The sequence below is a fragment of the Arachis stenosperma genome, chromosome 8, assembly GCF_014773155.1.
Source record: "Arachis stenosperma cultivar V10309 chromosome 8, arast.V10309.gnm1.PFL2, whole genome shotgun sequence".
In the NCBI taxonomy this organism is placed as follows: Eukaryota; Viridiplantae; Streptophyta; class Magnoliopsida; order Fabales; family Fabaceae; genus Arachis; species Arachis stenosperma.
In genome coordinates, this window is record NC_080384.1 from 54,322,160 (window position 1) to 54,394,248 (window position 72,089).

A 72,089-nucleotide genomic window follows, 5' to 3' on the forward strand; every position below is an offset into this window, starting at 1 on the left:
GTGAGCTCTCATTTACAATATCTTGCAACCTCAAATTTACTCTGGATGAGTCAAGAGGATTCGTGTATAAATGTTCAATTAGATTTTAACATTTTGTTGAAGGTAAGAGGAGCTTTGATCCATGGGAAACGGATCTTCTTAGGTTGATTTTTCACATAATCTTGTGAGATGCCATCTTTTACTCTTCATTTAAAATGTGGAATCAATACAAAACACTTGACAAGCAGAATAAAAGGTGAGAAATTACACATAAAAATTGGTATGAAAAATCAACATAAGAGGATCAATTCCAAGTTGTAAAAAATTTATTACTCTCATCTAAAATTTATTACTTATTTGAATGAACTTTTAAAAAATTTATTATAAAATTATTCTCTTCTAAAATTGAAACAAAAGAAACCCTCATTCTCGATCAAATTCTTGGTAACTTTTTGCTTATATAAAGTTTAAATCAAACTAATAGTTACTCTTTAGTGTTAGCACACATCTTTATTCTAAATCAATTCATTCTCCGTAGTGAATTGGTGATGGCTAAAAAAATTCTAATGGTGATGGCTAAAAAAATTCTAAATATGCCAATGAGTAATAGTTTAAATGGCATAATTTTTCCATACTCAATTAAAAAGTTGCGAATTCGAGTCTGAAAAAAAAAATAAAAAATAAAATAAAATAAAATAAAATTCTGAATATTTTCATACGGAGGAATATACCATATTCCTTTTGTAGAATATACCATATTCCTTTTGTGGGTCATTTTCACTTGTCAAAACTTTCAACTTTTACTTAGTAAGAAAAGCTACCTTTCAACCAATCAATCACTTTTTTTTTTTTTTGGATGTACTTAAACTAAACCTTTTAAGTTTTAAGACTTTTTTTTGTTAGTTAGATAACCTTCATCTCATCTATATAAGCAAATACTTTAAGATGTACATTGAAAAAAAATACTTTATTATATATACATATATGCTTGCTATTTCAGAGAGGTTTATATAAACATGGAAAATAAAAAACTAACCATATAAACCTCTTATGATTATTGAAGCAGCTTAAAGCACACATAAATGGTGCTTCAAGACAAATAGTCAATTTGTGCAAAATATGGCCGTCATGTTCATACTGTGCATCACATGCGGATGGAAGCTTTGCACCAAAATATAACCGATCAAAATTAATTAACATGGAAAAAATAATTATATTAGAATCACAAAAGTAACACAAAATGATGATAAACATAGAGGAAGAACTCAATGAAACAAAAAATAAAGAAAAATAGGAAATATAAGAATGAATGGGGAAAAAAAATATAAAGAGTGAAAATAAGTTAGATGTATTGTGAAATGTAGAAGATGATAAGAAAACGAGAGGCTTTTATAGAGAGACTCAAATGCTGTTTTTAGGGCAAAGTAATGAGGCAACTATCCACCACTTGCCAATGCAACTTGCTCGGGCAACGGGCAGTAGCTGCCCGTGAGATCTAAGATAAATAAGAATTTGCAAGTAGATCTTATTTTGTTACTAAAATAGAAATAAATATTATCATTCCTATTTCGGTAATATTACTATCTTTTATAAATTTATATAAATATATAATACAAAAATTATAAATAAAATAATAATATTAAAAATAACAATAACAATATTATTTTTCAAAATCTGTATATTAAAAAATTAATTAATAATTTTCGATAAAATTTTATATATCTAAAAATAAAATGTAGTATTTAAAATTTAGAAGTTATGCATCTAAAATTTATACAAAAAATATTATGTATTCTATACAAATAATTAATTTAGTACTTATTTTTTTATTCTTGAATTTATATCACTTGATTACCAATTTTAATTTCTATTATTATTATTATTATTGGGTACCAAATATATAATACATAATATGATTATGAATTTATTATTTGTATTGGACTATATTTTATGGCAACTTGTGTAGTGTGTTGTAGAAATGCATGTAACTCACATGTGTCGGCAATGAGTGCATTCAACCTCTTTAGGTGGCACCATTCTTTCACTCCACCTAATAAGGGTTAAAAAGAAACAAACTAAAAACCAATAAATTTTACGAGTTAGAATCCTCATACACCTGTGTAATTATATAAAAATGATTTTTAATTAGAGAAAAAAAAATACTTTCTAAACGGTAAAGTGTAAACATTCAAAAAGGATTATTAAACGTTTTGGCTTGACTAATTCTGTTCTTCAAGGATTATACTGCGTGAATCAAGGATTGCTTTAGCATAACCAATTCAATTCAGACTTTTAATAAATAGAAAATAAAAAAAACAAAAATATTCTCGTATCCATATTTATATACTTCTAAATATGCAAGACAATCAAAAAACAGTAGTAAGTATGAAAAATAAAAGTACTCATTTTATTCTTAATGTTCTTAAAATTACTTTTAACGTTTAATGAAATTTAATTTAATCTCATATTTCAATTCTATTTTTATTATTAATTTTTAGACAATTAATTCTTAGCTATTCTTTTTTAAAATTTAGCCTTTAATAACTACTATTTAAAATTTAGCCTTTAATAACTACTATTTCATCGACCAACAAATTATAATTCAAATAATATAATATTTTAGATTTAAATTTACAATTAAATTTTGATATTTTTTAATTAAATTTTAATACTATTTTTAATTTTATAATTAAATTATTATCAATAAGAAAACATTAAAATTAATAGTTCTCCATAAAATAAAAATATCCACAATTAAAACCTAATCAAATCTTTAACATATTTTATGAAAAGAATATTTTTTTAATTTTGATGATTTTAGTACAAAAAAATATAATTACAAAATTAAAAATAATATATAAACTCAATTAAAAAAAAATATAAAATAGAGTAATATAAATTTAATAAACCTATAAAATAGAGTAATTAAATATAAAATTTAGTAGTATATTATATTTATAAAATCATCTTTGTATAGAAAAAGTAATATGTTAAAATATTAAATTATTTCCATATTTCATGAAATTTTATTCCATTCATCTTTACTTTGGTTCAAGTCAATAAATATATGTACACATATTAAAGAAGACCATAGAGAGAAACGAAAAAATTGCCCTACTCATTCACAAATAATGGCTCATCATATTACATGTATACAGAAGACTAACCAAACTGGCTTACAGCATTAAATGATCACTATGCCCCTCCAAAAACCAAAATTAGCTAGCCACACACCTATTTAGGGTGTGAAAGTGAAACTATACATATGGTACAACCCGAATGAAGATCTCCAAGGTAAGAAAGTTAGTAAAGTGGTAAAGTAAAGAGTTAATCGTTATTAAATTAAGATAATGAAAGACACATTTTTTGGAAGTTATAAAATCAATACTGATTAACCCTTTACTTTACCACTTTACCAACTTTTTTACTTCAGACTTCAGAGGAGACTTCAGAGGATCCAAATTCGGTACAACACTTCTACAAATCAAAGAATTTGAACACTGCCATTTGTGACAGCTACACCTACTACTACTATTACCACCACAACTAGTACTACTCATCTTTCACATCTAGCAGTTGTAGTTGAGCCAATAGTAGATTTTGCTGCTCTCTGGCTGCTTCTATTTTACTTCTAAGATCTGTTACCTGTAAAATCATAAACCATTTTTTTCTTAAATCACAGAAGCCAAAACAACTTAACTATTTCATTCTATGCAGTTCATAGAGAATTATCTAATTTAACATACTTCAATTGCATCAGGCAACTGTGTTTAGCAAGTATCTCGGAATAAAAGTTACAAATATACAGAGATATCGAGACAATGGACATAGAGACTAGGTTTCACGGCTTGAACCTGTGACCTTGAGGTCACACGACAAAGAGACAACTCAACCGTTGCTCTAAGGCTCCCCTTCAAGGATAATAGTATATATGAATGAATAAAATTAGACCGTGCAGATTACCTTAAGATTAAGTTCTTCTTGTATCTTTTCAGATTCCAAACATCTGCAGGGTAAAGATTTAAAAGCATGTCAATGTATAACTAACTATATTACAACTCTATTGTGAATAACAAATTGAAAAACCGAGATAAAAACAGAATGGAGGTTGTGTTGGACAGCAAGAATTGATCAAGAATCAAGAAAATCTAAGTTGCTGAACAGCATCCCACGCAATTGAGACCGTTGCTGTGGTGGTAAACACGAAACATAAGTATACTCACTTTGTCTGTAGTTTCTGGTTTTCATCCAACAATGTTAAGGTCTCTTGATCTAGCACCTGCTCCGCAGGAGCCGGAATAACCTAGCATAAAATACACAGGCAGAAGTTGCAATCAGAATAAAGTTATCAAAATCGGAAGAATATGATGTTCAAGGAAAACCAGAAAATCCATGAAGACTATTCTCAAATCATCATATCATATACATATGAAAAAGATGGACAAATTTCAACATAACAAACGAAGTTACTACCAACCTGCATATTCTGAGATATGCCAACACCTTTAACATTCTCTTCTTTTGCATGCTTTTTTGAATTATGGAGGTCTACCTGTTCATATATCTTCCTCTTGTTATTAGATCCTGAACCAAATCAGGATATACAAATTAGATTACACTGACTAAGATAGTGATGCAGAATCTTGATTATCACATAAGCAGTTACCTTGCTCAGATGTGTTTCGCATGGTTCTCTTGCGTAGTTCAGCATTTTCATTTGCTGCTTTAGCATCAACAAGGTAGGACTTTCTATTGAGTTCGGCTTGTTTCGCTTTAGGAACTGGATACTTTTCACGATACCCAAGCAATCTACAATGCACGTCCCTACATATATTTTAAGAGTCCTAGACATCTCAGATATCAATGCTTAAAAATCATTAAAACTAGTCTTAGCGTTTTACATTGTTATAAATAGATGACAGTATTCTTTCATTTGTTGAGTTACTATTTACTCTGTTATTTTCCTGGATAATCATGGATTTTAACACAAGCATAAACACTATACCAGTATTCCCATGTCATTTCCTTCAATCGCGCTTCAAGCTTTTGAAACAAAGAAGTTTTCTCAAAATCTTGCTTATTATGAGTTGGCTCAACAAAATCCGCTTGCAGGATACCTAACACGAGATCAACATAATTTATTATGTAGCATATTATAATGGCTCGGTATGTCTTGATAATTGAAAAGAACTTGACAACTCATGGTGACGTTTTACTTACCGACAACTCCTCTGCCTCTACTGTCTATATAGTTCACAACCTGCCAAAATGGCTGATATTGAAAAGTAGCAATTGTATTAGAGAGAGAATAAAAGAGAAGCTACATAATAACTATATGCTACAAACTGGCATTATTTGTCAATGAACCTAGATAAGAATTTATTCAAAAGAGAAAGGAGACAAAAAACAACAATGAAGAGCATGATATGACATGACTTGTAATTTCTAATTTCTACATTAGTCTCCAAATAGCAGCAGCCAAAATTTGTCATAATAAAATGATCTATTTTTTAAAAATAGGAGTTATAGTAAAATGAAAGCTAGGACCATTTGTGGACCAGATAGCAAATAACCAACATCTAGCCTATTTTATTTCACCCCAAACTATGGAGGCTAACTCCAAAAACTAGTTCAACGAGTTAGCACAAGATTTCCAACATTCATAAAAGAATTGGTAAAAGGTTCCATAAGGAAATTGCAACAGAAAAATATATGAAAATTGCGAAACAAATTGGAGTAAGCACCACATTACACACACTAGTATTATGGGAAAGAAACTCATGCCCTTTGAAAAGTGCACAGCATGTTAACAGTGTTAATTTCAGGTTGAATCAATATACAACTAATAAGTTAAAAAAACTGTGTACTGATCTTCCATTTCCATTATATCATGCACATAGCTATAACTGTGTTCATCTACACTACGAATATTTAGGACTTAATGTTTTTGTGTACTGCTCAAAGTACTTTTTCCCTTGTTTCCTTAACTATAAATACAAGTCAATAATAGCATAAAAAGTGATGTTATTTAGCTCTTATGCACTATTATCAAATCATTAACTGTTTAACACCAGAGAATGGTTAACAACCACTTATGTAGCATATAACATTTTGGGTGATAATTTACCAGTATTAGCCGATTTTTGTGATATACATTGAAACCGTGCATAATGACTCGAGGAGCTTCCTTTAGGAATCCAACTGTTGTCACAACTGTTGCCTGCACATTGAGCCCCAAAAAGAAATTAAATTACAAAAAATGTTGAGTAAATTGAAACAGTATGTTGTATTGAAATTACCATTTATAAGTTTTAAATTTAGCTTTTGAGACCTTTCATTTCTCTTAACTTTCTATTAGTTTTGTATTTAATATCTTTTATTACTAATAGCAAAATAGAATAATTAAACATTCAGCTCAAGATAACTTTTATCCCTTAAATAATATGAATACAGTCAAAAGTAAGACAATAACCTCCACGGTTCCACCAACTTGTGGTTTATACAAGATAAATTCAATATATTTAAGATCATCAGCAATGTTATGTGGCTGCACAATTATGCCTCTCAAAAACATATGAAAACTTTCTGGTATCTGCAAGTACAATATTGACATGTAAACCTGCAAAACATGAGAATTTTAGACCAATAAATTCAACCTTTAACACGGCCTCACAAGTATAAGAATAATTTCAAAGTCCAGCATACACGTAAAGAGAAACGGAACCGATGAGCAATATGTTTCTCATTTGTTTCCCTCCAGGCAGGAATTGTGTCAATCTTCCTTACATCCCCAGCGATTCGAATATCCTGGCATATGAATAGAAGCCCCCTCGTTAAGCAATCAACGCAAAATTCTAAAACAGGCAGTACAGTAGAAATAAAAAGAAAATATCACCTCGGGATCCGTAGCAAAATCTAGCTCCAAGTTCCCATCATCGTTAAGCCACAAGTTGTAGATAATGACTTTAGTACCATGAGATCCAACGTCACTAAACTGTCAGAATGAAGAATATTTGAACTGTTTCAGAACATGCTCATTTTGAGAGGATAAACAAAGAATATCATTAAGAAATAGAGAATAAGAATACAAGAAAATGTTACTAACTATTAAAAACAATCATACTACGTGTGCACCAAAAATCAACCGTCAATCAGCCAACCATATAAAGATACGTATTTTGTGTTTATGAAAAAAATTTGATTGCGTTGCTATAAAAAAACATTTGATTATTCTTTTCTGAGGTAGTGTTTGTTTTCAAAGACTAGAATGAAGCTGAGATATTGTGTTTGATGGTCAGAGATCGGAACTAAAATTTCAGTCCCTTCAATACCTTTAGAAAGTGAAGACACAAGGAACTGAAATTTCTGAAGATGGAACTGAAACTTTAATAACATTTTCCTTAATAATTAAGGGTATTTCAGTAAATATTCTTATTTCATCTCTATATTTATCTTGAACCAAACAAGATACTAAGACATAACTCAGTTTTGTGCACTTTACACCAAACATAATACAGAGACTTAATCTAATCTCAGTTTCCTAGTCTCTGTCTCTCAGTCTTAGTCTCTCTTCCAAACGCAGCCTGATAGATTTGATTATTCTATCATGTCAAGGTTTGATTATTCTGGAACCTTTGGCATTCATGGAGCATGTTTGTATTAGAAATGCACTCAGCATTAGGAAACAAACTAATTTGTCAAACAAATTACTTCATATGGGTACAAGCATTGTTGCATGCTTTATTCCCTTGCTGGTCAACCATATTTTTCTGAATATATGTGAGGATGTCTCATCCACTTCTATACATTTTCTAATAAAATTACTCAAACAGATTTTATTTCCTTTTCTAATAAAATTGTGCAGAGACAATTTAATCTCTTTTACAAAATTTAAGCTGTTCGAGAGGAAAAATCTCCAAAGTTCATTTTTAGCATTACTTGAAAACATAAAATAATTTAAAAAAAAAAAAAAAAGCATTTCCCATAATATACATAGTATTATTATTGAAATCATTTTAATCTAACAACTTCCAGCCAATAGTCACAGATGAAAGGAGAAACATAGAAACTAACTTGTCCAAGAAGTTCTTCTTCTGATGAGTATGGAGACCAGCGCAAAATCAAAGATAAATTGGTCACAAAATGCTCTTTGCCATTTAATATCTCCAATGATCCAGTTGATGAATTAAACCCATAGTTTACCTGAAATTGACAAGAACAGTTAGTGTTGTAAATAAACTCCACTAGTAGAATCAACCATTGCAGAAAAGATTCTTATGAGAAAGAGCACAAAAAATGATTTAGCAAATGATCAGTGTTCAGAAGTCTCTTAAAAGTCTGTCCTAAGCATGTTGCAATAAGGGTCCTTTTAGGATTATTTTAGGGGGAAACAAACAAAACAAAAGAAAAATAAAAGGGATCCTTGGAGCAATGAATTAACCACTGACATTTTTGTCAACTCAGGCTCCCTATAGCACCCACAATGTTTTGGCAAGATGTTCTTAACACGATTAACCGGAATTCTCCCCTAGAAGCACTAGCATCTCACAACTTTATCTACAAAAATATGAATAAAGTGTGCAGAGATTGCTCAAGAGCTCATTTATTTCTAATGTTCGCTATTGTGTAGTCTCTCATTCTCTCTAGAAGAAGCTTTTTCGAATGCTTGGACGTGTACGTTGACAATGGACTTGCATCAACACCTCACTAATTTGAAAAGCTTTAGATCCTTGTAAGAAGCAAGAATCTTATGGTAGCCCTCAACTTATATGTTTTGGTGTATCTAGTCGAAAGGAATGCTAAAAAAGAAAAACCCTTTTCATACACCAAATACGGTTAACACCCATATAAAAATGTGGTTGCTAATAAATAATTGTGTATTTAAATTATTTTTTAATTAACAAAACAAAGAGAACACGTGTTCAGTTGTTAAGATAATACTAATGTCAAAACGGTGTTTATTATAAAGGGTGTAGATGTAGCAGGATTGCTAAAAAAAATTTAATGATTCCTTTTCAATCTAACTTTATTTGAAGAGAAGTAGCATTTGAAGCCTATGCACAATATAAACCAAACCCTTTACATAATAAACGAAAAATGTGGAATACCACTCACCATGGGTACTACTATTCTGTCAAGCTTTTCTTGCACCAAAAATGTATATGACAGAAGTCCAATGCTTTGCGTCAATATCCTGATGCAGGTAAAAACAGTACGAAAATTAAGCATAGTTTTCACTTTTCTTTTCCACTGTAACTTCAATTTTTGTCCCAAAATCACCCTGCCTCACTCTAATGAAAGATCAGAAGGCATAATGTTTAAAAGCCTAACTAACTTCAGCATGGATAGATGTTTTAAGTTTTTGTCACATACCCATTACTCATATGCCGACTGAAGACTATGACATCAGCCCCAAGCCTCATACTACTGGTCTTAAAGCCATTACCATCTGCAACAATAAACTAAAACTCAAAAAAAGAATAACGCACGAATACTAAAATAGTTGAAGAAACAATGCCGAGACCCATACACTGCCCAATAGCCAGCTTTGACTTCTTATCTGAAAATCCAAAACTCATGCAATGCCTCATTGCTTCTGGATCCATTCCACCACCATCATCTGATTACCCAATGTCAGTACAAAATCAATAAAAATGTCTAATGCTAACAAGAGTCAGGCTAGGATTTTCAATAACTACTAAATTTCTAAAATTGATGAGTTCCAGAACCATTGTACCTTGAATCAGCAATGCTGGACTTCCATCCTTTGGATTCGAAGTTTTATCTACAAGGACAAAGGTAGCCCCATTTTGGATCTATCCTAAGCACAAATGGCAAGAATGCAATACAAATTGGAGCATAAAACAAATGTAAAATGTAAGATGTAAGATGTTAAATGATGATTTCAAACAAGAAATGGAAAAATCACATCAACAAAAATTATGGTTTTACACCAATCTATGGAATGATAATTAAGTAAAGAACATCGGAATAAACATGAACCTTAAAAAAAGGTATATTAACAGTAGAAACCAGAAACGAAGGATATGTATAGAACGGAAATCATTTTTGGAAAACATCACCGTTAATGTAAGTTCGGCTGCCAAAAGAAAAACCCTAATACAGAAGTGAAGATTAGAAAAAATATTCTACGAAAAATTAAAAGTTTTAAGTATCTTGGTGCATCAAACAGGATGATGGAAAGATTTAACAGGATATAAGTCATAGAATCCAAGCAAGTTAGTCAAAATGGCGGAGTGTGTCTGGTTTTATATGTGACAAAAAATTGTCTTCAAAACTTAAACGTAAATTCTGTCGCACTGCTATGAGACCGGCTATACTTTATGGTACAGAGTGTTGGGCGGCCAAAGGAGAGCACGAACACAAGTTAAGTGTGGCAAAGATGAAGATGTTGAAATGGATGAAGGATCATACGCGATTGGATAGAATAAAAAACAAAAATATAAGAGAGTTGGAGTAGCACCTATTGTGGAAAAGATTGTAGAATCGCGTCTTAAGTGGTTTGAACATGTGAGGAGAAGCCCGACAGAACACCCAGTTAGAAGGGTGGATGAGATGGAAAATGGACAAGGGATAACAGGAAAAAAAAACCTAGAAAGACCATAAACGAGATGGTCAAACAAGATCTACATATTTGATTCATGTAGCCAATCTCACCTAGTAGGACAAGGATTTGTTGTTATTTGTTGTATCACAATTAATAAAGAATGCACCATCAGAAATCAATGCCTAAATTAGTATGCAGGTAAATGACAAATAAAACTAACATAGTATATACAATACTTAAAAGGAAATTCTTGGGAACCGGCAACTTTTAGTATTTTTTACCATCATTTGGCTAGCACAAACACTACATTATTTTTAACAAATAAATTTTATTAATTTATGTGTGCAAACTCTACCAAACATAGATGCACACTATATTGATTCATGTATGCAAAACTATGATATATAGAGTTATAAATCATGTTTTTTATCTGCAAAAGGTATTGTAAATAAGAGTGCAAATTATTGTTGGCTAAAAATGATACTATTTACTGGTCATATAACATTGCTCATCCTTAAAATTCATGCAGTTCACAACTGAAACATCACTAATAATCACCTCATCAACTGCATTATCGAGAAGCTCCGCTATGGCTGCAACCAAAATCAAAGAAAAAGACCAACACATTAAAATAAAAACAAAAAGGATGAACAAGTTCATATAAGTCATAAGAACATACCACCAAATGCCCACTTATGTGAAGTTGCATTCGAGTGAAGGAACATAGGGTGTACATGTAGATAGTTTTTGACATCTGAAATCAAAGAAAAATTCTGTCACAACTCAATATAAGCACTAATCAAATTCTCAAATTCTGCCTTGTACATGCAACAACCCATTGACCAGCGACAAGCGACAGACCCTTCAATGGTAGGGGTGGCAATGGGTAGGATAGGGTAGGGTTTGAATCCAACCCTAACCCTACCGTGGGTTGAGAATATCCCAACCCTAACCCTACCCGTTATTAATCCGTGGGTACCCGACCCTATCCGCAGGTTACAAAAAATATACAACATTATTATATAACTTGATAATAATTTAAAATAGAACTAATTTTTATGTAAAAAAAATATTAAATTATTAATTAATGATTTTCTTTTGGTGGTTAAGGATCTTTTGTATTTAGTGATAACTCTTTAGTTCAACATCCACTTAAAACATATTTTTATATAAGTATATAACATAAACATATATAAAGTGAGGGTTGGTCGAGTAGGATTGAGGCTCAACTCGCACCTTACCCGACCCGCATGAGAATCCTACCTGCACCCTACCCGACCCGCTGCAGATCGGATTGGTCGAGTAAGATTGAGGCTCAACTCGTACCCAACCTGACCCGCATGAGAATCCTACCCGCACTCTATCCTATCCGCTGCAGATTAGGTTGGCAACCCTACCCGATCGGGTGGGATCGGGTTGGATACCCGCCTAGGGTAATATTACCACCCCTATCAATAGAACTCAGATTCGCAACAAATTAGTCATTCACTGAGCTAGGGGATACCGTGGCCAACAAAAAATATAAGCATTAACGACCATGGAAGAAACTAGAAGCTGCATTAATTTGGAAAATTACTTTGGAGTGTGAATTTTTTCGAAGCAGGGTCATCATCATAAGTCCCAGCTTTCCAAAACTGCCGAGTAAGGGGTGCTGCACAAATGGCTGACGCATAAGAAACGTCTGAATCATCATCAACAGCTGCTCGAACAGAATGAATGCGAGGTCCATTTCGATTCGCCAGTTCACCTTTATTACTCGATTTTTCTTGCTTTACATCGAAAACAAGATCTGGCTCCTGCTTCACAGCTGTGGGAATAACCTTTTCGTTTTCACTCTCATCATCACTAGATAAATCAATAATTTCTCTGTCTCCCATGTTTGTCCCTGTAACCTAAGCAAAGCATACAAAGTTGAGTTAGCATTGTGAAACAATGGAAAGGGAATTTAACAAATTCATATTTATTCACTCCTATAAACTAGGACTCACACACACAAAATCCCTAAATAATATTCCATTCCCAATTTCCCATATAGAGTTTACCTATTAAATTATAGAACTTTCCACAATGTTCTCCCCAACTTCTTTTTTAATATGAGGAGTGCTAAGAATCCAGGACTTTTATTAGATTCTGGCCAGTACTTAATCATCAAAAGAAAATTGAATGATTTTATATTATTAGATACAATCTCACATCATTAAAAATATTATTAGTGGCTAAAAATCACAAAATCTGTTAGCCCCTAGACTTTCTATTTTAATCTTTGCTCTAATGAATTAGGTTTAAGAATTTGTTTGGGATATTTTTAAAAAAGATATTTTTTTAAATAATATTATTTTAAAATATCTTTTATGAAAATAAAAAAAATATATATTTAAATATCTCATATAAAAAATCTTTTTATTTATCAATTATATTTAGATAAAATAAGATAAAAGTATTTTTTGTTCATTTATTATAAAAAATATATTTTTTTAAATCTTTTAAAAAATTGTAAATTATAATTTCTCAAAAAATATTTTTATTTTTCTAATATTTTTATTTTTATTATTAGAAATTTTTAAATACACTAAAAAATAAAAAAGTATCTTTTTCATAGATTTAATAACACTCAAATAAACACTTAGTTCATGCTAATTTCACAAAATTTTGTATACACTTTTATAGTATTTTATCCTTTTATAATAAAAAGACAGTCTAGTGTATTGATATTCTACGTTAACATAAAATTTAAAAAAAAAATTCTTAAAAGATATAATATAAGTAACATAACTTGATAACTATATTAGTAGTTGTTTTCACGACTTAAATCGGTGACTTCAAAGCCAGAACAAACTTCAACTAAAATAACTTTTAAAGCGCAAATTGTTTCGATAAGTATTTAACCTAAACTCAAATAAAATACCAAATCGCAATATTCTCCCAAACTTCTTTTCTTAATATTTACTGCTAATGAATTAGGTTTACGAAGGATTACCATATGTTCATAACCCATAGCGAAAAAAAAGAAAGAAATCTTAAAGATCTATTTTGTGCTTAAATTTTATTCAAATAAATAATATATAGATCAGATCTAGATACCTGTATACGCTAGTAAAATCACTTTCTCCCTTCGATAGTACAAAGGCGCTATGCGTATCCACACTGAGATCAACCTTTGCTGTCAACTCATTGATCAATGGACATCTTATCTAAATTGAGAAATCTCTTGCAACTCTTTGCACACCATAAAATTTTTCTCTAAAAATTAGACTCACATACGTTTATGTGTGTAGAGATAAAGGAATAAAACTTTTGTATTTTTTCTCATCTCTCTTTTTTCTACTCTTGGCATATATATATATATATATATATAGTATGAGATTTGTTATTGATTTTAAATTTGAATCTCAATTGAAATTTGAATCTCAAATCAAATTTGAATCATATCTTACTATTTTAAACTTGAATCTTTCAAATTTATGAATCATATCATAACTCAATTTGAAACAGAATCAATTAGGATTTCATCCAAATTAAGAATTTAAGTTTAGAGATAGAATAACTAACTATTCTCAAATCTTATTTAATATTCTCAATTATCATATTATTATTATATTCTTGATACTAATAAAGAATATATAATATTCTATTTGAATTAATATAATTATTTATTTAATCAAATCAAAATAATAATTAATCAATTTTACAGCAAAAATTAAAACACTCGTTAGTGTGTGACTCCATAGGTTCAATACTAAGTGGGTAGTAAATTAGACATACTAAATTTACTAATTAAAGTTGGGGTCTAGCAACACTCCTCAACGACCCAATAGTATGAAATAATCTATTTTTACTAAGAATCTCAGAAGAACAAAGTATAATTCTTTTCATCATTCCATCTCTTGGTAAACTTTTAGAATATGATTTAATTGTCAAACTCTAACTTATTACCATTATTATAATAATTGTGAATGGCTTAAGAAACTTATTTCTTCATTCATTCAATCTCATTTACCAAAGTTTTATTCATCTCAATCATCATAATCATAGAGCTCAAACTCTTTACCAAGAGTTGACAAATTCTTTATTGACTAATCATTAATTCTACAAATCTTTAAATCATACCTAATATCCATTCAACTAGCACCCTAGGGTATTAGGTGTCCAAAATCAAAGTATAATAAATACATTGTCAATTACTATGATAGTCGCAAGTCAAAGGAACTCTATTATTAGTATTTATTACTATGTTTATTTTGAGAATATCTTATTGACAAATATGCGGTAATTATAACTATTAGAAATTTTCAAAATGAGTCAGTTTAATTGTGATATCTCTATATGCACCATATATATAATTTAATAAATGAGATCTATTAGACCATTATATATATATATATATATTGATCTTTTGGATTATAATATCTTTCTTAAAAATCCTATGACCAAGAATAATTTAGATTAAATTATAAAAAATTTATCTCTCAATATTATTATCACTATCACAATAATAAATCTCTAAATTTAATCAAAAATCTTATTATATTAATATTTTAATATAATAATAATAACAAATTATTTGACACATGATTGGTTGAATTGTGTCATACTACTTATTATTCCCAACAATTTAGTCCATGTCAATCTCACAAAATTTTGTATATACTTTTATAGTATTTTTCTCTTTTATAATAAAAAAATAATCTAATATACTAGTATTCTATATTAACATAAAATTTGAAGAAGAATCATATTTACAGGGCGTAATATACACAATCTAATTTTATTAGTGATTGTTTTTACGATTTGAATATGTGATCTTTAGGTTACAACAAAATCCAACTAAAATAATTTTTAAAGAGCAAGTTGTTTCGACAAAACATTTAACCCAAATTCAAATAAAACACCAAACCACTCTTGATATATCAATGAAGGTAGAATAAGTATTTCAAATAACTCTAACAACTAAGAAGTTAAAATTTTGGTCAATATACCCACAATTCAAAATTCACCACTAATATTTTACTAACTCACACTTCTCCATTTTGTATTAATTATTCACTAGACATGATCACAATATCTCTCTAATTATAATTTTTTTTATTTACCAAAACAACATACACATTTTTTTCACTAAAGAGATAGGATTTATTATTAAAACCCAAATTACCAACAAAAAAATTTTAAAGTTTACCGAAAATAAACTAAAAAAATACATCATCTTGGTATTAATTATCTGTTTCTGTAGTATCATTATCAACCCTTAAACTCAAAGCCAACTCTATAAATATATAAAAGTTTCTAATTGATTCTACTTATCCAGTGGTTTGAGTGAGAAGAGAACCTAATTCAATGAGCTAGGGATAGATTTAATGTAAATTCCTAATAATTATCCCTACATCAATCACGTAGTGATGTAAAAATGAATCGATAAGAGAGTGTTTCACTATAGAAAAAAAGACCCACACGAATAGTGGTAAACGAAGCGATAGCAAGAGTGTCAACTTGAGTAACGTAAACATTAGTGACAATTTAATACTTCGAAAATTTAAGAATTTTTCCGTAAGATTCGTCCACGGGTGAGTCAGGACCTAAGATCAGGTCAAAAGGTGTATTCGATGGACAATGAGTAAATATTCTTATACTACTCTTTGTTAATCTCCAGGCTAGACTAGGCTAATTTTATATATAAAACCCACTCTATTCAGTTATGTTTTATGTTTGTTTGTGAAGTAGTGTTAGGACTTAGGATTGAGTAGGATTGAGTGGAGCAGGCTTTGTTTTAACTCTTGTTTTGGGATTTTTTGTATTAGGACTGATAAAATTTTTCTTTTTAATTTTTGGGACTAAGGACAAAAAAATAAAAAAGACTTAGAGTTGACTCTATAATTGAAGGTTGTATTATAATTATAATGATTTCTTTCAACATAATGATTAAGTTTAGTCTTTTGGATGTGGTTCTTTTTCAGATTCTACATTGATACTTATGTACCGGGTTACTTTTTTTTTCTTTTTTTCTATTGAACTTTTTATTAATCTCTTTTAAACATGATCTTTTACCTTCTTTTCTCCAACTAACCTTCTCTCGTTTAAGTTCTATTATAGAAAATTATTAGTTTACTTTTTTATCTATTCATGTTTATAAATAGAATCAAATAATATAATCACTTATTTGATTCTACTTGATTTTATCTCATGATATCAAAATTTTTATAACTAAGATGTCTAAAAAATCTAATTCATATTAACCTTGTTCTTCTAAAATAAAAAATTAAATTGAAATTTAAAAATATACTATATCTATATTTGTTTTTATTGTATTTTAAGTAAATATGTTCATCAAAAATATAAAAATATTATTTAAAAAGAATATTATTAAAATTCTTTATAATTTATAAATATTGAAAATTAATTACCAAATAAAAATATAAAAACTTTTAAAAAATTCGATCTAATATATCTTTTATATAAAAAATATCAACACAAAAATAATTGATTATACGCTTTAAAGTTTGAAATTTCTCAAAAATAAGTTAGTTGGTATACAAATTTATTTTTAAATACAAAAATATATGTAAATCGAATTGAATTGAAATTTTAATATAAACAAAATTTAGATTCGATCTACTCTAAAACATTAAATATTATGATCTGATCAGATCTTACTCTCGAATTATTAATATAATTTGTTGTTCCACAAAATTTAGATCTCAAATTAAAGAGATATTTACTTACAAATATAAATTTCAAATGAAAAAAATAAAGTAAAAAATAAGCTAAAATATACTTAAATTAGTAACAAGAAATTATTTTAATACTAAAATTACTTTTAAACGAAGACTAAAATCTTCTTCAAATTCATATGAATAATTAAAATAAATAATCTTTTGAATAGTAAAACTTTTTTTCTCTTTCTGATATTAAAATTCACAACCATCTCAAAACCTTGATATCCAACAGAATATTAAAAAGACAAAAAAGAAAGAATAAGAGCGAAGCAGTGATAAAAAAAGGTTTGCGTATCAGTAATTAAGTTGGGTTTCCGTTAGAAAGAGGGAAAAAAACGTAGCCTTTATTTATGGAGACAAAATTTCAAACTTTATGAGAATTTAAAGGAGCTACGGACAAAGTAACGTGATTTGACTTTATAGTGACAATGATAAATTTCGAAGAAGAAAGAAAATAAAGAAAATTCTAATATAAAAGTAGAGAAAGGCAAAATCTTTTTATAAAAGTTACGCTAATACCCTAATGTTTTTATGATTGTGTGTGCTTGTGATTGGATTCTATATTTTGTAATTACTCTCTAATTTATGTTTGTTTTGTATTGTTTGTGCCTATGATTGATTTTGTTTTATGATTGGGTTTTGATGGTGATTTGTGTTGAATTGGATCGTAGGTCGAGTTGATTTGATTTGAGACAAAGGCCGTGATTGGAAAGACCAACGGTAGACTTTGGTTAAAATGATTTTTTTGTAAGCGGTGAAATATATGAAATGTCAATTTGCTTGAAATTTTTATAAGAAAATATGAGTTTTAAATTTGGATAATGAACTTAATTCTTAACTCCGACCCTACTAAGAACTACCCAGTTCTTACTCCCTATTTCCACCCCGTTTCAGTTACAGGTGTGAAAGTTTAATGTGAAACTACAACAGCATAAAAGATTGAGTTTACGAGTTAAGTTCTTAAATTTTATTTTTCTCTCATCGTTTATTGTTTTAGTTTTTAGAGGAGTAGGATTTGTTTTTCAGAATATTGGAATAAGTTAATGTATATATTACTATGTGAATAAAGATAAGCAGTGCTCTAACTTTTAGTACAATAATGAGGTACTAAAAATTAGGGTGTTACATCTAGCTTTTTTTACTTTCTCTTCTTCAATCCTTGTTTCTTATTATTTTTGTTATCAATAACACAAAATTGAACTATACAAAAAATTTGTTTGCAAAAAAAAAACATCTTTTATTTTTTTATTTTTTTATAATTTTAATATGGTATTAGAGTCATAGTATCTTTTCTGAAAAAGATATATAAATTATCATCTTTCGATGAAAAATCACCATATTTCTTTTTCAATTTCTTCTCACAATGAACGATTAATCTTTCAATTTAGTTCAAAATCTAACCAATTTCTATTATATCAATCCAAATAAAAATTTTACCTTAGTCTTAACTACTCTATTTTAACAAAAAATAACAACAAAAAATTCTTCCTCTCTTTTTTCTCATTCTTTCATAATTATTATATTTTTTTTATTTGAGTTGTCAATAAATGGATAATGACATAAGATAGAATATTGAATCATATATTTAGTTTAATTATTCAAATTGATAAGCATTCATATATTCTAATGATGTGCTCTAGTAGTTCCTTATAAAAAAATTATATGGTACAGATCTAAATTTGTACAGATTTAAAGATATAATGATGTGGCAAAATCTAAACCACACATTCTAAAGCTACACTTTTCACTTAAAACCGTAACTCTTCACAAAGAAAAGCGTCACCTAATGGAAAAAAGTAAATTAGAAGATTTAAGAGAAGAAATAATTAAGTTATCAAAATTAATAGATCAAAAGTTAATGATTTTAACTAATGTTAATTGTAATGACACCGAATTCTTAAAATCAATACAAAATGATTTTTCTCAAAATCTTTATTTTACTATAAGTTTTATTGAAGGACTTCAAAAACCTGAAAAAACTTATTTTTCACACGGAATTTCTAAAAAATGTTACCATGGAAATGATTCCCCACATCTTTATCATACCTTCAACCCACAATTAAATTTTATAGTATATATGCTTGAAGAAATATTAGTATCCATAAAATTTCAAAGGGATAAGGAAAAAGAGAATCCCAAAGAAGAAAAATTTCAAAATATAATCAACATAACAATCTAAAAGTAAAACCACCATTGAAATTATGAATATTGAAGAAAAATTAGAAGAAGTTACAATGCTTTTTAAACAATTAAAAATGGCTCAAGAAAATAATATTATGGAACATGGTTTTCAAATAGAAGAAGAGTTAGTTAATTCTGAAAATATAGAAAATGAAGAACACATTCTAGATTATTCAAGTGACGAAGAACCAGCAATTCCAATACAAGTAAAAAATGAAGTTGGAACATCTAAGGATAATCAATCTCAATTTAAATGGGAAACAGGTTTTGATAATTATGCTTTCAAAAAAGGGTTTATAAATAAAGATTCAAAATATACAAAAATACCATCAAAATACGTTCCTAAAATCCAGGAAATGGAAGGAGAAAGAATACTTGACTTAGACTGTAAAAAGAATGAAAAAGAAATTTTCGAAAATTGGTTGAATTCCTTTTTATTAGAAGCATTTACTAATCCAAAACTTAGTGAATTGTCTGGAAGAGATATTTGGAATTACATAGGGTTTCATACTAAAGGAACTATAAGAGATTATATGACATCAATAGAGAACCAAATAATAGAAGAATTAGCAACAAAAACGACAGCTTATGATAAAATATTATATATAATGATGATTCTATATAAAGAATTTTTTGGAAAAAATATTATAGATCATAGACAAGAAATCTATAATAAAGAATATCAAGAAGCAAAAAATCATCTAGCTAATATTCAGATATATGATCTATGTAATGTAGAGTCTTATATATATGAATATAGAATACATTATTACAAATTAAAAGAAGAAGATAAAAATCATTATATAACAAAACTTCCATATCCTACTAATGAATTTATAATGGGAAGATTTATAAGAGAAATAAATAGAGGGACAATTGAAAATAATTTTGGTGGAGCAACCTCTGTAATAAGAGAGGAAATAAAAGAACGTTGTATGCAAGAAGCGACTCAAAAAAGATTTGCAAATATAATTAGAATTTGCTGTCAGGATAATGAAGAAATACCCCAAAAATATGGTCTTAATAAAAATTTTCAAAGAAAAAAAAAATATCAATTTAGAAAAAGAAAATACTATCCAAACTGGAGAAAAAAGAGGTACTTTAGAAAAAGAGATAACAATAAAAACAAAAGACAAAAAAAGACTATTGTCCGAATAAAAAAGAAAATTGCAAGTGTTGGTATTGCCAAGAAGAAGGACACTATGCGAATGAATGTCCCAAAAAGAAGGATAAAAAAGATCTTACTAAGCAAATAGAAATTGCTAAGTCTTGTTTCATGGAACCATTAGAAGAATCTGATGATAACTTAGACTATATTTTTGAATATGTCTCAGAAACAGACTCAGAGATTGAGTAATAATGCTACATTTATTACTATAAAAATAACAGAAAAGTTTATAAATGCTTTCATAGATTCTGGAGCAACACAATGCTTTGCTAGTTCAAATATAAAACTTGATTGGAAAAAATTAAAGAAACCATTAAGAGTTAGAATAGCTGACAAATCAATACATAAAATTGACCAAAAAGCAGAGATGGCTGAAATTTTTATTCAAAATTATAGGTTTATTGTTCCATCTATATATATGTTAGATTCTGGAATGGATTTTATTATAGGAAATAACTTTTTAAAGCTATATCATCCATTCATTCAAGAATTAACATATATAGTTTTAAAAGCTCCACACGATTCTTCAATAAATCAAAAATCAAAATGTATAAAAATACCGACTACTACTATAGATAAGATCTTAAAATTTAAAATATTTTCTATATTAGAGACATGTTATTTAAATTTATACTTTCAGATAAATATTCCAAAAAATAATCTTGAAATAAAGATAGAAGAACTTTTGGATAAAATTTGTGCTAAAAATTCTTTAGATATTAAAAATACAAATAACGAATTAGTAAGCATTAAATTAAAAGATCCTACAAAAGAAATACATGTTCCAAATAAAATTCCTTATTTTTCAAGAGATAGAGAAGAGTTTTCATTAGAATGTAAAGATCTTTTGGAAAAAGGAATTATAAGATTAAGTAAAAGTCCTCATGCGGCTCCAGCCTTTTACGTCGAAAACAATAATGAAATTAAAAGGGGAAAACGAAGGATGGTTATTAACTATAAGAAAATGAATGAAGCAACTATTGGTGATGCTCATAAACTTCCAAGAAAAGATTCTATTTTAGAAAAAATCAAAGGAGCAACGTGGTTTTCATCTCTTGATGCAAAATCATGATATTGACAACTTCGTTTAGACGAAGAAACAAAGAAATTAACTGCTTTTACTTGCCCAACAAAAGAATCAACAAGTGTGTTGCTCTATGAATGGAATGTATTACCATTCGGATTAAAACAAGCCCCAAGTATTTATCAAAGATTTATGGAAGAAAATCTAAAAGAGTTAAATGAATTTGTTTTAGTATACATTGATGATATACTAATTTTTACAAAACAGGATAAAGAAGATCATCTTCAAAAATTATTAATTGTTTTAGAAAGATGTAAAGAAAAAGGATTAGTTCTTAGCAAAAAGAAAGCAAGAATAGCAAAACAAGAAATAGAGTTTCTTGGATTAATTCTATCCACTCAAGGAAAGCTAAAACTTTAGCCAAATGTCCTAGAAAAGGTAAATTTATTTCCTAATAAAATAGAAGATAGAAAACAGTTACAAAGATTTTTAGGGTGTATAAATTATATTTCTGATCAAGGATTTTTAAAGAATATAACAGAATATACTAAAAGCTTATTTCCAAAAATAAGTACTAAAAAAGAATGGAAATGGGATGAAAAAGACAGTATGCAAATTCAAAGGATTAAAGAATTATGTGAAAAACTTCCAGAACTTTATATTCCAGAAGAAAATGACTACTTAATAGTAGAAACAGATGCTTCAGACATAACCTGGTCAGGATGTCTAAAAGCTAAGAAAGCTTTAAAAAGTTTGGAACAAGAAAAAGAATCACTAGATTCTAAATATTCCCCAAAGGAATTACTTTGCAGGTATATGTCATGGACTTTTACTCCAACAGAACAGAGATATACCACTCATGAAAAGGAAACTCTAGCAGCAATTAAATCTCTTAAGAAATGGAAATTGATTTACTACCCAGAGAGTTTACATTAAGGACAAATTCAAGTTACCTAACAGGTTTCATACGATATAGTTTAAAAGTTGATTATAATCATGGACGATTGGTAAGATGGCAATTATTTTTGTTACAATATCCAATAAAAATTAAATATATTAAGGGTGACAAAAATGTTATTGCAGATACATTAACAAGAGAATGGAGTTCGTCTACAACGCATTAGATCAAGAAATTCAAAAATATGAGCAAGAACTCGAAAAATGCAAGCATTGCCAGCAACTAAGGACACAGATCCAATCTCTCAAGAAGGCCATTGAAGCAATGAAATCAACACAACAAGCAAAACCATCAGAGTTCAGCCAGCTAAGCATGGTGGACAAATCAGGTGAAGAAAAAATTTCGGAAAATAAAACAATTGCTGAAATCATTAAAAAATCCACCCAAGATAAAAAATATTATGTAATTTATAATGGCCCCATGAAAGGAGTATATGATGCCTGGGAAAAAGCAGCACCATTCACACACCAGTCAAGGATAATTCATAAAGGAGGATTTTCAACACTAGAAGAGGCAAAGGAATCCTTCAGGGAATATGAAGCTCTTCATCCAGAACAAACTCTAAAAAGAGCAGATAAAGCTCCGATTCAAGCTCAGAGAACAGGAATAATGAGAAATATTCCTACAAGAGCTGAAATCAAGGAAAAGAAAAGGGTCTGTAGATCAAATCTCAGAGAAACCCTCAACATAGTCCTGAATTGGACTGAAGAAAAAAAGGGCAATTTTGGGATATTATCCTATTGCCAAAGAACAGCTAACAAAGCTGGTTATATTTCCAGATGCTTCCCCATCGGACACATATCAGTTTTTCCAGTATGGATTAATTGATACAATTTAAATTTTTAATGATCTAAAAATTATTAGTGAGTTTCCTGCAGGATTCGTTGATGCAGTAAAGAGATTTAAAAATATGATTGACAATGTAAATCCAAGGGATATATCCCTAAAATTTACGAATAGTGGTGGACGAAATTGTGATCCTTATTCTTTAAGTTGCACTCCTTGTAAAATTATGGAATTTGAAATTGGCACGAGTGAACACAACTCCGTTCAACTAACCAGCAAGTGTACTGGGTCGTCCAAGTAATAAACCTTACGTGAGTAAGGGTCGATCCCACAGAGATTGTTGGTATGAAGCAAGCTATGGTCACCTTGTAAATCTCAGTTAGGCAGATAAAATTATGGAATTTTAGAAAATCAAATAATAAAAAGAAATAATAAAAGGGATACTTATGCAGATTCATTGGTAGGAATTTCAGATAAGCGAATGGAGATACTGTATGGCTCAAGGACGCCTACTCTCCTACTGCTTCAACTCAATCCTTCTTACTCCTTTCCATGGCAAGCTGTGTATAGGGGTTCACCGTTCGACGATGGCTACTTTCTATCCTCACGGGAAAATGGTCCTCTGCGGCTGTCACTCGCATGGCTAATCGTCTGGAGGCATCACACTGGCCGAAGGCTACATCCCATCCTCGCAGTGAAAACTACGCTCACGCGCTCTGTCACAGCACGGCTAATCACTGGTTGGTTCCCGCGCCTACTGGAATAGAATCCCTTGATTCTTTTGTGTCTGTCACTAACGCCCAGCACTTGCGAGTCTGAAGCACGTCACAGTCATTCATTACCGGAATCCTACTCGGAATACCACAGACAAGGTTAGACTTTCCGGATTCCCAGGATCCTACTCGGAATACCACAGACAAGGTGAGACTTTCCGGATCCTCATAAATGCCGCTATCTATCTAGCTTATACCACGAAGATTCTGTTGGGGAATCTAAGAGATACACATTCAAGCTCGGTTGCATGTAGAACGAAGGTGGTTGTCAATCACGCGCGTTCATAAGTGAGAATGATAATGAGCGTCACATAATCATCACATTCATCATGTTCTTGGGTGCGAATGAATATCTTGGAATAGGAATAAGATAGAATTGAATAAAAGGAAATAGAATTGCATTAATACTTGAGGTACAGTAGAGCTCCACACACTTAATCTATGGTGTGCAGAAACTCCACCGTTGAAAATACATAAGTAAAAGGTTCAGGCATGGCCGAATGGCCAGCCCCCTAAACGTGATCAATAGCCTCTTAGGATGAAGAATAAAACAAAACTGAGACCAAAGATCCCTAATACAATAGTTAAATGTTCTATTTATAATAAACTAGCTCCTAGGGTTTACATGAGTAAGTAATTGATGCATAAATCCACTTCCGGGGCCCACTTGGTGTATGCTTGGGCTGAGCTTGATCAATCCACGAGCTGAGGCTTCTCTTGGAGTTGAACTCCGAGTTATGACGTGTTTTGGGCGTTCAACTCCGGATCATGACGTTTTTCTGGCGTTTAACTCCAGACAGCAGCATGTACTTGGCGTTCAACGCCAAGTTACGTCGTCAATTTTCGAATAAAGTATGGACTATTATATATTGCTGGAAAGCCCTGAATGTCTACTTTCCAACGCCATTAAGATCGCGCCAATTGGAGTTCTGTAGCTCCAGAAAATCCATTTTGAGTGCAGGGAGGTCAGATTCCAACAGCATCAGCAGTCCTTTTTGTCAGCCTTTTTCAGAGTTTTGCTCAAGTCCTTCAATTTCAGCCAGAAAGTACCTGAAATCACAGAAAAACACACAAACTCATAGTAAAGTCCAGAAATGTGAATTTAACATAAAAACTAATGAAAACATCCCTAAAAGTAGCTTGAGCTTACTAAAAACTACCTAAAAGCAATGCCAAAAAGCGTATAAATTATCCGCTCATCACAACACCAAACTTAAATTGTTGCTTGTCCCCAAGCAACTGAAAATCAAATAGGATAAAAAGAAGAGAATATACTATAAATTCCAAAATATCAATGAATATTAATTATAATTAGATGAGCGGGACTTGTAGCTTTTTGCTTTTGAACAGTTTTGGCATCTCACTTTTTCCTTTGAAGTTTAGAATGATTGGCCTCTCTAGGAACTTAGAATTTCGGATGGTGTTTATTGACTTTCCTAGTTAAACATGTTGATTCTTGAACACAGCTACTTATGAGTCTTGGCTGTGGCCCTAAGCACTTTGTTTTCCAGTATTACCACCGGATACATAAATGCCACAGACACATAACTGGGTGAACCTTTTCAGATTGTGACTCAGCTTTGCTAGAGTCCCCAGTTAGTGGTGTCCAGAGCTCTTAAGCACACTCTTTTGCTTTGGATCACGACTTTAACCACTCAGTCTCAAGCTTTTCACTTGGACCTTCATGACACAAGCACATGGTTAGGGACAGCTTGATTTAGCCGCTTAGGCCTGGATTTTATTTCCTTGGGCCCTCCTATCCATTGATGCTCAAAGCCTTGGATCCTTTTTACCCTTGCCTTTTGGTTTTAAGGGCTATTGGCTTTTTCTGCTTGCTTTTTCTTTTTCTTTCTATTTTTTTTTGCCACTTTTTTTTTCGCAAGCTTTTGCTATTCACTGCTTTTTCTTGCTTCAAGAATCAATTTCATGATTTTTCAGATCATCAATAACATTTCTCTTTGTTCATCATTCTTTCAAGAGCCAACAGTTTTAACATTCATAAACAACAAGATCAAAATTATGCACTGTTCAAGCATTCATTCAGAAAACAAAAAGTATTGTCACCACATCAATATAATTAAATTAAATTCAAGGATAAATTCGAAATTCATGTACTTCTTGTTCTTTTGAATTAAAACATTTTTCATTTAAGAGAGGTGAAGGATTAATGGATTTATTCATAACTTTAAGGCATGGTTACATACTAATGATCATGAAATAAAGACACAAAACATAGATAAACTCAACATTAAAAACCGAAAAATAGAAAGAAATAAAGAACAAGGAATGAATCCACCTCTAGTGGCGTCTTCTTCTTGAAGGTCCAACAATGTCCTTAAGCTCTTCTATGTCCCTTCCTTGCCTTTGTTGCTCCTCCCTCATTGCTCTTTGATCTTCTCTTATTTCTTGGAGAATGATGGAGTGCTCATGATGTTCCACCCTTAATTGTTCCACATTGTGGCTCAAATCTTCTAAGGAAGTGTTGAGTTGTTCCCAATAATTGTTTGGAGGAAAGTGCATCCCTTGAGGCATCTCAGAAATTTCTTGATGATGAGCTTCCTCATGCATCTCTTGAGAACCGTGAGGGGTCTCTCTTGCTTGCTCCATCCTCTTCTTGGTGATGGGCTTATCTTCTTCAATGGAGACATCTCCTTCTATGATGACTCCAGCTGAGTAACATAGATGGCAAATAAGGTGAGGAAAAGCTAGTCGTGCCATGGGTGAGGGCTTGTCGGCTATTTTGTAGATTTCATTGGAGATGATCTCATGAACTTCTACTTCCTCTCCAATCATGATGCCATGAATCATGATGGCCCGATCCAAAGTAACTTCAGATCGGTTGCTAGTAGGAATGATGGAGCATTGAATGAACTCCAACCATCCTCTAGCCACAGGCTTGAGGTCCAGTCTTCTTAGTTGAACTGGCTTGCCTTTGGAGTCTTTCTTCCATTGAGCTCCTTCCACACAAATGTCCATAAGGACTTGGTCCAACCTTTGATCAAAGTTGACCCTTCTAGTGTAGGGGCGTTCATCACCTTGCATCATGGGCAAGTGGAATGCCAACCTTACATTTTCCGGACTGAAATCCAAGTATTTCCCCGAACCATTGTGAGATAATTCTTTGGACTCGGGTTCATACCTTGGTCATGGTTCCTAGTGATCCATGCATTGGCATAGAACTCTTGAACCATTAAGATTCCGACTTGTTGCATGGGGTTGGTTAAGACTTCCCAACCTCTTCTTCGGACTTCATGTCGGATCTCCGGATACTCATTTTTCTTGAGCTTGAAAGGGACCTCAGGGATCACCTTCTTCTTTGCCACAACATCATAGAAGTGGTCTTGATGGCTCTTGGAGATGAATCTTTCCATCTCCCATGACTCGGAGGTGGAAGCTTTTGTCTTTCCTTTTCCTTTTCTAGAGGATACTCCGGCCTTAGGTGCCATTGATGGTAATGGAAAAATAAAAAGCTTATGCTTTTACCACACCAAACTTAAAATATTGCTCGTCCCCGAGCAAGAGAAGAAAGAAGAGAAGAAGAAGAAGAAAATATGGTAGAGAAGGGGGAGTGGTAGGTTCGGTTTAGGTGAAGAAGAAGGGGTTTGTGTTGTGTGAAAATGAAGTAGAAAGGAAGGGTATTTATAGGGAGAGGGAGGAGGTATGTTCGGCCATTTTGGGTGGGAATGGGTGGGAAATTGGTTTTGAATTTTTGAAGGTAGGTGGGATTTATGGGGAAGAGTGGATGGATGTGAGTGGTGAATGGGGTAATTGGGAAGAGGAATTGAGGTGATTGGTGAAAGTTGTTGGGAAGTGTGACATGGGGAAGAGTGAAATTAGATTAGGAGAGTGTGATTAGGATTAAGAGGGAAGGTGGGAATATGGTAGGTGGGGATCCTGTGGGGTCCACAGATCCTGAGGTGATTCTGTGGGGTCCACAGATCCTGAGGTGTCAAGGAATTCCATCCCTGCACCAAATAGGCATGTAAAATGCCTTTGTGCATCATTCTGGCGTTTAAACGCCCATTGGTGCATATTCTGGGCGTTCAACGCCCATGTAAAGCATGTTTCTGGCGTTGAACGCCAGTTTCATGCTTGTTACTGGCGTTCAGCGCCAGTTTTTCCTCTCTGGGCACATTTAAAAGCATGTCAATGTATAACTAACTATATTACAACTCTATTGTGAATAACAAATTGAAAAACCGAGATAAAAACAGAATGGAGGTTGTGTTGGACAGCAAGAATTGATCAAGAATCAAGAAAATCTAAGTTGCTGAACAGCATCCCACGCAATTGAGACCGTTGCTGTGGTGGTAAACACGAAACATAAGTATACTCACTTTGTCTGTAGTTTCTGGTTTTCATCCAACAATGTTAAGGTCTCTTGATCTAGCACCTGCTCCGCAGGAGCCGGAATAACCTAGCATAAAATACACAGGCAGAAGTTGCAATCAGAATAAAGTTATCAAAATCGGAAGAATATGATGTTCAAGGAAAACCAGAAAATCCATGAAGACTATTCTCAAATCATCATATCATATACATATGAAAAAGATGGACAAATTTCAACATAACAAACGAAGTTACTACCAACCTGCATATTCTGAGATATGCCAACACCTTTAACATTCTCTTCTTTTGCATGCTTTTTTGAATTATGGAGGTCTACCTGTTCATATATCTTCCTCTTGTTATTAGATCCTGAACCAAATCAGGATATACAAATTAGATTACACTGACTAAGATAGTGATGCAGAATCTTGATTATCACATAAGCAGTTACCTTGCTCAGATGTGTTTCGCATGGTTCTCTTGCGTAGTTCAGCATTTTCATTTGCTGCTTTAGCATCAACAAGGTAGGACTTTCTATTGAGTTCGGCTTGTTTCGCTTTAGGAACTGGATACTTTTCACGATACCCAAGCAATCTACAATGCACGTCCCTACATATATTTTAAGAGTCCTAGACATCTCAGATATCAATGCTTAAAAATCATTAAAACTAGTCTTAGCGTTTTACATTGTTATAAATAGATGACAGTATTCTTTCATTTGTTGAGTTACTATTTACTCTGTTATTTTCCTGGATAATCATGGATTTTAACACAAGCATAAACACTATACCAGTATTCCCATGTCATTTCCTTCAATCGCGCTTCAAGCTTTTGAAACAAAGAAGTTTTCTCAAAATCTTGCTTATTATGAGTTGGCTCAACAAAATCCGCTTGCAGGATACCTAACACGAGATCAACATAATTTATTATGTAGCATATTATAATGGCTCGGTATGTCTTGATAATTGAAAAGAACTTGACAACTCATGGTGACGTTTTACTTACCGACAACTCCTCTGCCTCTACTGTCTATATAGTTCACAACCTGCCAAAATGGCTGATATTGAAAAGTAGCAATTGTATTAGAGAGAGAATAAAAGAGAAGCTACATAATAACTATATGCTACAAACTGGCATTATTTGTCAATGAACCTAGATAAGAATTTATTCAAAAGAGAAAGGAGACAAAAAACAACAATGAAGAGCATGATATGACATGACTTGTAATTTCTAATTTCTACATTAGTCTCCAAATAGCAGCAGCCAAAATTTGTCATAATAAAATGATCTATTTTTTAAAAATAGGAGTTATAGTAAAATGAAAGCTAGGACCATTTGTGGACCAGATAGCAAATAACCAACATCTAGCCTATTTTATTTCACCCCAAACTATGGAGGCTAACTCCAAAAACTAGTTCAACGAGTTAGCACAAGATTTCCAACATTCATAAAAGAATTGGTAAAAGGTTCCATAAGGAAATTGCAACAGAAAAATATATGAAAATTGCGAAACAAATTGGAGTAAGCACCACATTACACACACTAGTATTATGGGAAAGAAACTCATGCCCTTTGAAAAGTGCACAGCATGTTAACAGTGTTAATTTCAGGTTGAATCAATATACAACTAATAAGTTAAAAAAACTGTGTACTGATCTTCCATTTCCATTATATCATGCACATAGCTATAACTGTGTTCATCTACACTACGAATATTTAGGACTTAATGTTTTTGTGTACTGCTCAAAGTACTTTTTCCCTTGTTTCCTTAACTATAAATACAAGTCAATAATAGCATAAAAAGTGATGTTATTTAGCTCTTATGCACTATTATCAAATCATTAACTGTTTAACACCAGAGAATGGTTAACAACCACTTATGTAGCATATAACATTTTGGGTGATAATTTACCAGTATTAGCCGATTTTTGTGATATACATTGAAACCGTGCATAATGACTCGAGGAGCTTCCTTTAGGAATCCAACTGTTGTCACAACTGTTGCCTGCACATTGAGCCCCAAAAAGAAATTAAATTACAAAAAATGTTGAGTAAATTGAAACAGTATGTTGTATTGAAATTACCATTTATAAGTTTTAAATTTAGCTTTTGAGACCTTTCATTTCTCTTAACTTTCTATTAGTTTTGTATTTAATATCTTTTATTACTAATAGCAAAATAGAATAATTAAACATTCAGCTCAAGATAACTTTTATCCCTTAAATAATATGAATACAGTCAAAAGTAAGACAATAACCTCCACGGTTCCACCAACTTGTGGTTTATACAAGATAAATTCAATATATTTAAGATCATCAGCAATGTTATGTGGCTGCACAATTATGCCTCTCAAAAACATATGAAAACTTTCTGGTATCTGCAAGTACAATATTGACATGTAAACCTGCAAAACATGAGAATTTTAGACCAATAAATTCAACCTTTAACACGGCCTCACAAGTATAAGAATAATTTCAAAGTCCAGCATACACGTAAAGAGAAACGGAACCGATGAGCAATATGTTTCTCATTTGTTTCCCTCCAGGCAGGAATTGTGTCAATCTTCCTTACATCCCCAGCGATTCGAATATCCTGGCATATGAATAGAAGCCCCCTCGTTAAGCAATCAACGCAAAATTCTAAAACAGGCAGTACAGTAGAAATAAAAGAAAATATCACCTCGGGATCCGTAGCAAAATCTAGCTCCAAGTTCCCATCATCGTTAAGCCACAAGTTGTAGATAATGACTTTAGTACCATGAGATCCAACGTCACTAAACTGTCAGAATGAAGAATATTTGAACTGTTTCAGAACATGCTCATTTTGAGAGGATAAACAAAGAATATCATTAAGAAATAGAGAATAAGAATACAAGAAAATGTTACTAACTATTAAAAACAATCATACTACGTGTGCACCAAAAATCAACCGTCAATCAGCCAACCATATAAAGATACGTATTTTGTGTTTATGAAAAAAATTTGATTGCGTTGCTATAAAAAAACATTTGATTATTCTTTTCTGAGGTAGTGTTTGTTTTCAAAGACTAGAATGAAGCTGAGATATTGTGTTTGATGGTCAGAGATCGGAACTAAAATTTCAGTCCCTTCAATACCTTTAGAAAGTGAAGACACAAGGAACTGAAATTTCTGAAGATGGAACTGAAACTTTAATAACATTTTCCTTAATAATTAAGGGTATTTCAGTAAATATTCTTATTTCATCTCTATATTTATCTTGAACCAAACAAGATACTAAGACATAACTCAGTTTTGTGCACTTTACACCAAACATAATACAGAGACTTAATCTAATCTCAGTTTCCTAGTCTCTGTCTCTCAGTCTTAGTCTCTCTTCCAAACGCAGCCTGATAGATTTGATTATTCTATCATGTCAAGGTTTGATTATTCTGGAACCTTTGGCATTCATGGAGCATGTTTGTATTAGAAATGCACTCAGCATTAGGAAACAAACTAATTTGTCAAACAAATTACTTCATATGGGTACAAGCATTGTTGCATGCTTTATTCCCTTGCTGGTCAACCATATTTTTCTGAATATATGTGAGGATGTCTCATCCACTTCTATACATTTTCTAATAAAATTACTCAAACAGATTTTATTTCCTTTTCTAATAAAATTGTGCAGAGACAATTTAATCTCTTTTACAAAATTTAAGCTGTTCGAGAGGAAAAATCTCCAAAGTTCATTTTTAGCATTACTTGAAAACATAAAATAATTTAAAAAAAAAAAAAAAAGCATTTCCCATAATATACATAGTATTATTATTGAAATCATTTTAATCTAACAACTTCCAGCCAATAGTCACAGATGAAAGGAGAAACATAGAAACTAACTTGTCCAAGAAGTTCTTCTTCTGATGAGTATGGAGACCAGCGCAAAATCAAAGATAAATTGGTCACAAAATGCTCTTTGCCATTTAATATCTCCAATGATCCAGTTGATGAATTAAACCCATAGTTTACCTGAAATTGACAAGAACAGTTAGTGTTGTAAATAAACTCCACTAGTAGAATCAACCATTGCAGAAAAGATTCTTATGAGAAAGAGCACAAAAAATGATTTAGCAAATGATCAGTGTTCAGAAGTCTCTTAAAAGTCTGTCCTAAGCATGTTGCAATAAGGGTCCTTTTAGGATTATTTTAGGGGGAAACAAACAAAACAAAAGAAAAATAAAAGGGATCCTTGGAGCAATGAATTAACCACTGACATTTTTGTCAACTCAGGCTCCCTATAGCACCCACAATGTTTTGGCAAGATGTTCTTAACACGATTAACCGGAATTCTCCCCTAGAAGCACTAGCATCTCACAACTTTATCTACAAAAATATGAATAAAGTGTGCAGAGATTGCTCAAGAGCTCATTTATTTCTAATGTTCGCTATTGTGTAGTCTCTCATTCTCTCTAGAAGAAGCTTTTTCGAATGCTTGGACGTGTACGTTGACAATGGACTTGCATCAACACCTCACTAATTTGAAAAGCTTTAGATCCTTGTAAGAAGCAAGAATCTTATGGTAGCCCTCAACTTATATGTTTTGGTGTATCTAGTCGAAAGGAATGCTAAAAAAGAAAAACCCTTTTCATACACCAAATACGGTTAACACCCATATAAAAATGTGGTTGCTAATAAATAATTGTGTATTTAAATTATTTTTTAATTAACAAAACAAAGAGAACACGTGTTCAGTTGTTAAGATAATACTAATGTCAAAACGGTGTTTATTATAAAGGGTGTAGATGTAGCAGGATTGCTAAAAAAAATTTAATGATTCCTTTTCAATCTAACTTTATTTGAAGAGAAGTAGCATTTGAAGCCTATGCACAATATAAACCAAACCCTTTACATAATAAACGAAAAATGTGGAATACCACTCACCATGGGTACTACTATTCTGTCAAGCTTTTCTTGCACCAAAAATGTATATGACAGAAGTCCAATGCTTTGCGTCAATATCCTGATGCAGGTAAAAACAGTACGAAAATTAAGCATAGTTTTCACTTTTCTTTTCCACTGTAACTTCAATTTTTGTCCCAAAATCACCCTGCCTCACTCTAATGAAAGATCAGAAGGCATAATGTTTAAAAGCCTAACTAACTTCAGCATGGATAGATGTTTTAAGTTTTTGTCACATACCCATTACTCATATGCCGACTGAAGACTATGACATCAGCCCCAAGCCTCATACTACTGGTCTTAAAGCCATTACCATCTGCAACAATAAACTAAAACTCAAAAAAAGAATAACGCACGAATACTAAAATAGTTGAAGAAACAATGCCGAGACCCATACACTGCCCAATAGCCAGCTTTGACTTCTTATCTGAAAATCCAAAACTCATGCAATGCCTCATTGCTTCTGGATCCATTCCACCACCATCATCTGATTACCCAATGTCAGTACAAAATCAATAAAAAATGTCTAATGCTAACAAGAGTCAGGCTAGGATTTTCAATAACTACTAAATTTCTAAAATTGATGAGTTCCAGAACCATTGTACCTTGAATCAGCAATGCTGGACTTCCATCCTTTGGATTCGAAGTTTTATCTACAAGGACAAAGGTAGCCCCATTTTGGATCTATCCTAAGCACAAATGGCAAGAATGCAATACAAATTGGAGCATAAAACAAATGTAAAATGTAAGATGTAAGATGTTAAATGATGATTTCAAACAAGAAATGGAAAAATCACATCAACAAAAATTATGGTTTTACACCAATCTATGGAATGATAATTAAGTAAAGAACATCGGAATAAACATGAACCTTAAAAAAAGGTATATTAACAGTAGAAACCAGAAACGAAGGATATGTATAGAACGGAAATCATTTTTGGAAAACATCACCGTTAATGTAAGTTCGGCTGCCAAAAGAAAAACCCTAATACAGAAGTGAAGATTAGAAAAAATATTCTACGAAAAATTAAAAGTTTTAAGTATCTTGGTGCATCAAACAGGATGATGGAAAGATTTAACAGGATATAAGTCATAGAATCCAAGCAAGTTAGTCAAAATGGCGGAGTGTGTCTGGTTTTATATGTGACAAAAAATTGTCTTCAAAACTTAAACGTAAATTCTGTCGCACTGCTATGAGACCGGCTATACTTTATGGTACAGAGTGTTGGGCGGCCAAAGGAGAGCACGAACACAAGTTAAGTGTGGCAAAGATGAAGATGTTGAAATGGATGAAGGATCATACGCGATTGGATAGAATAAAAAACAAAATATAAGAGAGTTGGAGTAGCACCTATTGTGGAAAAGATTGTAGAATCGCGTCTTAAGTGGTTTGAACATGTGAGGAGAAGCCCGACAGAACACCCAGTTAGAAGGGTGGATGAGATGGAAAATGGACAAGGGATAACAGGAAAAAAAAACCTAGAAAGACCATAAACGAGATGGTCAAACAAGATCTACATATTTGATTCATGTAGCCAATCTCACCTAGTAGGACAAGGATTTGTTGTTATTTGTTGTATCACAATTAATAAAGAATGCACCATCAGAAATCAATGCCTAAATTAGTATGCAGGTAAATGACAAATAAAACTAACATAGTATATACAATACTTAAAAGGAAATTCTTGGGAACCGGCAACTTTTAGTATTTTTTACCATCATTTGGCTAGCACAAACACTACATTATTTTTAACAAATAAATTTTATTAATTTATGTGTGCAAACTCTACCAAACATAGATGCACACTATATTGATTCATGTATGCAAAACTATGATATATAGAGTTATAAATCATGTTTTTTATCTGCAAAAGGTATTGTAAATAAGAGTGCAAATTATTGTTGGCTAAAAATGATACTATTTACTGGTCATATAACATTGCTCATCCTTAAAATTCATGCAGTTCACAACTGAAACATCACTAATAATCACCTCATCAACTGCATTATCGAGAAGCTCCGCTATGGCTGCAACCAAAATCAAAGAAAAAGACCAACACATTAAAATAAAAAAAAAGGATGAACAAGTTCATATAAGTCATAAGAACATACCACCAAATGCCCACTTATGTGAAGTTGCATTCGAGTGAAGGAACATAGGGTGTACATGTAGATAGTTTTTGACATCTGAAATCAAAGAAAAATTCTGTCACAACTCAATATAAGCACTAATCAAATTCTCAAATTCTGCCTTGTACATGCAACAACCCATTGACCAGCGACAAGCGACAGACCCTTCAATGGTAGGGGTGGCAATGGGTAGGATAGGGTAGGGTTTGAATCCAACCCTAACCCTACCGTGGGTTGAGAATATCCCAACCCTAACCCTACCCGTTATTAATCCGTGGGTACCCGACCCTATCCGCAGGTTACAAAAAATATACAACATTATTATATAACTTGATAATAATTTAAAATAGAACTAATTTTTATGTAAAAAAAATATTAAATTATTAATTAATGATTTTCTTTTGGTGGTTAAGGATCTTTTGTATTTAGTGATAACTCTTTAGTTCAACATCCACTTAAAACATATTTTTATATAAGTATATAACATAAACATATATAAAGTGAGGGTTGGTCGAGTAGGATTGAGGCTCAACTCGCACCTTACCCGACCCGCATGAGAATCCTACCTGCACCCTACCCGACCCGCTGCAGATCGGATTGGTCGAGTAAGATTGAGGCTCAACTCGTACCCAACCTGACCCGCATGAGAATCCTACCCGCACTCTATCCTATCCGCTGCAGATTAGGTTGGCAACCCTACCCGATCGGGTGGGATCGGGTTGGATACCCGCCTAGGGTAATATTACCACCCCTATCAATAGAACTCAGATTCGCAACAAATTAGTCATTCACTGAGCTAGGGGATACCGTGGCCAACAAAAAAATATAAGCATTAACGACCATGGAAGAAACTAGAAGCTGCATTAATTTGGAAAATTACTTTGGAGTGTGAATTTTTTCGAAGCAGGGTCATCATCATAAGTCCCAGCTTTCCAAAACTGCCGAGTAAGGGGTGCTGCACAAATGGCTGACGCATAAGAAACGTCTGAATCATCATCAACAGCTGCTCGAACAGAATGAATGCGAGGTCCATTTCGATTCGCCAGTTCACCTTTATTACTCGATTTTTCTTGCTTTACATCGAAAACAAGATCTGGCTCCTGCTTCACAGCTGTGGGAATAACCTTTTCGTTTTCACTCTCATCATCACTAGATAAATCAATAATTTCTCTGTCTCCCATGTTTGTCCCTGTAACCTAAGCAAAGCATACAAAGTTGAGTTAGCATTGTGAAACAATGGAAAGGGAATTTAACAAATTCATATTTATTCACTCCTATAAACTAGGACTCACACACACAAAATCCCTAAATAATATTCCATTCCCAATTTCCCATATAGAGTTTACCTATTAAATTATAGAACTTTCCACAATGTTCTCCCCAACTTCTTTTTTAATATGAGGAGTGCTAAGAATCCAGGACTTTTATTAGATTCTGGCCAGTACTTAATCATCAAAAGAAAATTGAATGATTTTATATTATTAGATACAATCTCACATCATTAAAAATATTATTAGTGGCTAAAAATCACAAAATCTGTTAGCCCCTAGACTTTCTATTTTAATCTTTGCTCTAATGAATTAGGTTTAAGAATTTGTTTGGGATATTTTTAAAAAAGATATTTTTTTAAATAATATTATTTTAAAATATCTTTTATGAAAATAAAAAAAATATATATTTAAATATCTCATATAAAAAATCTTTTTATTTATCAATTATATTTAGATAAAATAAGATAAAAGTATTTTTTGTTCATTTATTATATAAAAAATATATTTTTTTAAATCTTTTAAAAAATTGTAAATTATAATTTCTCAAAAAATATATTTTTATTTTTCTAATATTTTTATTTTTATTATTAGAAATTTTTAAATACACTAAAAAATAAAAAAGTATCTTTTTCATAGATTTAATAACACTCAAATAAACACTTAGTTCATGCTAATTTCACAAAATTTTGTATACACTTTTATAGTATTTTATCCTTTTATAATAAAAAGACAGTCTAGTGTATTGATATTCTACGTTAACATAAAATTTAAAAAAAAAATTCTTAAAAGATATAATATAAGTAACATAACTTGATAACTATATTAGTAGTTGTTTTCACGACTTAAATCGGTGACTTCAAAGCCAGAACAAACTTCAACTAAAATAACTTTTAAAGCGCAAATTGTTTCGATAAGTATTTAACCTAAACTCAAATAAAATACCAAATCGCAATATTCTCCCAAACTTCTTTTCTTAATATTTACTGCTAATGAATTAGGTTTACGAAGGATTACCATATGTTCATAACCCATAGCGAAAAAAAAGAAAGAAATCTTAAAGATCTATTTTGTGCTTAAATTTTATTCAAATAAATAATATATAGATCAGATCTAGATACCTGTATACGCTAGTAAAAATCACTTTCTCCCTTCGATAGTACAAAGGCGCTATGCGTATCCACACTGAGATCAACCTTTGCTGTCAACTCATTGATCAATGGACATCTTATCTAAATTGAGAAATCTCTTGCAACTCTTTGCACACCATAAAATTTTTCTCTAAAAATTAGACTCACATACGTTTATGTGTGTAGAGATAAAGGAATAAAACTTTTGTATTTTTTCTCATCTCTCTTTTTTCTACTCTTGGCATATATATATATATATATATATATATAGTATGAGATTTGTTATTGATTTTAAATTTGAATCTCAATTGAAATTTGAATCTCAAATCAAATTTGAATCATATCTTACTATTTTAAACTTGAATCTTTCAAATTTATGAATCATATCATAACTCAATTTGAAACAGAATCAATTAGGATTTCATCCAAATTAAGAATTTAAGTTTAGAGATAGAATAACTAACTATTCTCAAATCTTATTTAATATTCTCAATTATCATATTATTATTATATTCTTGATACTAATAAAGAATATATAATATTCTATTTGAATTAATATAATTATTTATTTAATCAAATCAAAATAATAATTAATCAATTTTACAGCAAAAATTAAAACACTCGTTAGTGTGTGACTCCATAGGTTCAATACTAAGTGGGTAGTAAATTAGACATACTAAATTTACTAATTAAAGTTGGGGTCTAGCAACACTCCTCAACGACCCAATAGTATGAAATAATCTATTTTTACTAAGAATCTCAGAAGAACAAAGTATAATTCTTTTCATCATTCCATCTCTTGGTAAACTTTTAGAATATGATTTAATTGTCAAACTCTAACTTATTACCATTATTATAATAATTGTGAATGGCTTAAGAAACTTATTTCTTCATTCATTCAATCTCATTTACCAAAGTTTTATTCATCTCAATCATCATAATCATAGAGCTCAAACTCTTTACCAAGAGTTGACAAATTCTTTATTGACTAATCATTAATTCTACAAATCTTTAAATCATACCTAATATCCATTCAACTAGCACCCTAGGGTATTAGGTGTCCAAAATCAAAGTATAATAAATACATTGTCAATTACTATGATAGTCGCAAGTCAAAGGAACTCTATTATTAGTATTTATTACTATGTTTATTTTGAGAATATCTTATTGACAAATATGCGGTAATTATAACTATTAGAAATTTTCAAAATGAGTCAGTTTAATTGTGATATCTCTATATGCACCATATATATAATTTAATAAATGAGATCTATTAGACCATTATATATATATATATATATTGATCTTTTGGATTATAATATCTTTCTTAAAAATCCTATGACCAAGAATAATTTAGATTAAATTATAAAAAATTTATCTCTCAATATTATTATCACTATCACAATAATAAATCTCTAAATTTAATCAAAAATCTTATTATATTAATATTTTAATATAATAATAATAACAAATTATTTGACACATGATTGGTTGAATTGTGTCATACTACTTATTATTCCCAACAATTTAGTCCATGTCAATCTCACAAAATTTTGTATATACTTTTATAGTATTTTTCTCTTTTATAATAAAAAAATAATCTAATATACTAGTATTCTATATTAACATAAAATTTGAAGAAGAATCATATTTACAGGGCGTAATATACACAATCTAATTTTATTAGTGATTGTTTTTACGATTTGAATATGTGATCTTTAGGTTACAACAAAATCCAACTAAAATAATTTTTAAAGAGCAAGTTGTTTCGACAAAACATTTAACCCAAATTCAAATAAAACACCAAACCACTCTTGATATATCAATGAAGGTAGAATAAGTATTTCAAATAACTCTAACAACTAAGAAGTTAAAATTTTGGTCAATATACCCACAATTCAAAATTCACCACTAATATTTTACTAACTCACACTTCTCCATTTTGTATTAATTATTCACTAGACATGATCACAATATCTCTCTAATTATAATTTTTTTTATTTACCAAAACAACATACACATTTTTTTCACTAAAGAGATAGGATTTATTATTAAAACCCAAATTACCAACAAAAAAATTTTAAAGTTTACCGAAAATAAACTAAAAAAAATACATCATCTTGGTATTAATTATCTGTTTCTGTAGTATCATTATCAACCCTTAAACTCAAAGCCAACTCTATAAATATATAAAAGTTTCTAATTGATTCTACTTATCCAGTGGTTTGAGTGAGAAGAGAACCTAATTCAATGAGCTAGGGATAGATTTAATGTAAATTCCTAATAATTATCCCTACATCAATCACGTAGTGATGTAAAAATGAATCGATAAGAGAGTGTTTCACTATAGAAAAAAAGACCCACACGAATAGTGGTAAACGAAGCGATAGCAAGAGTGTCAACTTGAGTAACGTAAACATTAGTGACAATTTAATACTTCGAAAATTTAAGAATTTTTCCGTAAGATTCGTCCACGGGGTGAGTCAGGACCTAAGATCAGGTCAAAAGGTGTATTCGATGGACAATGAGTAAATATTCTTATACTACTCTTTGTTAATCTCCAGGCTAGACTAGGCTAATTTTATATATAAAACCCACTCTATTCAGTTATGTTTTATGTTTGTTTGTGAAGTAGTGTTAGGACTTAGGATTGAGTAGGATTGAGTGGAGCAGGCTTTGTTTTAACTCTTGTTTTGGGATTTTTTGTATTAGGACTGATAAAATTTTTCTTTTTAATTTTTGGGACTAAGGACAAAAAAAATAAAAAAGACTTAGAGTTGACTCTATAATTGAAGGTTGTATTATAATTATAATGATTTCTTTCAACATAATGATTAAGTTTAGTCTTTTGGATGTGGTTCTTTTTCAGATTCTACATTGATACTTATGTACCGGGTTACTTTTTTTTTTCTTTTTTTCTATTGAACTTTTTATTAATCTCTTTTAAACATGATCTTTTACCTTCTTTTCTCCAACTAACCTTCTCTCGTTTAAGTTCTATTATAGAAAATTATTAGTTTACTTTTTTATCTATTCATGTTTATAAATAGAATCAAATAATATAATCACTTATTTGATTCTACTTGATTTTATCTCATGATATCAAAATTTTTATAACTAAGATGTCTAAAAAATCTAATTCATATTAACCTTGTTCTTCTAAAATAAAAAATTAAATTGAAATTTAAAAATATACTATATCTATATTTGTTTTTATTGTATTTTAAGTAAATATGTTCATCAAAAATATAAAAATATTATTTAAAAAGAATATTATTAAAATTCTTTATAATTTATAAATATTGAAAATTAATTACCAAATAAAAATATAAAAAACTTTTAAAAAATTCGATCTAATATATCTTTTATATAAAAAATATCAACACAAAAATAATTGATTATACGCTTTAAAGTTTGAAATTTCTCAAAAATAAGTTAGTTGGTATACAAATTTATTTTTAAATACAAAAATATATGTAAATCGAATTGAATTGAAATTTTAATATAAACAAAATTTAGATTCGATCTACTCTAAAACATTAAATATTATGATCTGATCAGATCTTACTCTCGAATTATTAATATAATTTGTTGTTCCACAAAAATTTAGATCTCAAATTAAAGAGATATTTACTTACAAATATAAATTTCAAATGAAAAAAATAAAGTAAAAAAATAAGCTAAAATATACTTAAATTAGTAACAAGAAATTATTTTAATACTAAAATTACTTTTAAACGAAGACTAAAATCTTCTTCAAATTCATATGAATAATTAAAATAAATAATCTTTTGAATAGTAAAACTTTTTTTCTCTTTCTGATATTAAAATTCACAACCATCTCAAAACCTTGATATCCAACAGAATATTAAAAAGACAAAAAAGAAAGAATAAGAGCGAAGCAGTGATAAAAAAAGGTTTGCGTATCAGTAATTAAGTTGGGTTTCCGTTAGAAAGAGGGAAAAAAACGTAGCCTTTATTTATGGAGACAAAATTTCAAACTTTATGAGAATTTAAAGGAGCTACGGACAAAGTAACGTGATTTGACTTTATAGTGACAATGATAAATTTCGAAGAAGAAAGAAAATAAAGAAAATTCTAATATAAAAGTAGAGAAAGGCAAAATCTTTTTATAAAAGTTACGCTAATACCCTAATGTTTTTATGATTGTGTGTGCTTGTGATTGGATTCTATATTTTGTAATTACTCTCTAATTTATGTTTGTTTTGTATTGTTTGTGCCTATGATTGATTTTGTTTTATGATTGGGTTTTGATGGTGATTTGTGTTGAATTGGATCGTAGGTCGAGTTGATTTGATTTGAGACAAAGGCCGTGATTGGAAAGACCAACGGTAGACTTTGGTTAAAATGATTTTTTTGTAAGCGGTGAAATATATGAAATGTCAATTTGCTTGAAATTTTTATAAGAAAATATGAGTTTTAAATTTGGATAATGAACTTAATTCTTAACTCCGACCCTACTAAGAACTACCCAGTTCTTACTCCCTATTTCCACCCCGTTTCAGTTACAGGTGTGAAAGTTTAATGTGAAACTACAACAGCATAAAAGATTGAGTTTACGAGTTAAGTTCTTAAATTTTATTTTTCTCTCATCGTTTATTGTTTTAGTTTTTAGAGGAGTAGGATTTGTTTTTCAGAATATTGGAATAAGTTAATGTATATATTACTATGTGAATAAAGATAAGCAGTGCTCTAACTTTTAGTACAATAATGAGGTACTAAAAATTAGGGTGTTACATCTAGCTTTTTTTACTTTCTCTTCTTCAATCCTTGTTTCTTATTATTTTTGTTATCAATAACACAAAATTGAACTATACAAAAAATTTGTTTGCAAAAAAAAAACATCTTTTATTTTTTTATTTTTTTATAATTTTAATATGGTATTAGAGTCATAGTATCTTTTCTGAAAAAGATATATAAATTATCATCTTTCGATGAAAAATCACCATATTTCTTTTTCAATTTCTTCTCACAATGAACGATTAATCTTTCAATTTAGTTCAAAATCTAACCAATTTCTATTATATCAATCCAAATAAAAATTTTACCTTAGTCTTAACTACTCTATTTTAACAAAAAATAACAACAAAAAATTCTTCCTCTCTTTTTTCTCATTCTTTCATAATTATTATATTTTTTTTATTTGAGTTGTCAATAAATGGATAATGACATAAGATAGAATATTGAATCATATATTTAGTTTAATTATTCAAATTGATAAGCATTCATATATTCTAATGATGTGCTCTAGTAGTTCCTTATAAAAAAAATTATATGGTACAGATCTAAATTTGTACAGATTTAAAGATATAATGATGTGGCAAAATCTAAACCACACATTCTAAAGCTACACTTTTCACTTAAAACCGTAACTCTTCACAAAGAAAAGCGTCACCTAATGGAAAAAAGTAAATTAGAAGATTTAAGAGAAGAAATAATTAAGTTATCAAAATTAATAGATCAAAAGTTAATGATTTTAACTAATGTTAATTGTAATGACACCGAATTCTTAAAATCAATACAAAATGATTTTTCTCAAAATCTTTATTTTACTATAAGTTTTATTGAAGGACTTCAAAAACCTGAAAAAACTTATTTTTCACACGGAATTTCTAAAAAATGTTACCATGGAAATGATTCCCCACATCTTTATCATACCTTCAACCCACAATTAAATTTTATAGTATATATGCTTGAAGAAATATTAGTATCCATAAAATTTCAAAGGGATAAGGAAAAAGAGAATCCCAAAGAAGAAAAATTTCAAAATATAATCAACATAACAATCTAAAAGTAAAACCACCATTGAAATTATGAATATTGAAGAAAAATTAGAAGAAGTTACAATGCTTTTTAAACAATTAAAAATGGCTCAAGAAAATAATATTATGGAACATGGTTTTCAAATAGAAGAAGAGTTAGTTAATTCTGAAAATATAGAAAATGAAGAACACATTCTAGATTATTCAAGTGACGAAGAACCAGCAATTCCAATACAAGTAAAAAATGAAGTTGGAACATCTAAGGATAATCAATCTCAATTTAAATGGGAAACAGGTTTTGATAATTATGCTTTCAAAAAAGGGTTTATAAATAAAGATTCAAAATATACAAAAATACCATCAAAATACGTTCCTAAAATCCAGGAAATGGAAGGAGAAAGAATACTTGACTTAGACTGTAAAAAGAATGAAAAAGAAATTTTCGAAAATTGGTTGAATTCCTTTTTATTAGAAGCATTTACTAATCCAAAACTTAGTGAATTGTCTGGAAGAGATATTTGGAATTACATAGGGTTTCATACTAAAGGAACTATAAGAGATTATATGACATCAATAGAGAACCAAATAATAGAAGAATTAGCAACAAAAACGACAGCTTATGATAAAATATTATATATAATGATGATTCTATATAAAGAATTTTTTGGAAAAAATATTATAGATCATAGACAAGAAATCTATAATAAAGAATATCAAGAAGCAAAAAATCATCTAGCTAATATTCAGATATATGATCTATGTAATGTAGAGTCTTATATATGTGAATATAGAATACATTATTACAAATTAAAAGAAGAAGATAAAAATCATTATATAACAAAACTTCCATATCCTACTAATGAATTTATAATGGGAAGATTTATAAGAGAAATAAATAGAGGGACAATTGAAAATAATTTTGGTGGAGCAACCTCTGTAATAAGAGAGGAAATAAAAGAACGTTGTATGCAAGAAGCGACTCAAAAAAGATTTGCAAATATAATTAGAATTTGCTGTCAGGATAATGAAGAAATACCCCAAAAATATGGTCTTAATAAAATTTTCAAAGAAAAAAAAAATATCAATTTAGAAAAAGAAAATACTATCCAAACTGGAGAAAAAAGAGGTACTTTAGAAAAAGAGATAACAATAAAAACAAAAGACAAAAAAAGACTATTGTCCGAATAAAAAAGAAAATTGCAAGTGTTGGTATTGCCAAGAAGAAGGACACTATGCGAATGAATGTCCCAAAAAGAAGGATAAAAAAGATCTTACTAAGCAAATAGAAATTGCTAAGTCTTGTTTCATGGAACCATTAGAAGAATCTGATGATAACTTAGACTATATTTTTGAATATGTCTCAGAAACAGACTCAGAGATTGAGTAATAATGCTACATTTATTACTATAAAAATAACAGAAAAGTTTATAAATGCTTTCATAGATTCTGGAGCAACACAATGCTTTGCTAGTTCAAATATAAAACTTGATTGGAAAAAATTAAAGAAACCATTAAGAGTTAGAATAGCTGACAAATCAATACATAAAATTGACCAAAAAGCAGAGATGGCTGAAATTTTTATTCAAAATTATAGGTTTATTGTTCCATCTATATATATGTTAGATTCTGGAATGGATTTTATTATAGGAAATAACTTTTTAAAGCTATATCATCCATTCATTCAAGAATTAACATATATAGTTTTAAAAGCTCCACACGATTCTTCAATAAATCAAAAATCAAAATGTATAAAAATACCGACTACTACTATAGATAAGATCTTAAAATTTAAAATATTTTCTATATTAGAGACATGTTATTTAAATTTATACTTTCAGATAAATATTCCAAAAAATAATCTTGAAATAAAGATAGAAGAACTTTTGGATAAAATTTGTGCTAAAAATTCTTTAGATATTAAAAATACAAATAACGAATTAGTAAGCATTAAATTAAAGATCCTACAAAAGAAATACATGTTCCAAATAAAATTCCTTATTTTTCAAGAGATAGAGAAGAGTTTTCATTAGAATGTAAAGATCTTTTGGAAAAAGGAATTATAAGATTAAGTAAAAGTCCTCATGCGGCTCCAGCCTTTTACGTCGAAAACAATAATGAAATTAAAAGGGGAAAACGAAGGATGGTTATTAACTATAAGAAAATGAATGAAGCAACTATTGGTGATGCTCATAAACTTCCAAGAAAAGATTCTATTTTAGAAAAAATCAAAGGAGCAACGTGGTTTTCATCTCTTGATGCAAAATCATGATATTGACAACTTCGTTTAGACGAAGAAACAAAGAAATTAACTGCTTTTACTTGCCCAACAAAAGAATCAACAAGTGTGTTGCTCTATGAATGGAATGTATTACCATTCGGATTAAAACAAGCCCCAAGTATTTATCAAAGATTTATGGAAGAAAATCTAAAAGAGTTAAATGAATTTGTTTTAGTATACATTGATGATATACTAATTTTTACAAAACAGGATAAAGAAGATCATCTTCAAAAATTATTAATTGTTTTAGAAAGATGTAAAGAAAAAGGATTAGTTCTTAGCAAAAAGAAAGCAAGAATAGCAAAACAAGAAATAGAGTTTCTTGGATTAATTCTATCCACTCAAGGAAAGCTAAAACTTTAGCCAAATGTCCTAGAAAAGGTAAATTTATTTCCTAATAAAATAGAAGATAGAAAACAGTTACAAAGATTTTTAGGGTGTATAAATTATATTTCTGATCAAGGATTTTTAAAGAATATAACAGAATATACTAAAAGCTTATTTCCAAAAATAAGTACTAAAAAAGAATGGAAATGGGATGAAAAAGACAGTATGCAAATTCAAAGGATTAAAGAATTATGTGAAAAACTTCCAGAACTTTATATTCCAGAAGAAAATGACTACTTAATAGTAGAAACAGATGCTTCAGACATAACCTGGTCAGGATGTCTAAAAGCTAAGAAAGCTTTAAAAAGTTTGGAACAAGAAAAAGAATCACTAGATTCTAAATATTCCCCAAAGGAATTACTTTGCAGGTATATGTCATGGACTTTTACTCCAACAGAACAGAGATATACCACTCATGAAAAGGAAACTCTAGCAGCAATTAAATCTCTTAAGAAATGGAAAATTGATTTACTACCCAGAGAGTTTACATTAAGGACAAATTCAAGTTACCTAACAGGTTTCATACGATATAGTTTAAAAGTTGATTATAATCATGGACGATTGGTAAGATGGCAATTATTTTTGTTACAATATCCAATAAAAATTAAATATATTAAGGGTGACAAAAATGTTATTGCAGATACATTAACAAGAGAATGGAGTTCGTCTACAACGCATTAGATCAAGAAATTCAAAAATATGAGCAAGAACTCGAAAAATGCAAGCATTGCCAGCAACTAAGGACACAGATCCAATCTCTCAAGAAGGCCATTGAAGCAATGAAATCAACACAACAAGCAAAACCATCAGAGTTCAGCCAGCTAAGCATGGTGGACAAATCAGGTGAAGAAAAAATTTCGGAAAATAAAACAATTGCTGAAATCATTAAAAAATCCACCCAAGATAAAAATATTATGTAATTTATAATGGCCCCATGAAAGGAGTATATGATGCCTGGGAAAAAGCAGCACCATTCACACACCAGTCAAGGATAATTCATAAAGGAGGATTTTCAACACTAGAAGAGGCAAAGGAATCCTTCAGGGAATATGAAGCTCTTCATCCAGAACAAACTCTAAAAAGAGCAGATAAAGCTCCGATTCAAGCTCAGAGAACAGGAATAATGAGAAATATTCCTACAAGAGCTGAAATCAAGGAAAAGAAAAGGGTCTGTAGATCAAATCTCAGAGAAACCCTCAACATAGTCCTGAATTGGACTGAAGAAAAAAAGGGCAATTTTGGGATATTATCCTATTGCCAAAGAACAGCTAACAAAGCTGGTTATATTTCCAGATGCTTCCCCATCGGACACATATCAGTTTTTCCAGTATGGATTAATTGATACAATTTAAATTTTTAATGATCTAAAAATTATTAGTGAGTTTCCTGCAGGATTCGTTGATGCAGTAAAGAGATTTAAAAATATGATTGACAATGTAAATCCAAGGGATATATCCCTAAAATTTACGAATAGTGGTGGACGAAATTGTGATCCTTATTCTTTAAGTTGCACTCCTTGTAAAATTATGGAATTTGAAATTGGCACGAGTGAACACAACTCCGTTCAACTAACCAGCAAGTGTACTGGGTCGTCCAAGTAATAAACCTTACGTGAGTAAGGGTCGATCCCACAGAGATTGTTGGTATGAAGCAAGCTATGGTCACCTTGTAAATCTCAGTTAGGCAGATAAAATTATGGAATTTTAGAAAATCAAATAATAAAAAGAAATAATAAAAGGGATACTTATGCAGATTCATTGGTAGGAATTTCAGATAAGCGAATGGAGATACTGTATGGCTCAAGGACGCCTACTCTCCTACTGCTTCAACTCAATCCTTCTTACTCCTTTCCATGGCAAGCTGTGTATAGGGGTTCACCGTTCGACGATGGCTACTTTCTATCCTCACGGGAAAATGGTCCTCTGCGGCTGTCACTCGCATGGCTAATCGTCTGGAGGCATCACACTGGCCGAAGGCTACATCCCATCCTCGCAGTGAAAACTACGCTCACGCGCTCTGTCACAGCACGGCTAATCACTGGTTGGTTCCCGCGCCTACTGGAATAGAATCCCTTGATTCTTTTGTGTCTGTCACTAACGCCCAGCACTTGCGAGTCTGAAGCACGTCACAGTCATTCATTACCGGAATCCTACTCGGAATACCACAGACAAGGTTAGACTTTCCGGATTCCCAGGATCCTACTCGGAATACCACAGACAAGGTGAGACTTTCCGGATCCTCATAAATGCCGCTATCTATCTAGCTTATACCACGAAGATTCTGTTGGGGAATCTAAGAGATACACATTCAAGCTCGGTTGCATGTAGAACGAAGGTGGTTGTCAATCACGCGCGTTCATAAGTGAGAATGATAATGAGCGTCACATAATCATCACATTCATCATGTTCTTGGGTGCGAATGAATATCTTGGAATAGGAATAAGATAGAATTGAATAAAAGGAAATAGAATTGCATTAATACTTGAGGTACAGTAGAGCTCCACACACTTAATCTATGGTGTGCAGAAACTCCACCGTTGAAAATACATAAGTAAAAGGTTCAGGCATGGCCGAATGGCCAGCCCCCTAAACGTGATCAATAGCCTCTTAGGATGAAGAATAAAACAAAACTGAGACCAAAGATCCCTAATACAATAGTTAAATGTTCTATTTATAATAAACTAGCTCCTAGGGTTTACATGAGTAAGTAATTGATGCATAAATCCACTTCCGGGGCCCACTTGGTGTATGCTTGGGCTGAGCTTGATCAATCCACGAGCTGAGGCTTCTCTTGGAGTTGAACTCCGAGTTATGACGTGTTTTGGGCGTTCAACTCCGGATCATGACGTTTTTCTGGCGTTTAACTCCAGACAGCAGCATGTACTTGGCGTTCAACGCCAAGTTACGTCGTCAATTTTCGAATAAAGTATGGACTATTATATATTGCTGGAAAGCCCTGAATGTCTACTTTCCAACGCCATTAAGATCGCGCCAATTGGAGTTCTGTAGCTCCAGAAAATCCATTTTGAGTGCAGGGAGGTCAGATTCCAACAGCATCAGCAGTCCTTTTTGTCAGCCTTTTTCAGAGTTTTGCTCAAGTCCTTCAATTTCAGCCAGAAAGTACCTGAAATCACAGAAAAACACACAAACTCATAGTAAAGTCCAGAAATGTGAATTTAACATAAAAACTAATGAAAACATCCCTAAAAGTAGCTTGAGCTTACTAAAAACTACCTAAAAGCAATGCCAAAAAGCGTATAAATTATCCGCTCATCACAACACCAAACTTAAATTGTTGCTTGTCCCCAAGCAACTGAAAATCAAATAGGATAAAAAGAAGAGAATATACTATAAATTCCAAAATATCAATGAATATTAATTATAATTAGATGAGCGGGACTTGTAGCTTTTTGCTTTTGAACAGTTTTGGCATCTCACTTTTTCCTTTGAAGTTTAGAATGATTGGCCTCTCTAGGAACTTAGAATTTCGGATGGTGTTTATTGACTTTCCTAGTTAAACATGTTGATTCTTGAACACAGCTACTTATGAGTCTTGGCTGTGGCCCTAAGCACTTTGTTTTCCAGTATTACCACCGGATACATAAATGCCACAGACACATAACTGGGTGAACCTTTTCAGATTGTGACTCAGCTTTGCTAGAGTCCCCAGTTAGTGGTGTCCAGAGCTCTTAAGCACACTCTTTTGCTTTGGATCACGACTTTAACCACTCAGTCTCAAGCTTTTCACTTGGACCTTCATGACACAAGCACATGGTTAGGGACAGCTTGATTTAGCCGCTTAGGCCTGGATTTTATTTCCTTGGGCCCTCCTATCCATTGATGCTCAAAGCCTTGGATCCTTTTTACCCTTGCCTTTTGGTTTTAAGGGCTATTGGCTTTTTCTGCTTGCTTTTTCTTTTTCTTTCTATTTTTTTTTGCCACTTTTTTTTTCGCAAGCTTTTGCTATTCACTGCTTTTTCTTGCTTCAAGAATCAATTTCATGATTTTTCAGATCATCAATAACATTTCTCTTTGTTCATCATTCTTTCAAGAGCCAACAGTTTTAACATTCATAAACAACAAGATCAAAATTATGCACTGTTCAAGCATTCATTCAGAAAACAAAAAGTATTGTCACCACATCAATATAATTAAATTAAATTCAAGGATAAATTCGAAATTCATGTACTTCTTGTTCTTTTGAATTAAAACATTTTTCATTTAAGAGAGGTGAAGGATTAATGGATTTATTCATAACTTTAAGGCATGGTTACATACTAATGATCATGAAATAAAGACACAAAACATAGATAAACTCAACATTAAAAACCGAAAAATAGAAAGAAATAAAGAACAAGGAATGAATCCACCTCTAGTGGCGTCTTCTTCTTGAAGGTCCAACAATGTCCTTAAGCTCTTCTATGTCCCTTCCTTGCCTTTGTTGCTCCTCCCTCATTGCTCTTTGATCTTCTCTTATTTCTTGGAGAATGATGGAGTGCTCATGATGTTCCACCCTTAATTGTTCCACATTGTGGCTCAAATCTTCTAAGGAAGTGTTGAGTTGTTCCCAATAATTGTTTGGAGGAAAGTGCATCCCTTGAGGCATCTCAGAAATTTCTTGATGATGAGCTTCCTCATGCATCTCTTGAGAACCGTGAGGGGTCTCTCTTGCTTGCTCCATCCTCTTCTTGGTGATGGGCTTATCTTCTTCAATGGAGACATCTCCTTCTATGATGACTCCAGCTGAGTAACATAGATGGCAAATAAGGTGAGGAAAAGCTAGTCGTGCCATGGGTGAGGGCTTGTCGGCTATTTTGTAGATTTCATTGGAGATGATCTCATGAACTTCTACTTCCTCTCCAATCATGATGCCATGAATCATGATGGCCCGATCCAAAGTAACTTCAGATCGGTTGCTAGTAGGAATGATGGAGCATTGAATGAACTCCAACCATCCTCTAGCCACAGGCTTGAGGTCCAGTCTTCTTAGTTGAACTGGCTTGCCTTTGGAGTCTTTCTTCCATTGAGCTCCTTCCACACAAATGTCCATAAGGACTTGGTCCAACCTTTGATCAAAGTTGACCCTTCTAGTGTAGGGGCGTTCATCACCTTGCATCATGGGCAAGTGGAATGCCAACCTTACATTTTCCGGACTGAAATCCAAGTATTTCCCCCGAACCATTGTGAGATAATTCTTTGGACTCGGGTTCATACCTTGGTCATGGTTCCTAGTGATCCATGCATTGGCATAGAACTCTTGAACCATTAAGATTCCGACTTGTTGCATGGGGTTGGTTAAGACTTCCCAACCTCTTCTTCGGACTTCATGTCGGATCTCCGGATACTCATTTTTCTTGAGCTTGAAAGGGACCTCAGGGATCACCTTCTTCTTTGCCACAACATCATAGAAGTGGTCTTGATGGCTCTTGGAGATGAATCTTTCCATCTCCCATGACTCGGAGGTGGAAGCTTTTGTCTTTCCTTTTCCTTTTCTAGAGGATACTCCGGCCTTAGGTGCCATTGATGGTAATGGAAAAATAAAAAGCTTATGCTTTTACCACACCAAACTTAAAATATTGCTCGTCCCCGAGCAAGAGAAGAAAGAAGAGAAGAAGAAGAAGAAAATATGGTAGAGAAGGGGGAGTGGTAGGTTCGGTTTAGGTGAAGAAGAAGGGGTTTGTGTTGTGTGAAAATGAAGTAGAAAGGAAGGGTATTTATAGGGAGAGGGAGGAGGTATGTTCGGCCATTTTGGGTGGGAATGGGTGGGAAATTGGTTTTGAATTTTTGAAGGTAGGTGGGATTTATGGGGAAGAGTGGATGGATGTGAGTGGTGAATGGGGTAATTGGGAAGAGGAATTGAGGTGATTGGTGAAAGTTGTTGGGAAGTGTGACATGGGGAAGAGTGAAATTAGATTAGGAGAGTGTGATTAGGATTAAGAGGGAAGGTGGGAATATGGTAGGTGGGGATCCTGTGGGGTCCACAGATCCTGAGGTGATTCTGTGGGGTCCACAGATCCTGAGGTGTCAAGGAATTCCATCCCTGCACCAAATAGGCATGTAAAATGCCTTTGTGCATCATTCTGGCGTTTAAACGCCCATTGGTGCATATTCTGGGCGTTCAACGCCCATGTAAAGCATGTTTCTGGCGTTGAACGCCAGTTTCATGCTTGTTACTGGCGTTCAGCGCCAGTTTTTCCTCTCTGGGCACATTCCTGGCGTTCAGCGCCAGGATGTTGCTTGTTTCTGGCGTTCAGCGCCAGAATGGTGCTCTGTTCTAGCGTTGAACGCCAGCCAGATGCACCTTACTGGCGTTGAACGCCAGCCTGTGCGTCCTCCAGGGTGAAAATTTTTTCTTCTGCTGTTTTTGATTCTGTTTTTAATTTTTATGATTTTTTCGTGACTCCTCATGATCATGTACCTAATAAAACACAAAATAACAATAAAATAAAAATTAGATAAATAAAATTGGGTTGCCTCCCAACAAGCGCTTCTTTAATGTCAATAGCTTGACAGTGGCTCTCATGGAGCCACAAGGTGATCAGGTCAATGTTGTATAGTTGCCAACACCAAACTTAGAGTTTGGATATGGGGTCTTAACACCAAACTTAGAGTTTGGTTGTGGCCTCACAACACCAAACTTAGAGTTTGACTGTGTGGGCTCTTCTTGACTCTGAACTGAGAGAAGCTCTTCATGCTTACTCTCTTCTGTCACAGAGGGATGGCCATGTGCCTTAAACACAAGGTATTCCCCATTCAATTGAAGGACTAATTCACCTCTGTTGACATCTATCACAGCTCCTGCTGTGGCTAGGAAAGGTCTTCCAAGGATGATACACTCATCCTCTTCCTTCCTAGTGTCTAAGATTATGAAGTCAGCAGGGATGTAAAGGCCTTCCACCTTTACTAACACGTCCTCTACTATTCCATAAGCTTGTCTCAATGACTTGTCTGCCAGTTGTAATGAGAACAAGGCAGGCTGTACCTCAATGATCCCTAGCTTCTCCATTACAGAGAGTGGCATAAGATTTATCCCTGACCCCAGATCACACAGAGCTTTTTCAAAGATCATGGTGCCTATGGTGCAGGGTATTAAGAACTTGCCAGGATCTTGTTTCTTTTGAGGTAGAATTTTCTGAATCCAAGTATCCAGTTCATTAATGAGCAAGGGCGGTTCACTTTCCCAGGTCTCATTGCCAAATAACTTGGCATTCAGCTTCATGATAGCTCCTAAATATTGAGCAACTTGCTCTCTAGTCACATCTTCATCCTCTTCTGAGGATGAATAGTCTTCAGAGCTCATGAATGGCAGAAGGGGATTCAATGGAATCTCTATGGTCTCTATATGAGCCTCAGATTCCTTTGGATCCTCAATAGGAAACTCCTTCTTGCTTGAGGAACGTCCCAGGAGGTCTTCCTCACTAGGATTTTCGTCCTCCTCCTCCCTTGTGCATTCGGCCATATTGACTATGTCAATGGCCTTGCACTCTCCTTTTGGATTTTCTTCTGTATTGCTTGGGAGAATACTGGAAGGAGTTTCAATGACTTTCTTACTCAGCTGGCCCACTTGTGCCTCCAGATTTCTAATGGAGGATCTTGTTTCACTCATGAAACTGAAAGTGGCCTTTGATAGATCAGAGACTACATTGGCTAAACTAGAGGTGTTTTGTTCAGAATTCTCTGTCTGTTGCTGAGAAGATGATGGATATGGCTTGCTATTGCCCAGCCTATTACGTCCACCATTGTTAAAGCCTTGTTGAGGCTTTTGTTGATCCTTCCAGGAGAAATTTGGATGATTTCTCCATGATGAGTTATAGGTGTTTCCATAAGGTTCACCCATGTAATTAACCTCTGCCATAGCAGGGTTCTCAGGATCATAAGCTTCTTCAGAAGCTACCTCTCTAGTACTGTTGGATGCATGTTGCCATCCATTCAGATTTTGAGAGATCATGTTGACCTGTTGAGTCAACACCTTGTTCTGAGCCAATATGGCATTCAGAGCATCAATTTCAAGAACTCCTTTCTTCTGAGGTATCCCATTGTTCACAGAATTCCTCTCAGAAGTGTACATGAACTGGTTATTTGCAACCATGTCAATGAGTTTTTGAGCCTCTTCAGGCGTTTTCTTCAGGTGAATAGATCCACCTGCAAAATGGTCCAATGACATTTTCGAAAATTCAGAGAGACCATAATAGAATATATCTAATATGGTCCATTCTGAAAACATGTCAGATGGACATCTTTTGGTCAGCTGCTTGTATCTTTCCCAAGCTTCATAGAGGGATTCACCATCTTTTTGTTTGAAGGTTTGAACATCCACTCTCAGCTTGCTCAGCTTTTGAGGAGGAAAGAATTTATCCAAGAAGGCAGTGACCAGCTTATCCCATGAGTCCAGGCTATCCTTGGGTTGTGAATCCAACCATATTCTAGCTCTGTCTCTTACAGCAAAAGGGAAAAGCATGAGTCTGTAGACTTCAGGATCAACTCCATTCGTCTTTACAGTCTCACAGATCTGCAAGAACTCAGTTAAAAGCTGGTAAGGATCTTCAGATGGAAGTCCATAAAACTTGCAGTTTTGTTGCATTAAAGCAACTAGCTGAGGTTTCAGCTCAAAGTTATTGGCTCCAATGGCAGGAATGGAGATGCTTCTTCCATCAAACTTGGACGTTGGCTTTGTGAAGTCACCAAGCATTCTCCTTGCATTATTATTATTTTCGGCTGCCATCTCCTTCTCTTGTTCGAAAATTTTTGAAAGGTTGTTTCTGGATTGTTGTAATTTAGCTTCTCTTAATTTTCTCTTCAGAGTCCTTTCAGGTTCTGGATCAATTTCAACAAGAGTGCCTTTATCCTTGTTCCTGCTCATATGAAAGAGAAGAAAACAAGAAAAGAAAAAGGAATCCTCTATGTCACAGTATAGAGATTCCTTTATGTTAGTAGAAAAAGAAGGGGTAGAAGAATGAAGAGGGGGATTTGGATTTTTGGATGAAGAGAAGTGGAGAGAAGTGTTAGTAATTAAATAATTAAATAGAAGAAGAAAAGGGAAAGAGAATTTCGAAAAATAAATTTAAAAAAAGGGTTAGTGATTTTCGAAAATTAGAGATAAATGTAATTGAAATTAAAATTTGAAACAATTAATTAATTAAAAAGAATTTTTGAAAAGAGAGAGATATTTTCGAAAATTAGAAAGGAAAGAGTAGTTAGGTGGTTTTGAAAAAGATAAGAAACAAACAAAAAGTTAGTTAGTTGATTGAAAAAGATTTGAAATCAAAATTGAAAAGATAAGAAGATAAGAAGTTAGATAAGATATTTTGAAATCAAATTTTGAAAAAGATAAAATTTTTGAAAAAGATCAAATAAAAGATAAAAAGATTTAATTCAAAAATTTTGAAATTATTTACTTCACTAACAAGAAACTACCAGATAAGATTCTAGAACTTAAAGATTGAACCTTTCTTAACAAGAAAGTAACAAACTTCAAATTTTTGAACCAATCACATTAATTATTAGTGAATTTTCGAAAATATGATGTAAAGATAAGGAAAAGATTTTGAAAATAATTTTTAAAATTTTCGAAAATAATAAAAAAATGAAAAAGATATGATTTTTGAAAAAGATTTTGAAAAGATAAGATTTTTTAAAATTTGAAATTTTGACTTGACTTATAAGAAACAACTAATTTTAAAAAAATTTTGACCAAGTCAACCCAAAATTTCGAAAATTTGGAGGGAAATAAGGAAAAGATATTTTTTTTATTTTTGAATTTTTAATTATGAGAGAAAAAAAACAACAAAAATACTCAATGCATGAAATTTTTAGATCAAAACAATGAATGCATGCAAGAATGCTATGAATGTCAAGATGAACACCAAGAACACTTTGAAGATCATGATGAACATCAAGAACATAATTTTGAAAAATTTTTGATGCAAAGAAAACATGCAAGACACCAAACTTAGAAATCTTTAATGCATGGAAAATATGAATGCAAAAATGCACATGAAAAACAACAAACAACACAAAACAAGAAAACATCAAGATCAAACAAGAAGACTTACCAAGAACAACTTGAAGATCATGAAGAACACCATGAATGCATGAATTTTTGAAAAGAATGCAAGAAAAATTTTTAAAGCATGCAATTGACACCAAACTTAAAAATTGACTCAATATTCAAACAAGAAACACAAAATATTTTTTATTTTTATGATTTTCTAATTTTTTTTGGATTTTTTATTAATTTTTTTGAAAATAAAGTTTGTAAAAACGAAAAAGAAAAGAAAAAATTTTGAAAAAGATTTTTTTTTGAAAAGAAAATTACCTAATCTGAGCAACAAGATGAACCGTCAGTTGTCCATACTCGAACAATCCCCGGCAACGGCGCCAAAAACTTGGTGGACGAAATTGTGATCCTTATTCTTTAAGTTGCACTCCTTGTAAAATTATGGAATTTGAAATTGGCACGAGTGAACACAACTCCGTTCAACTAACCAGCAAGTGTACTGGGTCGTCCAAGTAATAAACCTTACGTGAGTAAGGGTCGATCCCACAGAGATTGTTGGTATGAAGCAAGCTATGGTCACCTTGTAAATCTCAGTTAGGCAGATAAAATTATGGAATTTTAGAAAATCAAATAATAAAAGAAATAATAAAAGGGATACTTATGCAGATTCATTGGTAGGAATTTCAGATAAGCGAATGGAGATACTGTATGGCTCAAGGACGCCTACTCTCCTACTGCTTCAACTCAATCCTTCTTACTCCTTTCCATGGCAAGCTGTGTATAGGGGTTCACCGTTCGACGATGGCTACTTTCTATCCTCACGGGAAAATGGTCCTCTGCGGCTGTCACTCGCATGGCTAATCGTCTGGAGGCATCACACTGGCCGAAGGCTACATCCCATCCTCGCAGTGAAAACTACGCTCACGCGCTCTGTCACAGCACGGCTAATCACTGGTTGGTTCCCGCGCCTACTGGAATAGAATCCCTTGATTCTTTTGTGTCTGTCACTAACGCCCAGCACTTGCGAGTCTGAAGCACGTCACAGTCATTCATTACCGGAATCCTACTCGGAATACCACAGACAAGGTTAGACTTTCCGGATTCCCAGGATCCTACTCGGAATACCACAGACAAGGTGAGACTTTCCGAATCCTCATAAATGCCGCCATCTATCTAGCTTATACCACGAAGATTCTGTTGGGGAATCTAAGAGATACACATTCAAGCTCGGTTGCATGTAGAACGAAGGTGGTTGTCAATCACGCACGTTCATAAGTGAGAATGATAATGAGCGTCACATAATCATCACATTCATCATGTTCTTGGGTGCGAATGAATATCTTGGAATAGGAATAAGATAGAATTGAATAAAAGGAAATAGAATTGCATTAATACTTGAGGTACAGTAGAGCTCCACACACTTAATCTATGGTGTGCAGAAACTCCACCATTGAAAATACATAAGTAAAAGGTTCAGGCATGGCCGAATGGCCAGCCCCCTAAACGTGATCAATAGCCTCTTAGGATGAAGAATAAAACAAAACTGAGACCAAAGATCCCTAATACAATAGTTAAATGTTCTATTTATAATAAACTAGCTCCTAGGGTTTACATGAGTAAGTAATTGATGCATAAATCCACTTCCGGGGCCCACTTGGTGTATGCTTGGGCTGAGCTTGATCAATCCACGAGCTGAGGCTTCTCTTGGAGTTGAACTCCGAGTTATGACGTGTTTTGGGCGTTCAACTCCGGATCATGACGTTTTTCTGGCGTTTAACTCCAGACAGCAGCATGTACTTGGCGTTCAACTCCAAGTTACGTCGTCAATTTTCGAATAAAGTATGGACTATTATATATTGCTGGAAAGCCCTGGATGTCTACTTTCCAACGCCGTTGAGAGCGCGCCAATTGGAGTTCTCTAGCTCCAGAAAATCCATTTTGAGTGCAGGGAGGTCAGATTCCAACAGCATCAGCAGTCCTTTTTGTCAGCCTTTTTCAGAGTTTTGCTCAAGTCCCTCAATTTCAGCCAGAAATTACCTGAAATCACAGAAAAACACACAAACTCATAGTAAAGTCCAGAAATGTGAATTTAACATCAAAACTAATGAAAACATCCCTAAAAGTAGCTTGAGCTTACTAAAAACTACCTAAAAACAATGCCAAAAAGCGTATAAATTATCCGCTCATCAAATAGTCAACCTATTTTTAATGAAGAAGAAGAATGCTTGGTTCCAGCACATCAAGTAATATTCATGTCCGTCTTCCCAGAAAATTTTTAACCAATTGATCAAGTTCAAGATTTAACAATCTACAGTCATGAAGGTTGACTAGCCAGCACACTAGCAAGGGTCTTCGAAAGAACTCAAAAGATAACAAGGAAATCTCACACAAGAATCAATTATAAAAGCAGAAATACTCTGCTTGTGTCCAGTAAAAGAAATGAAATTGAAGAGAGAGAGATGAGACTCTTGGTAGAGTTTGAATCTGCAATCTACAATCTATCTGGACTCTTAGAAAAACTTCCTGAAGGGATAAAAAGGAATCTCTGCTATTTGATAAAAAACAGAGAAGACGACAAGTGCCAGCTGTGTGTCTCAGAAATATCTGAAGAAAGCAATAATGAAATGGGATCCACCCACATGATAAAAGAAGAGGACAGCTCATCCACCCACATAAAAGAAGTGGACAGCGCATCTGAAGCATCTCTCGACATTATTGCATAATGACGTAAGCGCTTAGGTCATAGAGCACCAACAATGTAGCTGGTGTAAGATAATAAACAATGACGTAAGCAATGACGTCATAAGAAGGATAAGGATGGGAATTGTCCATCAGACCCAACCATTATAAATAGATTGCTTAGGCAATTGTAGAAAGCATCAGACAATAGAAAGCAGAAGGCTAAGAGTACTCATATGCTAGGAGAGCAAGGAGGAAGCTGCCGAGGCGATTCTATAGTCTGAAGAAGAATTCCCTTAGAAAAAACCAATTCTAAACTCTCCGCTGGAGTTAGTATCTACAATCTCCCCTCTGGAGATAAAAACATCTTATGTAAAATATTCTAAATAAAGGAAGTTTTTCTCCAGAAAGGTACGCCTTTATCCTAATCTCTTAGTTATGAATTATTTAGAAAGTTTAGAATTAACGGAAGAATCTGATTATTATAGATTATCTGCTTTATTAGATAATGAAAAACAGGCTGTTCTAAAAACAGAATTAAATCTCAAATCAAATGAAAATTTTAATAAACAAAATCTTTTAAAAGAAGTTTTTAATAGAAAAAATATAATATACTATGGAAAAAAATTCAACTTGAAACCCCTATAAAGATAAAATCCGCCAATGGAGAACTTGAAATAGCTTTGATAAATGATGAAGAATTGAGTAAACAGATTGAGAAAATTAAGGATCAACAAAAAAGATCTAAAATTGGATGGATTCATATTAGTACTATACAAGTCTTAATCAAATCTACATATATGAAAGGAATTAATTCACCAATAAGCTTAGCAATCTGTGACAAAAGAATTACTGATGACCCAATAGATCAAATAATTGGAATTGTTCATGGAAACTTGGCAAACGTAAATGTAAAATTCAATGCCCATCGTGGATATGCTATACCTTTATCAACTGAAAATCTTGGAAGATCTATAAGTTTGGCTTATAAATTTCACAGAAAGAATCTAATGGAACAAGACGATGAACCATTTTCAATTACATATGCAATAAATTATGCTTTAACAAATAGCCATCATAGTATAATATTTAAAAATAGAGAAAGAATTTATGTTGATGAATTATTTCAGAAAATTGTAAAAACAGAAATACCAAAATATAAAGCTATTGAAAATCCAGTTCTATTATTAAAAGAACCATCAGGAAAATTAGTTTCATCGAATTTTCAAATAAGAGAATCTAAAATTAATAGCCCTTTAAGTTTATCCAAGTTAAAGATTAAAGAAGAAAATTCTGAAATAAAAGAATTAACAAAAAAGGTCGAAAAATTAAATGAAACCCTAAACATTAAATTATGACAATAAATAAAGAAAAAATATATGTAACTTATCAAGACAAGAAACAAGAGCTCTTTGAAAGAGAAAATCGGTTGAATTATTTACAGTTTTCTGAAATAAATCAAAGAGCATTTGAATCTCTAAAAATAATCTATGACAAGTTAAAAAGAGAAGTCGAAGAGCTAGAAAAATTAATAGAATCTCTAGAAAATAGTGATGAATCGATGATAGAATTTGCAGAAATTCTAAAATAAATAATGAAGCATACAAAGATTGAAAGACCAGAAAAAATAAAAAGGAAAAGGGCGAAAAAATTAAAAAGTAAAATAAAGGAGTATAAAAGGGAATTAAATAATCTTCAGATCGAAATTGATGACCTTATAATAAAAAGGATAGAAATAAGAATAAATATAAACAAGTTGGAGTTAAACTTAAAAATTTTATAAATGCCTGGAAAACCATATTATGACTTAAAAGAATTAAAGCTATTAAAAGAAAAAATGGAGAACGAAGTTGAAAAATTAAAAAGATATTTAGAAACAACAGAAAGTGCAGAAATAAAAGAAGTTTTTGAGGATTTAAGAAAATATATTAAAAAAAAAAGACAAACAGATAAAAGATTTTATATATAATAATCCATGCAAAAAAGAATATTATAAACTAAAACAAGATTGAAAAACTATAAAAATCAGAATTATGGTCAATACTTTTGATTATGAATTGGCAAATTATTCGAAAAATTTTTAAAGTCGTTTTACTTGTAAAAATTGGTATCAGAGCCAAGTTAACGATTAAGAGTAACACTTTCTCTTTAAGCAACACTTTTAGTGACACGCTTTTAAATCAAAATCTATAAATCTGTACAAACATACATCTGTAGAGTAAATGAACCCTCCTTATAAATGTATGATGCCATTGTTCTTTTTCCTATTAGGTATTTAGTATAGCCACTTCTTTTGACTTTTGCATTTTTTATTTTTTTTTATTTTTTCAAAATGTATGTCTGTGATGTGTGTTTAGGAGAATATTTTTAATATTTTAAATAAAATTAAGAAATAAAATAATAATTTTATCGTATCTAAATTTTTAAATATTAAAAAAAATTCACTATATCAATCTTAAAGATAAGTGAAACTAAAAATTCATCTAAAAAATAATAATATTAAAATAAGGACACTCAAAATTTATTGGGCCAAGTTAAGATAGTAAAAAATTTAATAATACCTTCTAAACTTAGTAAAAAGAATATATCTAGCATTAATTTTGAAATTATCTCATTTTTATTGGACAAAATTATTATTTTATCTTTTAATTATTTTTTTTGGTTTCCCACGATATTTCTCAACCCGATAAGTCAAGGAATAATTCGTTGCTGATCTGAGTTCCATTTAAGGGGCTAATGAGTTGCTACATGTACAAGGCAAAATTCAAACCCCCGACACTTATTTAAGCGGACGAGTGAGCTGACCAACCTAAGTTAGTTTTTTATCTTTTAACTTTAAAATACCAAAAATACCTTGAGCGGGTATTAGTTTGTATCTCTTTCCTTTTTTTTTTTCCCCTTTTGCACTTTGGGCCTGAATATCAGCTTTCTTCACCGTTGCTTTTGTTCCTGAATAACCCATTCAACCCCATACTTTTCTGAAATAATAATCTACATTGTTTTTGTTATAAAGGGCTTCAAATTTCTTTTATTTCCCCCCTCATACATTATGCTTTATTGTTATCATAAAAAATAATAGTAATAGTTTTGTAAAAATAGTAAAGTAACCACCAATAAAAAAAATTACAAATTAAATAGAGAAAGATCAATTTTAACAAAGTGACAAAAAAAAAGCCAAGATAATCTATAATCAACTTGGTTTATTGTTTTTCTATATAATAATTATAATAACATATAAAACAAAACCTACGTCTCTTAAAAATATAACCTCTAAAAAATTATAAATGAATGATATTTATCATTTCTTGAACTAATTTTTAAGATGAGTTAAACTTACTTAATTAGTTCATTAATATGAATAATTGTAATAATATATATTGCGAGCAAAATAAACAAATTTGACAAAAATCTACTTTAACGAGTAGCAACTTCTAACTACTACTACTACAACCTTTATTATTATTATTATTATTATTATTATTATTATGAAAAAAGTATACCGTTTGAGCCATAGTTCGTTGGTATTATTATTATTATTATTATTATTATTATTATTATTATTATTATTATTATGTGCAAGAAAATCTGATGGTTAAGGGAACATGAGTGATCTTAATGCTGATAACGATAATGAAATTTTGACAATTACAAGCATTCATGGTTTAGAATGATAATATATTGTGTGGTAGTTCTTATCTAAAGTTTGGGGTACTTTACATCTTATTTTTCTGAACATTAGTTTTTAAGTATTATTTTAGTTTTGACACATACCAATGCATTCATAGGGTCCATATATATCTTATTCATTATCATATGGATTTAATTATTTAATATGTATTTTAAAAACACATTAAGATTATTATTTGTAAAATTTTTAATTTTAATAAATATAAATTAACGTAGTAAAAATTTCAGTCTTATACTTTTTTATAATTTTTTTTAATTAATAACTTTAGTACATGTTCTTAAAATAGATGTTAGTTAAAATTCTAGCAAAAAGATGAAAAATAATTAATGATACTTCTATATTTGTGGTTACAGAATAAGATCTCAAAAATTTTTATATATTGTCTACTAAGACTTCTCTAGTGTTCTGCTAGGATTTATTCTAGCGCTTACTAAGGCTTTTCAATCTAATAAATTTAAACTGGGATCTGATCCAGCTTCGAGCACTTGATTACTGCATTAAGACGCTGCAGTATGGGTGATAAGAGAGAAGAGACTGACTGGAGGAACTAGAATGCAGAATATCGCCATAGAGGGGTGGTGTTTTTTGGAGAAGAAGACATCATAGAAGGGGTTTAGGCCTGTGCCAATAGTCTGACAGGCAGACTTTTCGCTAATAGACAATTCACAACTGACACCATGAAGAATGCGTTAACAGCAATCTGGAGTAAGTCGAAAGGATTTAGAGTTACTGAAATAAAACCTAATGTCTTTCAATTTTTTTTTATATGGAAGAAGAACTACTGAGAATTGAAAAAGACTCTCCTTGGTTATTTAAAAATTTCGTTTTGCACGTTAGAAGATGGAATGTCCAGGAGGAGGCTGCTAACAATGTAATATTTGAATTTTTAGTTTGGGTACAATTGTGGGGGATCCCGAAAAAAATTTAAAAACACTGGAAGTTGGGAGGAAAATAGGAGAAAGCCTGGGGAAAATGTATGATTTAGGTTTTTTGAGGTTAGGGGAACGGAAAACAAAATCCTCAAGGCTAGGTTGATATTTGTGGTGAGAAAGAAGTAAAAGACAGCTTGCTAATTGTTGGTCCTGATAAGAAGGCTATCGAAATAGGTCTCAGGTATGAAAGGCTAGGCACCGTGTGCACTTAATTTAGACCACGAGATCAAAAATTATTCACAATGGTTAGAAGATTCTGCTGCCGGTCATATTCAGGAAAACAAAATTGGAGATTGGATGAAGTCTGATCAAGTGGGGAGAAGAATTGCAGATAATGAAAGGGGATTCCATAATAAACCAAACTTAGCAAGGTTAATGCTGCCTCACCCAAAGAAGAAACCACCCCCAGCTTGGCTGATGGAAGGCTTCTCAAAGCTTAGCATGTCAGAACAGAGGACACAAACTAAGAACCCAATAAGCAGTAACGTAGAGGCCAGTGCAGAGGATTCAACTGAAAGTACAGATGGTTCGTGGATACCTACAAATGAATCTACATCCCCGATGATTTTGAGCGAAATTCTGATAGCTCAGATTGATGCTAATGGAAATACCAATATTGCTACTATAGCTGCTAAAAAAGGGAAGACCCCCTAAGCTGAAGCAAATGGCAAGGGAAGGAGCTAACTACATCAAACAAGCTAGCGAGAAAAGGAGGAGTATAGGTAAAGAAAATAATAAGCAGCAGAAAAAGCTTTGCCTTGGTATTAATTAGATTTTGGATGATCAGGTGGAGGGTTCCAATTGAAGGAGATATGAAGCTACTCTGCTAGAACTGTCAGAGTTTGGGAATACCCCTAACAGTCCATCATTTGAAAGGGATGTCAAGATCCCACTTCCCCAAGCTTGGTTTCTTCTCTGAAACTAAGAACCATGCTTGTAATGTGGAGCAAAAATTAGGGGCAGCTGGTTTTAGTAATTGGTTTATCGTTGACCCTGATGGTGTGGCGGGAGGAATGGCGTTGGCTTGGAGGGAAAGGGTGACAGTGCAGGTTGTGCAATCGGACTAACTCTTTATTATGGCAAGAATTACTGATCAGGGTCTTAATGAGAGTTGGGGTTTGATAGGGGTGCACTTAAACACCAATGAGCAGGTTCGCTCATTGAAATTCTCTCAATTACAGCTGATTATCCAACAATTCGGAGGAAAGGTTGTAGTCACCGGAGACTTTAATGCCATCAGTTCGCAAGCTGAGAGATTGGGAGGTATTGCTAAATCGACATCTTCCATCACTGCTTTTCGCAAATTTATTGATGATGGAACTCTTGTGGACATAGGGATGGTAGGGAGACTTTTCACTTGGTCAAATAGGCGCCGCGGAGATGACTTGGTACATGAAAGATTGGATAGGGCCCTCACTGAGACTGATTGGCTGTCGATGTACGTTAATTCACTGGTCCTTAGGCTCTCGGAGTTGGGTTCAGACTATGTCCCTCTTTTGATAGACTCTAACATGAGACTAGGAAACTCTAAGAGATGATTCATGTTCCAAGAGAGATGGTGCTCAAAACCTGAGGTCCGACAGATTATTTGTGATACTTGAAAAGAAGAAATCCCAGGCTCCCCAATGTTCATTCTGACCCAAAAGTTAAAAAGATGTAGACACGATATCGTTCAATGGCAACAGGAGGGAAAGCACAACTCTAAAAAACAGATTGAGCAACTAAGCCATCAGATTGAAGAGCTGAGATCAGCGGGCGTGTATGGTGGAGAGGAGCTGCTGGAACTAGAGCGAAAATTGAAAATAGCCTACCATGATGAAGAGATGTATTGGAAGGCGAAATTCAGGGTTAAATGACTTCAAAAAGAGGATCACAACACTCAATTCTTCCATAAAAAATTCAGAAATAGGATGAGAAGGAACAGAATTTAAAAATTAGAGAGTGTAAATGGTGAAATAGCAACTACAAATTCAGAAGTTGCAGGAGTAGCTGAGGAATATTTTAAGAAGATCTTCTTTTCCACATGCCAAACCGAACCGAATCTTTATTTCACCGACTTTGAGTCTAAGGTTACAGCTTCCATGAACCGTAGGTTGCGAAGACCGGTTACTATAGAAGAAGTTAAGAGAGCTACTTTTAGTGTGCATCCCCAAAGTGTCCCGGGAGAAGATGGCATGACAGCCAAGTTCTTCCAGTATTACTGGGACATCATTAGTAGTGACTTATTTCGTGTAGTTCGAAGTTTCTATGCAGGTGGAAGACTTCTTAAAAACTTAAATCACACCCATATTTATCTCATTCCTAAAGTTTCAGATGCTAGCAACACGACTCAGGTGAGACCTATTAGCCTCTCTAGGGTGGTCTATAAAATTATCTCTAAAATTCTGGTTTTTAGACTTCAAGGTTTGATGAAAAATTTGGTAAGTCTTAACCAGAGTGCTTTTATTAAAGGCCGCTTGATCTCAGATAATATCTTAATCGCACACGAATATATGCATTATCTTAAAAATAAGAGGCAAGGGCTGTAGACTGAAATGGCTGTGAAATTAGTATGAGCAAGGCTCATGATAGGGTGGAATGGAATTTTCTCTGGTTCATGTTAACTAAACTAGGCTTTGATGGTACTCTGATTGCTTGGATTTAGGAGTTAGTCACAACTGTTTCTTATTTTATTGTTGTGGAAGGTCAACCCTATGGTTTCTTTACCAAATAGAGATCTCCGTCAAGGAGATCCCCTATCCCCATATCTTTTCTTATTATGTGCAGAAGGTCTCTTCTTCTTTCTACACAAGGCAGAACAAAACAATCTAATTCAAGGTATTCAAGTGTCAAGGAGGTGCCCCAGAGTTAACCACCTACTGTTTGCGGATGATTCGATCCTATTTTGCAAGGCTTCTACGATCTCGTGCGAGAATATTTTGGGACTCTTACATACATATGAGGGCTTTAGTGGACAAAAAGTGAATCTCAACAAATCGTCAGTCTTTTTTAGTCATAATACTCCGGATTTACTCAGAAATCAATGACCAGCGGCTTTAAATATTAACCACATTGGGACTACAGACAAATATTTGAACCTTTCTTCTATTGTTAATAAATTTAAGAAAGCTACCTTCAGCCTCATTAAATATAATATTAGGAAGTGTATTCTAGGCTGGAAAAGAAAGCTACTGTCAGCAGGAGGTCGACATACAGTACTCAAGGCAGTAGGAGAAGCAGTCCATATATATACACTGTCCTGTTTTAAGCTCCCAAACACACTCGTCTCAGAATTTCATAGCATGCTCTATCAATACTGGTGGAGACAGCGAGGTACAGAGAGAAAAATGGTGTGGAGCAGCTGGAATACTATGACAAGACCTAAAAAGGAAGGGCTTGGGATCAAGGACCTCAGGACGTAGAATCTAGCCTTACTGGGGAAGCAATTTTGGTAAATAACAACATAACCAAGTTCACTCCTATCTAGAATTTTAAAAGGAAAGTATTATCGATATTGCAATGCGTTAAAAGCCGAGATTGGAAACACACCTTCATGGGGTGGCGCAACTTGCTAGAGGGGTGCAAAATGGTTGAGAATGGGCTTTGTTGAAGCGTTGGCACAGGCTCAAAAATCAGAATTTTTGAAGACCCTTGGCTTCCACCTCCTTATCCTTTCTCTGTCTCTCCACAATCAGCTCATCAAGCTACAGATCCAACAATTTTCTGAGTTAAAGATCTAATTACTTCAAACGGCAAGCAGAACACAAATATGATTCAGCAAGTTTTTACCAAAGACATTAGTAATAGAATTTTATCAGTTCCGATTGAAGGAGATAGTGATAAAATTAAATGTGTTTTGCACGGATCAAACACTTACAGTGTTGCTGTAGGATACCAGATTGCTTACAACTTTTTCCACGAGCCCCTGGAGTTTTGCCCTCCAACTCTGTGTCTAAGGGACCTTTGGACGTCCCTGTGGAAACTCTCAGTCCCCTATAAAATCCAAATCTTCTTCTGAAAAGCTTGCCATGAATGTCTACCAGTCTCCTCTCTTATTCATCACCGATTCCCGTCCACTAGTGGAATCTACCCTTGCTGTCATGAAACAAAAGAAACCCAGCTTCATTACTTGCTTAGATGTAGAGAAACACAAGAAATTTGGGGACAATCTCAACTCAATTGATGCTTACCTAGCTTGGAGGTTATTGAATTTAACTCATGGTGGTTGCCGGTAGTTCGAGCGCACGGTAGAACAAGAGGTGAATCGCCGCTGCAACAGATTGCTATAACCCTTTGGTTGATCTGGAAGGAATGAAATAGCTGGTTCTATGAGGGCACACGCCGCAGCCCAGCGGAAGTAGTAGCTTCGGCGCCAAAGCTATTTCGAGAAATGCGAGACTTTTCCCGTTACTCTCTCCCTTAGTTCTTCTTACCAATGTTTTACCTTTTTCTTTTGATGTCAAATTTTGGTCTATTCAGATGGCCTTTTGAGAGTTTCTCTTTTGCTTATTTCAGTCCTTCTAAAATAGCTGGTTCTATGAGGGCACACGCCGCAGCACAGCAGAAGTAGTAGCTTTGGCGACGAAGCTAGTTCGAAAAATGTGAAACCTTTTCCGTCACTCTTCCTCTTAGTTCTTTTTACCAATGTTTTACTTTCTCTTTTTGATGTCAAATTTTGACCTATTCATATGACTTTTTGAAAGATTCTCTTTTACTTATTTCAGTTCTTGTAATGTAGACGCTAAGTCCTTCTATTTTTATTAATGAAATTTCATTGTCTTTAACAAAAAAAAACTCCTAAAATTATAAGAGCATAAGCATATAATTAATGTGATGTAATATGGACTTTATTTAATATATATATATATATATATATATATATAATACATATATTAATTGTAAAAATATTATTTATATATCAAAATTAATTACTAAAATTAGTGACTAATATATTTTATATATAAATATATGTAATTAATTTATTTTTAATATATATTTATATTTTAATATATATTTTATTCTAATAACTAATTTTATTAATTAATTTTAATATATACGTAGTATAATCAACTCATCGTACATTAGACTTATGATGTTGGTAGAAAAAAAAATATATTTTATTAAATTAATATAACTGGCAAATCATCGTTCAGAAATGTGATCAAATTAAAATACGGTATAATTAATTTACTTTTAAAGAACAAAACAGATTCTCCACATGTTTATGTTTTCTGTTGTAAAGAATTAAAGATCATGCAGGCTCTTCACGCTCTCAAAAGGAGACCCAGGCCACTAATAAAGAATAATACTAACAATATAAATATAATAAAGTGTTACGTTAATTTTATAATAAATATATGACAAGTTACTTACTTTTTGTTAAACGGACGAATCTGAACGAATCGAACAAGCCCGATTAACACTCTACCTATAAATCTAAATCTCTTTGTTAATACCTGAGATCATGTTATTTTTTAGGCACTCATTTTAAATATCATAAAACAGGAAAATTAGCGACAATTTAGTATTTTATTTTCTCTACAAAATTAGCTTAAATTTAACGATAAATCTGTTATAATAGAATTTATTATCAGTTAATAACTATTTTTTAGTCTATTTTTTTAATAAAATTAGTTTTTAATTTAGTGATAAATTTACAGTTATCAATTTGATCATTAAAATTTTTTTCAATTGATTAGGAACTAGTGTGTTTGTCTCACTAATTTACGACTTAAAATTAGCTAGAAAAGTACTAGTTGCTAGATAGGAACTAGTTAATCCATCACAAATTATATTTTGTGTCAGATTAGCGATAATTTTTTTTACTTTTATGAGTAATATTATATATCCATGTCATTTTATGATTCACGTTCAATCAAGTTAAATAATAAGACTTAAAATAATACTAATTATAACTAATTTTTGTTATGTTAGACCAATTCGATTGAATTTGATTAATAAAAAGACTTAAATATATAGTATTATTCTATTTTTATAATAATTAATCGACTTTATTTTGTTAGAGATAAAATGCCATAGTTTTTGTTTTGTTTTTTATGATATTCTTTAATTTGACAAGCGATGTTGTATGGACAAAACGGAATAAAATAGCATAGATATAATGTAATGATGGTAGCTGCCACTTGCAATTTTGCATTGTGCCAGCTTGAAGTTCACCTAGGGATGTTAATGGGATGGAGCGGGGCGGGGGCGGGGGCGGGAGATGCCTCCCTGCTCCCTATTCCCGCCCCAAAATTAATCTCCGTCCGCGCTTTATTTCCCGTCATGGGGAAATAATTGTCCCCATATTCGTTTTTCGCGTTCTCCGCGTTTCTCACGGCCTCATTCCCCATCTCTCTATATTTAATATTCATATGGAAATTATAATAAAAAATATCAAAAAAATAAAAAAAAACAAACTACAAAATATTATTACAAACACACAAACATATCTTATCCAAAATTATAAATCCAGAAATATAATATAGCAAATCATAGTGTATAAAATAAAATCTTAAATAATAGGGTTAGGATTTTTTAATGAGTAAAATTACTAAAAAAAACCCCTATATTAGAAATAAAGTAAAGGTTATTAAGTAAGTTAAAAAAATTGAGAAATTATCGGAAATGAGGCGAGATCCCTACTTGGATTTCCGTGCCTGTCTCGAGAGAATTTTGCTCCTCAATCTCATCCTCACGAAAAAATTTTCTACCATTAAAATCCCATTCAAAGCGGTCTCTCAGAAATCTCCGTCTCCTTGAAAATTTTTGACACTCCTAAGTTCACCCATTTTTTTAAAATTAAAAACAATTATTATCATTAATTAGTTTGAACTCTCTGTCTGGTTTGAAGCTCTAAATCTAATTAAATAGCCAAATGTGAATGATTGTGTCTAGTGTGTGCGGCAAATTGCAATGATTAGATTTATTTATTGGGCCCTGCTACACATACAAGTAAAAAGACCGTACAAGTTTTACAAGTTATCAGTCCAAGCTTTATTAACACGCGCACTAACTCATTTTGAATGGAGCGTAACTACACGCGCCCCACTCAAACGGTTCCTCTTCGTCTTCTTCTTCTTCTTCTTCCTGTTCCTCTTCCTCTTCCTCTTCCTCATCCTCTTCGTCTTCGTCTTCTTCTTCTTCTTCTTCTCTTCTTCTTCTTCTTCGTCTTCGTCTTCTTCCTCTTCCTCTTCCTCTTCTTCTTCTTCTTCTTCTTCTTCTTCTTCTTCTTCTTTTTCGTTTTTTTTCGATTTTCATGGTTTCTGAAATTCTTCTTCTTCTTGCTGCACGTTCTTCTTCCTCTTACTCTTCTTCTTCTCCTTTTCTTTCATTTTTGCACGTTCTTCTTCCTCGTTTTCTTCTTCTTCTTCTTCTTCTTTATTTACGTCTTTTCTCTCTGTTTTTTCGTTTTTTTTTTTCAATTTTTCATGGTAAAATCATTTTTGAAGAAGAAGAAGCAGCAGAAGATGAGGAGGAGAAAGAGAAAGAGTTCTGAATTATGCATAAGATGTACTTCAACGAATTTTGGGTGTATTTTCTTAAATCCTTTGGGTGTATTTTCTGTAACCCTTTGGGTGTATTCTATAATCGTTTGGGTGAATTCTTGTAACCGTTTGGGTGTATTTTCTGTAATCCTTTGGGTGTATTTCTATAATCGTTTGGGTGTATTTGAGTGATATCTGACTGATATCTATGGGTGTATCTGACTTATATCTATGGGTGTATCTTACTGATATCTATGGGTGTATTTTTCATTTCAGAAAAAATGGCAGGCATTACAGAAATACACCCAAACGATTACATAAAATACACCCAAGAGATTACAGAAATACACCCAAACGGTTACAGGAATTCACCCAAACGATTATAGAAATACACCCAAAAGATTACAGAAAATACACCCAAAGAATTTAAGAAAATACACCCAAAATCATGCATAATTCAGAACTCTTTCTCTTTCTCCTCCTCATCTTCTGCTACTTCTTCTTCTTCAAAAACGATTTCAGAGCTTGATGTCAAAAAATAATAGAAATCGAGAATAACGAAAAAAGAAAACAGAGAGAAAAGCACGTAAATGAAGAAGAAGAACATAAAGAGGAAGAAGAACGTGTAGCAAGAAGAAGAAGAAGAAGAAGAAGAAGGAGAAAGAGAAGGCAAGAAACGTACCTTGAATAATATTTCTTCGTTTTTTCTAGTGATTTTGATGAAGGAGAAAGAGAAAACGAAAAGAGGAGAAGAAATTTCAATAAAAAAAAGAGGGAGGAAGAGAAGAAAAAGAGACACAGAGAAAGAAGAAGAAGAAGAAGAGGAAGAGGAAGAGGAAGCACGGAGAAAGAAAGAAGAAGAAAAAGAGGCACAAAAAAAAAACGTGAAATGGCATGAATAAAGTGCGTGTAAGTGACGTAGGAATTGCAACACGTTTTAGTGGATTAGGCATTAATAAAC

General features: G+C 32.2%; 2 protein-coding genes across 4 annotated transcripts; both read right to left on the bottom strand.

Moving 5' to 3' along the window:
- Positions 1-3,076: 3,076 nt before the first annotated feature.
- Positions 3,077-12,508, bottom strand: LOC130943701 (protein MICRORCHIDIA 6-like). 2 transcript variants are annotated; one of them, XM_057871701.1, is made up of 20 exons: positions 12,294-12,503; positions 12,123-12,197; positions 11,226-11,300; positions 11,105-11,139; positions 9,716-9,794; positions 9,509-9,598; positions 9,352-9,427; positions 9,094-9,172; positions 8,053-8,181; positions 6,875-6,973; positions 6,685-6,786; positions 6,452-6,598; positions 6,107-6,199; positions 5,200-5,251; positions 4,985-5,096; positions 4,646-4,803; positions 4,457-4,563; positions 4,203-4,282; positions 3,943-3,985; positions 3,077-3,624 (listed from the first exon to the last, which is right to left on the bottom strand). In XM_057871701.1, the coding sequence occupies exons 1-20, from the start codon at positions 12,421-12,423 to the stop codon at positions 3,532-3,534; spliced, it is 1,854 nt and encodes a 617-aa protein (XP_057727684.1). In that variant the 5' UTR covers positions 12,424-12,503; the 3' UTR covers positions 3,077-3,531. The 2 variants fall into 2 exon arrangements, with proteins under 2 accessions (XP_057727684.1, XP_057727683.1); XM_057871700.1 differs by having other exon boundaries at positions 12,123-12,508.
- A 12,021-nt stretch (positions 12,509-24,529) lies between these two features.
- On the bottom strand, positions 24,530-36,787 carry LOC130943605 (protein MICRORCHIDIA 6-like). 2 transcript variants are annotated; one of them, XM_057871548.1, is made up of 19 exons: positions 36,573-36,782; positions 36,402-36,476; positions 35,504-35,578; positions 35,385-35,419; positions 33,997-34,075; positions 33,789-33,878; positions 33,632-33,707; positions 33,374-33,452; positions 32,333-32,461; positions 31,155-31,253; positions 30,966-31,067; positions 30,733-30,879; positions 30,388-30,480; positions 29,481-29,532; positions 29,266-29,377; positions 28,927-29,084; positions 28,738-28,844; positions 28,484-28,563; positions 24,530-25,196 (listed from the first exon to the last, which is right to left on the bottom strand). In XM_057871548.1, exons 1-19 carry the CDS (start codon positions 36,700-36,702, stop codon positions 25,145-25,147), a joined length of 1,770 nt encoding a protein of 589 aa, XP_057727531.1. In that variant the 5' UTR covers positions 36,703-36,782; the 3' UTR covers positions 24,530-25,144. The 2 variants fall into 2 exon arrangements, with proteins under 2 accessions (XP_057727531.1, XP_057727530.1); XM_057871547.1 differs by having other exon boundaries at positions 24,531-25,196; positions 36,402-36,787.
- Positions 36,788-72,089: the final 35,302 nt, after the last annotated feature.

What these genes read in the sequence shown, in the direction of transcription:
- LOC130943701 (XM_057871700.1), bottom strand. Translation starts at nt 12,423, where the DNA reads ATGGGAGACAGAGAAATTATTGATTTATCTAGTGATGATGAGAGTGAA. An exon ending in GGTTCCGTTTCTCTTTACGT is followed by an intron (nt 6,599 to 6,684) that starts GTATGCTGGACT and finishes CATGTTTTGCAG; the next exon opens with GTTTACATGTCAATATTGTA. An exon ending in GCGAAACACATCTGAGCAAG is followed by an intron (nt 4,564 to 4,645) that starts GTAACTGCTTAT and finishes GATTTGGTTCAG; the next exon opens with GATCTAATAACAAGAGGAAG.
- LOC130943605 (XM_057871547.1), bottom strand. Translation starts at nt 36,702, where the DNA reads ATGGGAGACAGAGAAATTATTGATTTATCTAGTGATGATGAGAGTGAA. An exon ending in GAAAAAATTCACACTCCAAA is followed by an intron (nt 35,579 to 36,401) that starts GTAATTTTCCAA and finishes CTTTGATTTCAG; the next exon opens with ATGTCAAAAACTATCTACAT. An exon ending in TCCAGCATTGCTGATTCAAG is followed by an intron (nt 33,879 to 33,996) that starts GTACAATGGTTC and finishes TTGGGTAATCAG; the next exon opens with ATGATGGTGGTGGAATGGAT.